At 36.9% G+C, this 72,089-nt stretch overlaps 1 protein-coding gene across 1 annotated transcript; it reads left to right on the forward strand.

The window, feature by feature from the left end:
- The first annotated feature begins 43,659 nt into the window (after positions 1-43,659).
- LOC149837303 (beta-1,3-galactosyltransferase pvg3-like) lies at positions 43,660-44,640 on the forward strand. Its single transcript, XM_090008011.1, has one exon. The coding sequence runs from the start codon at positions 43,660-43,662 to the stop codon at positions 44,638-44,640; it is 981 nt and encodes a 326-aa protein (XP_089864137.1).
- Positions 44,641-72,089: the final 27,449 nt, after the last annotated feature.

Genomic DNA, 72,089 nt, shown 5'->3' on the forward strand with positions numbered 1-72,089 from the left:
ATTTCGAAACTCTTTATTTTTAGGGTTTTTTTAGAAGAAAACAAAGAGGTATTGAAAGATCTGTTCATAAACTGGTAAAAATGAGCAAAATACGAGACCAGAATCAGAGTCCTAATCAGCTGAGACTCTAGGATAAAGTCCCAGAATTTTGAAACTCTTAGAACTAAATCTGTTTTCGAAAAACAAGTAAAATAAAAGTAAAAAGATGAAATCAGAGTAGAGTTTTGAATCGACTGAAACTCTGGGGAAGAGTCCTAAAATTTTGAATCTCTATAATAAAGTCCTCAAATTTGGAAATTCGATTGTTTGAAAGATAAATAAAGATTTTTTTGAAAGATTCACTCAAGAATGAAGTCAGGGTTAGAGTCCTAATCCAGCTAAAACTCTAAGACAAAGTCCTGATCTGACTAAAACTCTAGATTTTGACTTCTTTCAGAAGGTTTTGAAAGGTTTTCTTAAAAACAGGTAAAAATAGTAATGAAAGATAGAGTTCTGATCCGACTGAAACTCCGTGATAGAGTCCTAGTCTGACTGAAACTCTAAAATTTTGGGCCAAAACAAAAGATTTTGAAAGATTTTCTCAAAAATAGGTAAAAAATAGAGTCCTGATTTGATTGAAACTCTGAGACAGAGTGCTAGTTTGACTAAAACTCTAAGATTTTGGCCAAAATGACAGAATTTGATGAGGGATAAGACTTTTTCTGGTTTAAAATCAGAATAGAGTTTTGAAAAGGGTTTAAAAAGTAAAAAGACAGAGTCCTGATCCAACTAGAATTCTGAAATTTTGAGAAATTTGAGGAATGAAGAAATCCAGAATTGACACCACCTAGATGGGTCTCATCTGAGAACTGAGATCAGTTTAAAATTGATTTTAAAATTAATTCAGATCATTTTGTAAAGAAAATATTTTGAAATAAAAGAATATAAGATCCTGGGGGTTAACAAAAGACCAATATCGATCTGAAAACCCAGGTTTTGAAATTGATTTCGAAAGAAAAGTTTTAAAACTCGAATCTGGATTGAAAGGTTTTGAAAAACAAGAGTACTAGATCTCAAAAATGAGATGCAATGACATTCAATGCGATGAAATATCATGAAATGACATGCAATGATAGAAATGATACAAAATGATATTAAATGAGATACAAAATACAAAACCCTGGATAAGGGATTTGAAGTTATGGACCTCTAGCAGAGACAAAGAATTAAACATTTCTATTCGAAGGTAAAGATTGATGATTGAAATTGAGCCATAATGAAAATTGTCTTTTGGAATATTTGAATTTAGGGCAAAATTCAGGCTCTGAATGGCCTTGGCTCAGATGTCGACCAACTGGTTTCCTGAAGGATTTAGAGAGCGGTTCTCAGTGGCAAGAGTAAAGGGTTTGTGAGTGAAGGTGAAAAATTTGGGGTGTTTATACGTCCCCAATCATTAGAGTTAGGGGACTAGATCTACCACAAGCTTATCCTAGGTTGGTAGTTTCTCACGATTTCTGTAGAAGGCATAGGATGCATCTTTACTATTATGTATGTTTTTGAGGAATTCTCTCTCGATTATCGCACCGTCTCCTTTGGATATCATTTCAGCTAGTTATATAAGGTTTTAAAATGCATAAAATAATAAACCCTCGTGTGGTCTCAATCTTACTTGTCATTTTTTCTCCTGTGAGTACCCATAGAGAGAGTAATTATCAAAAAAAAGATCTTAAATGCACACAGTTACCTGAATGGAACATATGCCTTGTTAATGTGTACTATTTTTGAATGATGACATTTATCTCTAGTGAACCATACACAACAACATGTTTGAGATTGGTATGTTTTATGGCAATTATTGATACATACCACGATTTTATTGAATGCATGATTGTTCTATCATATGTATTAGTTCTTTATAAATATGTGGCATTGTTGTACCTACTAGACTGGATGTAGTCTGATCCTTTATCATTTCAAGCGATGAGTTGACTATTGATAAGGGCGATGTCGAGATACCGCAAACTAGTCAAGGAATCATAATTTTGCTTAGTTTTGTTTCTTAGATGTGCATGACATTTTGAAATATTACTTGTTAAACAATATTTAATTCAGTCATGTTTTGGAACAAAATATTTTGAAAATTCTGCTTTCTCTATTTTTAAATTTGAGTGTGAGAACTGACCTAGATCCAATAAGACTGGGATCCAATCTTCGTTATCATGTACTTCTTTGTAACCTACCCAAAGTTTGCTAACTTAGATCTTTTTGAACAATTTTTTACTGTACTTTCGTATTAACTCTAAAAAATAATCGATTACAAAAGTTTTAAATTTTTTCTAAAATTTTTCAAGTTAAAAATTTTGGGTGTTACATTGGCAGCTATGAAGCTTGCGAAAAACCAAGATCAAATGTGGTTCCTAGACAATGTTGACACAGTAACCTCAAATCTTGCTCTAAATATTATGGTTCAGAAGAGATCATGGTGGGTAATGGTGATAAACTTGATATCAGTCATATTGGGTCGGTCAAAGTAGGAGAAGGTGCTCAGTTTCTAAGACTGAATAACGTTTTGGTTGTTCCTGAGATTAAGAAAAATCTTGTCTGAGTGAGCCAATTAACTTCTGACATGCCATGCATTTTTTAATTCTCTTCAGATGGTTTTGTGATTAAGAATAAGAGGAAACACAAAGTGGTGACTACAAGGAGTAGAGTAGGCAATCTCTATGGCTTCGGTCAGTCATTGAATAAAGGAGTGCCTATCAATGAGGTGTCCTTTCTATGACGTTTAGATACACCAGTTGAGGTGTGTGACACCAAAGACTTGGGCACACTCATGCTCAAGTAGTTGATTTTCTTGCTAAAAATAAATTTATTTCACTAAATTCAAAGTCCAATAAAAATATCATTTGCTCTAGTTGTCAAATGGGAAAAATATGTCTGCTTCCTTTTTTTCCAATTGAAGAACATTGCAAAAAAGGTTTTGGGAAAATCCATTGTGATGTGTAGGGTCCTACCCCTGTTGTCTCCCTCTAAAAATTTAGATTTTATGGTGTTGGTTGATGAATATTCACTGTAGACTTGGGTTTTCTCATTTTTATTCACAAATCTGATTTGTTCTCAAAATTTATTGAACTTCATAACCTTATCCGTACTCAATTCGAGAAAGAGATAAAGATTATTCAAATTGATGAGGGAGGTAAATTTTTCAGTAATGACTTAAAAGATAATGGTATTCTTCATTACAAAAGTTGACCTAAAGCTCTAGAGTGGACGGTATAGCCGGACGACATCACTAATCATTACTGAATTGGACCTTACTATGATGTTTCATGCCTAGAGTCCAGTTCAGTTTGGGTTAAAGATTTTTTTACTGCTACATGGCTCATAAATATGCTGCCCACACCCAACTTGGTGACGAAATCTTCTTCTGAGATGCTATTTTGCAATAAACCAAATTATTCTTACTTGAGAGTATTCAGATGACGATGGTTTTTGTACCTTAGAGATTATGTGAATAATAAATTTGATCCCAAAACCCTACCGTATGATTTTCTAGGATACAGTGAGACGTGTATACAGATCTAGGCATGTGGTGTTTGATGACACTATTTTTTCATATTCTAAGTTGGGCATGATTTTCTCTTCAAGTGAGTAATCAAAAGAGATGGTCGGTTTTAAAGAGTCGGATGAAGTCTTCTAATGAGTTACATGACAAACAAGTTGGGTCTAATGCTATTCTTGATCAAGACAAAAAAATCGTGTGCACACTTGTATGTTCAATAGTGAAGCAACACTTGTTCATGCAAATCATGATTCTAGAATTAGAAATCATGACTGTATTGAATGAGGGAGCTACCTTGGTGGGCACTCTTAATGAGGGAACTCAAATCGGTTCCAATCCTATTTTGAATACGTTGGGATTTCATCAAATGGTTGAAAGATGGGATTGTTAAACCAAAACCCAAGTATTTTATAACTTTCACTATTCTTTTTGAACCTAGAACCTTAAGGCTGCATTAGCCCACAAAGGATGGCATGACATACTACGAGAGAGGAAATGAAGGCCTTATATGTCAATGATACTAGGGACCTCGTTTCTGAAAACCAAATATTCATGTTATTCTTAGTAAGTGGGTGTGCAAGACTAAATTAAAAAGTAATGGGACCTTAGAAAGGCTAAAAGCTAGACTTGTGGTGAAAGGATTTGATTAGATTTCTGGCATTGATTTCATGGAGACATTTTCTTTGGTTATTAAACTCGCCACCATACATATCATGCTCACCTTGGCACATGTGAATAATTGGGATATCCGCCAGTTGGATGTCAAAAATACAGTTCTACATGAGCATCTAAATGAAACAGTGCTTCTTGAGAAGCCTCCTGTATTTCAAGACTCATGGAAACCTGACTTTGTTTGCAAATTAAAGTGGTTTTTGTATAGTCTAAAGCAGGCATGTTGTGCTTGGTACGATCGATTTGGAACCTTTCTATTATCTCTTGATTTTTTTCTCTAGTGTTGTGGATCGATTGTTATTCATCTATCGAGATGGTCATAAGACAATTGTGTTGCTTCTATATGTTGATGATATTATTCTCATCAACAACTATTTTAATTTTTTTTACTCCATTTATTGAGTTAGGAGTTTGCAATAAAGGATCTTGACTTTCTGTATTTTTTCTTGGGATAGAGATTTAACACTTCTCTGGAGGCTTATTCTTGAATCAGAAAAGATATGTCTATAAATTACTTGATAGAGCACAAATGGTTTGTGTCAAACCTGTTGCCACACCTATAGTGATCTATGTGGAAAATATAAAATAAGGTGATCTACCATATCATGATTTGATTTTTTATGAAAGTCTTATGGGGTCTACAGTATCTCATGATGACACACACACTGATATTTCCAACAGTCTCAATTATATGAGTCAATTCATGTAGAATCCAACCAATTCCTATTTTCAAATGGTCAAACAGATTCTCAAATATGTTCATGGCACTCTTGATCATAGGATTTAGCTACTATCTAGATTCTTGCTCGATTTGTATGCCTTCTCTAATGCAAACTGGGATTGGTTCCCCCTTACTAGACACTCTACACTTGCTTTTGTACCTTTTGGGAGCCAATTGCATATCATGGAGTGCTAAAAAGCAACCCATGATTGCCAGATCCAGTTATGAAGCTGAATATCGGCTTCCACTACTGTCAAATTAATCTAATTGACATTTGTTTTTCACAACCTTTATATCTACTCTCACCATCAACCAACTCTATTTTGTGAGAATATTTTGACACTGCATACTACTATCAAACCTGTTTTTTATTCCCGCATAAAGCATTCCAAATTGACTATCAGTTCATCTGAAAAAGTGTGGCATTGGGCACTCTTGTTACTAAATTCGTAACCTCCAATATTTTTACTAAGGCTCTCCTACATTTTGCAATTTTCTGATTTGAAAATCAAATTGTGCCTCTTCATCTCACCCACGTACAGTTTGAGGGGCCCCAGATAGCAAGCACAAGATCCAAATCCATACCCATAATCTAGATCAAGTTCATGGTGGCACCAATATAAGGCTTAGTCTCAATCCTAAGTTGGAAACTTACCATGCTAAGGAAACCCATTATGAAAAGGAAACCGATGGTGATAAGGTAATTGGGTCTCCTCCCAAATCAAGAAAGCCACATTAGGAAGGATTCCATAAAGATGAGGAAAGTGGATGTGGTGCCAACTCTAGAGACCCAATGTGTCTCATCAAATGTTAAGTTTCCTCTTATGTGGGACCTTATGTTTAGGAGATAATTTGGCAACTCGGTGATATAAATATCCTAAACTCTACCTTGTAAATTATCAGGTTCCACTAATGATATTCTAAGCCCCTATCGTGGACATAGCTGCTAGCCACACTGAACCACGTTAAATTTGGTTTGTCTCTTTTTTTTTTGAGAGAAAGGGTAAATGTATTGAACGTCAACAGAAAACAGTACATGAATGAGAGTGTGATGAGATATCACACCCAATGAACAGAGAAAAGGAAAAGTAATAGGATCATTAGTTACTTAAAATCGAGACAGCATAAATATTGCTACATTATTGAAGAACCCTGTTAGAGTCGATCCATTGAATGGACTTATTCGACCATTTCCTATGTGCCTTGTATGAAAGATCCCATTTCAACTGTGCAAGCAAGCGATCAAGTCTGCAGAATGAATTCCTTAAAAATACCCGGATTGTGATACAGCCATACAAGCCTCCATGTTGATAACACCCAAGCCGGCCACAAGAATTTCCTCCTTTCCCTTGGAATCAAGATGGATTGTAATCAAAACCTGTCTTGGAAACACCAAATTGTCCCAGGTCAAACTCAGATCACCCCAAGCCTACTGCAGTAAAGACCTTATCAAATCACACTCCCAAAACAGGTGTTGGATCGATTCCTCCTCTCATAGACACAATGAACATCTACTGGCAAAGTAGATTCCCATTTTCTTCAATATGATTTCCGTTTTAATCTTGTCCTGTAAAATTATCCAACCCACCAAAGAACCACGCACCCCCCCATAACGATTTTTTTGGCAACCAAGAGGCTGAAGGGCATGACAAAGCTTTGTAAAGCGAGGTGGTAGAAAAAATCCCATCTTTGGACAACGTCCATTCAACCCCATCTGCATGGCAAGAAAGAAACTAAAGCCAAATCAACTATTTAATCCATGATCCCCCTTCCATCTAAAATTTCCCATCCAATTCTAGGGCCAATACGATAAACCATACTTTTCGAAAAAAAACTTGATAATTATCCATAACCATTTTGCCAAAAGCACCACGTTAAACCTATTAAGGTTGTACAAACTCAACCCACCAAAATCCAAAGGTTGAGACATGACTAACCATCCTGCCGAAGGTCTTGATTTACCTTCCAAATTCCCCCTCCAAATAAATTTTTGAAAGATAGTTACCAACCTCTTTTCAACTTTTCTTAGCATCTTCAAAATAAGCAGAAAATGTGTAACCATAGTTGAAATATTAAAGGGAACCAGATTAATACGTCCTGCCCAAACTCAGGCCACACATGATTGAGTCATCGCCCAAAGACAATCTTACACCTTGCCCCAATGAATCAACCTCAAAACTCCCAAATGGAGAGGAAGTCCCAAATAATTCGAGGGGAGAGAACCAATCCCGCAATAAAAAATATCAGAAGACCTACTTTGTAACACACCTCTAGGGTCATTTAGAACCAATACTTCGCTTTTTTTCCCATTCATACGTAGCCCCAAAAAAATTCTCCGAAACACCTAAGGATGGTCCACAATGACCACATATTGCCTTCTGATGCCTCCTCAAACACCAAGAGATCATATGCAAACATCAAATGAGTGATGTTAACACTATTAGAAACTTGACAATCATGGAATTCACTCGGAACTTCAACCTAAGAGTTCATAACAGATAAGACCTCCAAAGCCAAAATAAAAAGCAAAGGAGAAAGAGAGTCACCCTAATGCAAGCCCCTCCTTGGCTTGAAGGGATACAGGAATAGAAGTTGCATGGAACAACCCTTCGATCCAAGAGATCCATTTCCTGCCAACGTTTATATTTTTGAAGCAATTTGAAAGTAATTTTCAATCTATAGAATCGAACACTTTTTCAAGATCTATGTTCAACACAAAAGATTACTTACATGATTGCTTAATAGAATGAATAGCTTTGTGCGCCATAATGCATGCCTCGTGCAACCTCCTCTCGGGAATGAAGTCACTTTGTGATGGTGCAATAAGTAGGCTGATGGTGTTTTTTAATTTTGAAACTAAGAACTTAGTAATGATCTTAAAATTTGTGTCAACCAAAGAAATAGGCCTAAATCTTCCAAACTCATTAGCATGTGGCTCCTTGGGTATAAGAATAAGTTTGGATCGACCCATGATACTCCAAGCCTTCGCATTTCAGTGTCCTCCATCACAAGCAACAAGTCTTCCTTCACACATTCTCAATTTTGTAAAAAAAAACTAGATGGGAAAAGCATTCAAACCCGATGATTTTCCTTTGGGTAGGGTCCAAACAACTATTTTAAGTTCCACCAGGCTGAAATTTACTTATAAATTTATCTGACTAGCTTCATTAAGTTTCTTAAACCCCAACCCTAACAATCATTAACCTGCCGTTACAAAGGAAGAGAAGTGATTCTTGAAATACTCCGAAGCCTTAGCAAGAATAGAAGGCTCCTCGTAAAGATGTCCGTCTATAGTCATAGACGTAATATTGTTCATGTCTCCTTGAAAAAGCACGCATATAAAAATACTTCGTATTTAGCTCCTCGGGTTGGAGCCAATGGGGAGGGTGTTGTGTGTTCTCCCTCGAAGATGCACTGTTTGCTACAGTGCGTGTTCGGGGGTCCGAATGAGCGCCACGTATATAAGCACGTGGGGCTCGTATTCCCGTGTGTGTCAGCATCACTTAGCATCGGAGTTTGGTGCAGTTGCAAAGACTTAAGTACCCTTTCCTGCTATTCTCGCCATGAAAAGACGGTTCAAGAAAAGGACAAAAATGTCCTTCATCCAAAAAAAGGAAATGATGGTTTGAGAAAAGGACAAAAAATGTCCTTCATCCAGAAAGTCGAGGATGATGTTAACTCTTCAAAGTCCAAACGTTTTGTTTGCACCATCTGCTGTAACAAGAGCTCCCTTTGACGACACACCATTTACCATCGTCTGCTGCCGCCGAAGCAGCCTTTGTTGTCGTCTCGAGTCCAGGTTTCGGCCTTGGTTTTTAGCTTGTGTTACAACATATTGTTGCCTTCTCGTTCCTGCCTTGTGTTACAAAACATTCTCGAGTTTGTTCCTACCTCGTGGAGAAATCGATCGACTAGTTCGATTATTGGTGGGCATCATAGGGGCATTTGTCGGCCATCTCTTTTTATAGTCTTCTTTTCTTTTTTGTTGTCGTTAGGTAGTATGGAAGAAAGCAATGACGCATAAACATTCCAACAAGTGCCATTAAGGCATCGTGAGTACCTTTCTATGTCATCATGCTATTGTAGAAGAACGCATGTCATCGTGAGTGCCATTAAAGCATTGTTTTATTATTGCAGGTGGATCTTGTCCTTTCGATGGTTGGAAAATGAAAGATATTTGTAAGACGCTGTTATCATTGCAAAATTTTACTCATGCAAATCAAACTGACCTTTGAAACTAACTCGCCTCTGTTTTAAAATGCGAGAAAATTTTATAGAATGGGACTCGCCTATCGGTACGAGGTTCAACCGTTCCTGACACCTGTCTAAATGAACCAAGGATCAATCATGTGATTTGCTTTGCTCAACTTATCTAAATCAATGTTCTAGTCCTAAATGCACAAAGAATCAGGCATGTGCTATGACTTAGAGAAATTTTTTATTGAAAAACATGATGTATGCTTCAGAGATTTGAAATACTTGGAAAAGATGACACTTTGAAAATCATGAGCCCTGTTGAGAGAATATTTCTGAAGAAAAGAAATGCCAATTTCTGAGAAATCCAAGTGTTTTAGAAAAATCGATTTCTAAGGAAATTCAAAATGACTTATAGAAAGTTGATTTCTCTGAATTTGGACTTTAAAATTGAAAATATAACTTGGAAAATAGTGAATTAAGCTTGGGAGATGCTTAAAAATCTTTGAAAAACCAAGGGTTTTTAAGAAAATCGATTTTGAGGAAAATCAGGGCAAATTTAAGGAAAATCGATTTTTCTGAGATGAAATTGAGAAATAAATCAAAAGAAGGAGCATGTAGCCCTGCGAAGCTTTTATTTTCATGATGAAATCTAAACCTAAATGATGTATGTATATAATTTTGAGAACAGATTTCTGAAGAATTTTGAGAAAATTATTTGGAAAAGAGAGTTTATGTGCCTTATAGAACTTTAATGAAGTAAATTTGCCTCATATCCCTGACTATGGCCACAGATATGGATTGAATATATTTCATTTGATTCTAAAAAGAGAAAAATATTTATAAAAGATTGAAATATGCAATAGTTTTTGAAGATAACCCAAGAGTGTAGGTTGATTGTGGCTTAAAAGAAGATGATAAATCTGGATCTTATTCGTATTCTAACTATGGCCATAAATACGAACTCAATCAAGTTTATCAACTCCCTAGAAGCTAGTGAACGTGCCATTTGTGTAGACCATTGTGAGTTTGAATATGCATGAATCATCATCCATCACACATTAATATTATTGAAGAATAAAACTACGTGCAATGTAGTCCTATTCTAAGTAGGAAAAGTAAATTCTTATTCCAAATTTATAATTACAATTTGCATAAAAGAAAAAAGAAATAAAAAAAATACACTCTTGAATATACCTGCAAAACTAAAAAAATTGTTAGTAAAAATATATTGGCTTTTCTGGATTTATTCAGTAATATCTAGAAATTACTAGATTTATCTAGATATAAGCCCCTTTTCATGTTTTTCTGAGATAAACATAATAAAATATGATATAAAATTGAAGAAATAATTAAAAAAAACAACTTTAAAATTTAGAATTTGGAGAAAAATGATAAAAATACCCCTGAAAACAAGACTATAGCCTTGAAATTAGGGTTTTCAGAAAAGATTTTTGTAAAATTTTGAATTTAGGGCTCAAATGGATTCAAATAAACACCAAATCGGGTGTGAAGCACCCTAGCATGATTATAAATAGGATCAAATCCTAAAAATATGAAAAACATGCATAAAAATTTGAAATATCATAAAAAAAACAATTTTTAACAGTGTTTTACTCGAATCGGGACTCCGCGAGCACCCTATTTTCATGATTTAATCAAATAACATATCAAATGAGCTTAAAATTTAACCAAAATCAACATGGATAGTTATGATAACCCTAAAATGAAAATAAAATAAAAAAGATATGTTTTTGACATTATCATAATATGAAAATTGAATAAAACCATAAAATACACAATTTTGCCCGCATGCACGTATCTGTCATAGTGTTAAACCAGAATCAAGAATCAAATCACCATAGAAATTTATAAACTTTTACAGAGAAATACTAGACACAAAAACAAAGATTTTCATTTTTACAGATTGGAAAAATAATCTCCGGTTATAGAGATATCGTTTCGACAATATACAATCAATTATAACAAATATATAACGAGTTGAAATACATGCATCCAGTTTTGGGTATAGGGAAATATAGCAAACTATATTAAAAAATTATAAAATTTTAGCAGTGGATATAAAACACATAGAGGAAGATTTTTCTTTTTACGAATCATCGATCAGATCTTTGGTTAAGAAGATACAATTGATACAAGTCGATCTAGGGTTTAAATGAAGTATAACAAGCTCTGAGAAACCAATTCTATCTTCTGATAGAGGAAAAATAGCAGACAAATACATTAAAATATGAACAAAATACATCAAATACTACACATTAGGACAAAACCACTGCAACTTACGAATCATCAATTGGATCTCTGACAAGAGAGATATCACCTCTGCAAGTTGTTCCCGAATCCAAAAGCGATTTTGCGGTTTAAAAATCACAGTTCTATTTTCTATTTTTTTGACAGATCTACAGAACCCAAAATAATCCATTTTTTTTTACAGAAGATCATTGACAAATTCGTGAACCAATCCTAAAAAAATCATATTTTTTATGAAAACTTAAATATAAAATAACATGATTTTCGTGTGCCCGGGATTAAAACAATGGATATTCGATAAAGTATCAAAAACCCTAATCTAAATATGAAAAATAAAAATATATATATATAAATAACACAACAAAATTAGATTTGGTGCTTGAATGAGTAAAATAAACATTAATACAGCGAAATAGAATAAAAAATTAGGTAAAGCATGGTTAGAACTTGATTTAGCCTTCGAAAGAGGGATTCAACCCATTAAACGGGTGAATCTCATATTTTTATTGGCTTAAACATAAAAAATGATAATTTAAATTATTCCAACAGATTATAATCATAAAAAACAACATTAAACATAGTTAGATTACTTTTTTTAATCGATTTTGAGATTCTTGAAGGTGAATCATGCTTGAAACCCATAAGCAAGGGGCGATAATGGTGAAATTCATGGTAAAAAGCATAAAAAATAAATAAAAACTGTGAAAGAAAATATAAAATCTCACCTTGGGTTGTTGCAGCTTCAATGGAAGAAGGAGAGGATGCTAGGAGGAGAGAAAGGCCACGGAAATTGAGAGAGAAAAGAGAGAGAAAAAGATCCCCATTGGCCCCCCCAAATAGCCCCTTTTATAGCCCTGGAAAACCCATTAATTAGGGCATAATTAATGCTAACCTTGACTTTTTCAAACTATATCTAAAACCACTAAGGGGGGACAATTTTTATGAGGATCCAAACCTAGGTGGGATTCTATCTAACCCTAATTGACTTATTTAACTTAATTATAAATGGAAATTCCAAATGTGGCGCCACCTAGGCGGGCCCACATTTTGTTTTTAAAACTCGAATTTAAAAGCTTTAAAAACTATTAAAAAGCAAAGCTGAAGTTTTCAAATCACTTTTGACTCTTCTAACCTAGCTAGGACATTGACTAATCCTAAACTAACCAAAACTTTTAAATGTGGTGCCACCTAGTGTGGGCCCCACTTGGTTTTCCAGAGAACTATTTTAAAAGACCTGAAAATAAAAGGGGTTAAAACAATTTTTCAAAACAAAAAAGGACACCTAAACTAACTAATATTTTTTTTTTTTGAAATATGAAAGATGTAAAATGAAATGAAATTGAAAATTAGGGTTTTGCACCCTGCAGGGTGGGCCCTGCTTGAAGAAAGTTGAAAACTGATTTGAAAAGCAAGTTTTTGAAATAAAGGGTTTTAAGAAGGAAAGTTTTTGAAAGAAAGTTTGAAAATAAAACTGAGGTTCTAAATCAATCAGAGTCCTAAATCAGCTGGGACTTTGGGATAAAATCTTGGTGCTTTAAAATTTGGTTTCTGAAAAGATAAATGAAGGAATTTTTGAAAGATTCTCTGAAAATTGAAGTCGGGGTCAGAGTCTTGATCCAATTGGGACTCTTTGAATAGAGCCCTGGTTCAACTAAAACTCTGAGTTTTTTACTTCTTTTGAAAGATTTTAGAAGATTTCCTCAAAAATAGGTGAAAACAACAATGAAAGATAGAGTCCTAATTCGACTAAAACTCTGAAGTAGAGTCCCAATCCAACTAAAACTTTGAAATTTTGTGCCAAAACGAAAGATTTTCTAGAAAACAAGTAAAAATAGAGGTAAAAGATAGAGTTTTAATCTGACTGAAACTCTGAGGAAGAGTCCTAGTTTGACTAAAACTCTAGAATTTTGACTAAAATGAAAGATTTTGAAAGGTTTTTTTAAAAAAAAAAAGATAAAAATAGAAGTGAAAAGTAGAGTCTTGATTCGACTGAAACTCTAAAAAAGAGTCCTAATTCCACTGAAACGCTGAGATTTTGGCCAAAATGACATAAATAGTCAAGGGATAAGACTACCCCTGACTTAAAACTAGAATGGAATTTTGAAGAAGGCTCAAATGGATAAAAAGACAGAGTCCTACTCTCACTAGAACTCTGAAATAATTAGAATTGTACAAATTTTAAAAGGGATCATTGATTCAGAAGTGACACCACCTAGATGGGTCTCATCTGAGTTTCAAAATAAATTGGAAATTGGTTTGGAATGAATCCAGATTGTTTTTCTGAAGAAATGCTTTTGAAATAAATCTTTGAGGGTTAGCCAAATGGCAAATGTCAATTTAAAAACCCAGATTTTTAAAATTGCTTTCGAAAAAAAGGTTTTAAAATCGAATCTGGATTAGATGTTTAGAAAAACCAGAGTGTTGGATCTCAAAAATGATATGAAATGCAATGACATGATATGAAATGATGATAAATGATAAGAAATGATGAGATATGACATAGAATGTCATGTAAAATGCAAACCCTGGATAAAAGATTCCAGGTATTGGACCCCGATTGACAATTGTACCAGTTTAAAAAGTGATAAAATTGATAAAAATGAACAAAATGATTCAAGAAATGATTTTTGTCCTTGAAGTGCCAAGAGTGACATTGAAAACTGAGGTTTTAACTGGTTTGAACTAGAATGAACTGAGTTCTAGGGTTTTAGAACTCAAAGGAATTGACAAGACACTGGCTCAACTAAACTCCTAAATTGAACGATCAAGAAATGATATCATTTCTTAGAGAAATGGTGAGAAATGATCACTGGAGTGAAGTGGGTTACGAACAAGAACTAGGTTTGAGCTAGAACAAAGATCAGTAATACTGAGATGCACTAAAATTGAAGCTCAAACACTAATTCAACTGACTGGACTTAGCTCAATTTCAGTTGAAATGAGCTAAAATGAACTCCTAGACTATGAAAAATGGATTTGAACTGTAACTGCACTACTTGAACTCCTGGTGAGCTTAGGTTAGGCTTAGAGGAATAGGGTCGACTAGATTTGACTGACCCGGGAACAATTGGCTGGGATTCAGGTTAGAAATGAACTCATTTTGGCAGAAATGGTCAGAAATGAACATGATCTACTCATCATGAGCTCAAGTGAGCTAGAAATGAATGACATTCTAACTGTTCTGAGCTTAAAAATGAGCTTAGTTGACTCTGACTGACAATGATCTAAGGTGACCTAGGGGTAAAATGGTAATTTTACTGACAGAATAAGGATGGAATGACACCTAAAAGGGGATAGCCCTAGGGATAGACTCATACACTAACCTACAAGTTTGACATCTATGGAAGGGGGTGTCTAGAAGTGAATGAAGAAAATTTGGGGTGTTTACAGATGCCCCTCTTTGCTACTAAGCCGGTTGAAATTCGAGCTTAGTGGCAAAGAAAAATACACCAAATTTAGGCTATAAAAATGCCCCAGTTTGAAGAACTTGACTGGGTATGAAAGAATTAGCTTGGATGATAGTGGAAGATATGAGATGGAGAATGAAGAAGAAAATTCACCTCATCGGAATGAGGCTCAGGTTTAGCATTTAACCTGAATGGGACGAAAAATACCTTATGGAAGAACGAGGTTTAGGCTTAACCCTTAACCTGAAGGGGGGGGGGGGGATACCTCATGGAAGAAGGAGGTTCAGGTTTGCCCCTTAACTTGAAGGGGATGAAAAATACCAAATGGAAGAACGAGGCTCAGGCTTAACCCTTAACTTGAAAAGGACGCAAAATTCTTGAAAGGAGAAACCATGATGGAACCTTCTGATTTTGTACAATAAATCCGAGAGGGGATTGCAAAACAAAAAAAATGGGGTTCTTTAAAGCTTGAAAAGAGATTGATGGGCGTCTCATTGCTGAAACTGAATGACTTTTAAAACAGATGACCTTTTGCAAAAATAATTCAGGTTTAACCATTACTCTGAATGGGAACTGTCTATGGTGGGGCAGTGGAGAACATAGGAAAGTGTGTGAATCTGAGAGCCCAGACACTCAGATTAAAACAAGAAGGGAAGGATCTTGAAAACTCCCATTATCAAGTCCTAAAGAGGGATAAAAACAACGTCAAGATATATCAAAATAGACAAGTTTTCACTTCATGTCGGGATAACTTAAAAAGATTGCCAATATGATAAAAATTGTAGTTGATTCAAGATAATTGAAAATAAGCACATTTGCTTGAAATATATTCCCTCTTCTACCTAGAGTATTACCTCCAGCTAGGCTAACTTCGTAGAATCTGGAATCAAAATCAAATTATTTCTGTTGGGTTTCTTAAAGGAGGCTGTCCATTTTCTTGATATGAAAAGAAAGGAATTTGCTCTCAGTTTCATAAAAGCAATTATTGAAAATGATATTGATAAAAGAATTTCACATAAATAAAGATAATTTTTGGCAGTTTTGATAGTTTGATTTCTAGGGTTTACCCATGATGGTCTTTTTGCACTCTTGAGATATAGGGATTGAACTCTTCTTGGGATTTGGCAATAATTTCATCGCATCAGCCTTCAACTTGATGATGTTTTGATTTTCTCTAAAAGAACATGTCGCATACTCCTTCAACTCGGAGATGATCTGAGTCTTCTTTGGTCCCAGAAAGTACATTGATAGAGTTGTCTCATTGGATTAAAAATCTCTATATGGTAATAGTGATCAAAATATCTTTTAGGGATTGTCGGAAGGTTCATCACATCAGCCTTCAACTTGGCGATGATTTAAACTTTTCCTGGAAGGACACATCGCATACTCCTTCAACTTGGAGATGATCTGAATCTTCTTTAGCCCTGGGGGTCTGACTCATCCACCAGTCTTCAACTTGACGATGATTGAGAGATCCCTTTTGCAGATAATTGATTGTAGCTTGACTAATTGGAGAGCTATTGAAACTAAGATTGAGTGAATTCTTTTATATCGCCCAGGATATTTTCACTGCCTTATTACTAGAAGAATGATCTTTAAAAATGTGTCATAGCCATGATCAATATCGATTCACTTATGGTTTCTCAACATCATTGAATTTTTCCTTTGTCGGTCATATCGAAGATTTTTCTTCATCTTTTTGGTTGATCAACAGAAAAGAGTTTGAATTTTCTTCTTTCTTTGCAAAAGTCTGGTCCTTTCGGAGAGAATACTGAAGGTAATATGAGGTAAAATTTGTGCAAAAAAGATTTTGAGATCAACAACTGTTTTTCATGACAAATTGGCAAAATATTCTTAAAATCCTTGGTGAAAAAAATTGCTTGAGGTCTAAATGATATATCCGTGGCTAGATTCTTCTCTTCTTTCCCCAAAAAAGAGACTCAGGCTTGACCCTTACCTGAACGGGTAATAAAAGATACTTCTCTCTTCCCTGAAGAGGAGGTGTTTGCAAAACGAACTTTTGAAGAGAAATAAAGTTTTTGTCAAAACTCCCTATCACTAGGTTTCTCTTATGGAAAGGTGGCCGTTGACAAAGGTCGGGAAGGATATCATAGAGGAATGAGTCCATCACACTCTCCCTGGAAAAAAGGTCCTCGATGACGGGATGACAAACAAAGATTGAATTGTTGGATATAGATAATGTCAGTCAATCTGGTGTTGATGAGAAGTGCTACATAGCCTCTCGTTACCAACAACTATATAGGTCACTTATGCATGTTGCAGGCATCGAAAAGTGAAGAAGCCTATGTATGTATGAGAAAATTGGCAAGAGAGTTACTTGAAAATGTGCAGTTAATTCACCATCAGTTCGTTGCAGCTCATGAAGGTCAGTCCAACAATATGGGAGTTAACTACGGAGGTAAAAATCATGCTTTTCTTGATATTCATGAGAAGTTGCGTCGAAATGTAAACATCATCTTCAACAAGTTAGGAGTAAACGTTGTAGATTATGATAAAAAAATTTACCTAGCGAAGGGTATCAAAAGAAAACCTACCTCTGATCACAGTCGTCGGAGAACAAAGGGTGCACTATAATTGGTTGGCAAGAAAATGTCTAAGAAATAACTAACCTCTAAGAAAAAGCAACCAAGCCCTTTGCATAAACATGTATGTAATACATTATATTGCTTTCCATGTAAATTGCATTACATGCAGCTTATCAATATCTAACTTGTGTAATTTCCAACATACAGCAATACCCTACAGACGTGCACTGCAACGTTGTAACCTTCAATCCTCCCGACCAGTTTTTCTAGAATGATAGCTTCGGTTTTACAAGTCTTGTGGTATGTAATCAATGTTGGGAGGATGTTCGCATTTATCGTGAAACTTAATGTAGTGTCTTATATTGTTTTGTTTCATGACAGACTCAGATCAATTCGAAAGTGAGCTATGAAACATAGGAATTGCGTGTGAATTCAGTTTAAGTCTTACCATAAAGTTAGTTGTTGTGCCTCTTTGCATGAATTTCTACATTGTCAAATTTGTTAAGAGTTGTTATGCCTCTTCGATATACTTCATGACAAATATGTTACAGTCGTGCGACCTGTTGACAAGAATACTTGTTTACAGATGCGAGGAAGGGCCTCTACCCTATCCGGTATCGTCCATTCACTCAGTATATGCAATGTATCACAAATCGCGATTGTAGTAACATACTACCGATTTGTGAGATATTGTTTTGTTTGTTAATATCGATTTGTAAGTTATTATGCTGAATTTTTGTATCGATTTGTAATATATTTTTTCATATGTATATCGATTTGTAAGATATTATGTGTTTTGTAGTGTCAATTTGTAACCTATTATGCTGAATTTCTGTATCGATTTGTAATACATTATGCGATATGTATATCAATTTGTAAGATATTATGTGTTTTCTAGTATCGATTTGTAAGATGTTATACCATGTAGTGTCCTATCGCGATCTAAATAATGACATCTATGTCGGCCACAACTGGATGAAAATCGCAATATGCATGAGTACAAATCACAATAAAAGTGCACGAACAAATCATTGTCTCATCTAGCCTTTAAATATATACATCGTTGTACAACCCAATCCAATCACTCCCCCACCTAAACCCATAATTACAAATCGACATAAAATTCAACGAAAAAAATAGAGGTAAATTCGAAGTGATTTACAGTATGATATCGATTTACGTTTTACACAAAAACAATATTTTAGTAACAGCTGCAAATTAATGAGTAAATCACGATATTATATATTGATATCGTTCACAAAGACAAACAAAGATATATCGTTGTCGTGGTAGCTTCTTAAATACAAATCGACATTATTTACAACCATATTCATTTACCAAAAATATTAGTATATAGTTACAATACATCATGACCAATGGCTGAAATGACTGATTAATAAATGATCGAAAAGAAAAACAATAAACAAAGCCACACGATGTAGAGACTTAGTAAAATACAAATCAAGAATAATTCAATGATACAAATCGATGTAACTTTATAAATACAAATCAATTTTGTTCACAAAGACTAATAAAGATATATCGGTGTCGTAGTAACTTCATAAATATAAATTGATTTTGTTCACAAAGACTAACAAAGACATATCGTTGTTGTAATAACTTTAAAACTATAAATTGATGTGATTTACAACCGCATCATTTAAAAAAAAAACCTAGTCTTTTTCGTCCTGACCACAATGGTTTGGCTTAGATAAAATACATGACCATCATCATCAAAAAAATAGATATCATCACCAGTAGGTAATTATCGGGACGTCTAATTGTATTTATGAAGTAACTGCGACAATGATATGTCTTTGTTTATCTATGTGAACGATATCGATATGTAATATCGTGATTTACTCATAACGGTTTGCAACTGTTACTTAAATCGATTTGTACTTTACTAAGTCTAAACATCGTGTCGATTTGTGTACACGTGCGTAAAATCCTACAAAATGTAAAACCCTAATATAGATCTATATATAAAACCCTACCCAACCTGTTGTCCAAATCTAAAACCCTAATTTATTTAACCTCTCTTCCTCTTTTCTGCGGTAGCGCAACTTCTTCTCCTTCTTTTTTCTCCTCCACCTTTGTCTCTTCTATTTTTTCCTTGTATTTTTCTTTCTTCTTTGTTCTTCTGTGTTCCTTCTACATGTGCTTGATAGATGGGGTTTGATGCTGATAACGTAGTTGTTTCACGCTATGAAGAAAGATTTATATAATCTTTGATGATGATTATAGTGGTTATCTTTTGTGTATACACTGATATATTCATGACACATATGATTGTGGTGTATTCGTTGTGAAGTATATCAAAGCTTACGCAGAATATAATGACCATAATCATTTTCAATCATTGCCGTCATACTGAAGCAAGCACATATATTCTGCATGATAGACAGGGGGTGATGCTGATGTCCATCTATTTGATCTATTCCTACTGTCGGACCCTCCATTGTTCACAAACCATACTTCACAGTTGGAAAAATATCTACCTAATCTTTGATATACTTCATGACAAATATGTAAAAGTGACTTATCATGTAGCCCATCAGCTCATTCAAGGAGACAGTGCTTGAGCTGAAGTTTGTGAAGCATATTCTCAAGAGTGCACCATTGCTAGAGTCTCGAAGAATCAGCCTCAGTCCGAGGAAAATGGTGCAGTGGTCTGCCATTACTAATGAGCTTGTTTTCTTGGAGATGATGTATCCTCAACTGCACATAGAATCGCTTTGCAGCAGGAAATAAACTCGACGATGAACAATATAGACGTGAGTTTCATACTGGTGATGATATATGTTTTCTTTGATGATGATGGTCATGTATTGTATCTAAGTCAAACCATTGGTCATGATGTATTGTAACTAAATACTAATATTTTTTGTATATGAATGTGGTTGTAAATTATGTGGAATTGTAGTTACGAAGTTATGACGAGAACGATATGTCTTTGTTTGTCTTTGTGAACGAAATCGATTTGTATTTAAGAAGTTAACTCGATTTGTATCATTGAAGTAAAACCCAAAATCCTTAAACCTAAAACCTAAACCCTAAATCCTAAACCCTAAACCTTAAACCCTAAACCTTAAACCCTAAACCTTCAACCCCAATCGCCCGTAAAAGAGATTAGGAAATATCGTTGACATAGACATAGCTCGTAAAAGCAAATCGTGATAGCACGTAGTCTTCATACGTCATTGTGTAAATCGCGATGATACATATCGTTCACTTAGACAAAGCTTATTGTCTAAAAGACAGACACCATTGTGTAAATTGTGATGGTATAACGATTTACATAGTGACATCTATGTCAGTCACAACTGGATGAAAATTGCATTGTGCATGAGTATAAAATCCGGTAAAAGTGCATAGTCAATGTTGGTGCAAATCGTTTCAGCCATTTATCAATGTTTGTGTAAATTGTTTCAGCCTTATATAAATGCTTGTTCAATTTTAATTTATGAAGGCCAATCATTACAACGATTTGTTCAGTCACATTTGTGTGCTACACTGATTATAATAGATTTATACACTTATAGAATGTCATGTTACAGAAAAGAGTTTATTTCCACTGTACACAACGCTAATTGCTTTTACAATTTTTATTTACAAAGGGCAAACATAACAACAATTTGCCTTTACTACAAATAACAATCCAACTTATTGGTGTGTTTAGTAAAATTAAAATTTTGTTTATTTCAACTCAAAGAGATTTACATAATTTTTATACACAGTCTTACAAAATTTGTATACAAAATTTGGTTGTATAGTCTATAAAATATGTTAGAAGTCGATGTACATCATATTACTCCTGAAGGGGGTCGCATCGTTCGTTGCCTTATAGTTATTCTTGTCGGCTGAGTTTTTTTCTCTTTCGTAATTAGAAACTCCATCAATTTTTTGCATAGTTCTGTGCAGAATCCAGATATATCATCCTGCAACAAGAATGTAATGTGACACCAATATATAAATTGAGTCCCCAATAATAGAAGATAATAAAAAGCATACAACGTCAAAATTAGGTTTTCATCCATTATATATTGCTTCAATATACTTCATTACAAATATGCCACAATCGACGACATTATTTTCTAAAGGAGCATCGTGTGTTGAGCGAAACCTCCACTCGCCAATGTCGACACTCAAAACGTCTTTGACGAATCCCGCCTGTGGTTAATGCAGAAGAAAGTAAATTCCTGGCCACCGTACATGATACGATACCCTTATAGATGGAAACTTACCAAAATCAAAATGTCATGATGTACACCAGTGTGAAAGTCCAATGAGTTATAGCACCATATTCATTTTTTCCGTAAATCCATCACGTATAAGACCTAATGTTGAGCAGTTTGCCAGAGTGTAGGAATCAATATTTGCAAATCGATAAAATATCTTACAAATCGATAGTACACATCATGTTAGGACTGTTATGCCTAAACCTTGGACAAGAGGTTTCCTCACTTACCTTTTCACTTGACCAAAAGTCTCTGCAGTGATCATCGTTACCCCAATATGGTAGTCTATCTTGAAATCTAATAGAGTATGACAATCAGCTGACGAAACTCTGTTGAACGAAATAGTGATAATAGTAAGGTTAAAACATGAAGCAACAAGAGTAAATAAAAAAATAAAATAAACATATAAGAGAACCGATATACCATGAAATAAGGGATGACAATGCATCTAGTATTGGTTATTGCGTTGCTTTGAATATACATGACGTAATCGGATATAGTCTGTTTGCAACAAATATGCACATGTTAACATACATACCCATGACATATGTAATATATAACTGATAGTGGTTTCATACGTACAAAATTATTGATAGTGTTTCCTTTTGCAAATTCATTTTGTAGCCGTTTGATATTATCTTGGAACTCTTTGCTGAGTTTTTGGGCACCGTTTTTTTTGGATGTTCCACTGACATTAGCAGAATATTCAAGAAATGATATTGAAATTCTTTTCTACAACACACAACACAAATCAAATATACGCCATAAAAGAGACAAATTTTGAATAAACTCATCATGAGGTTTAGACAATATACGCCTGATTCACCATCACTGGTCGTGTAGTTGTCGTCGTCTCCTTTCTCATCTCCTTCCTTGACATCGAAACCCCCTTTGTGATGAAGCAGGTTATATGTTTGATTCACAAACATGTCGTTTATAAAAGAAACATTGATTTGTCTGTTTCTTAATCATGAAGCAAGTGAAGCAACACCATCCTGAACTTGTGCGACGTATCATTTATATATAAAGAAAACGTCATTTCATAACCGCCAGTTTTTAAAAAATACCACCAGTTTTCAAAAAGTGCGAGCAAATAAATTGCATTGCGCATTAATTCAATTAAAAAATATCATTTCATCTGCCTTTTATAAAACCAGTCAATGCGATAGGACATATCAAGCAAATCGTGATAGCATGTATCGTTATAGTGAAATCGATTTCCAACTAAGTCTCAATTTATAGTTTATTAAGTCTAAACATCGTGTTAATTTATTTATTATTTTTCTTGACATATCATTCACATTAACAAAGCTCGTAATAGCAAATCGTGATAAGACAAATCATTCACATTAGCAATAAATATCATGTCAGTTTGTTTTTTCTTCCTCTTTTTCGTCTTTTAGCAGTCATTGTGTAAATCGCGATAGAAAAATCGTCAACATAGATAAAGCTTGTCAAAGCAAATTCTGATAGGATAAATCATTGCAATGAAATCAATTTGCAACTGTGACTTAAATCAGTATCAAGTTGTAAATCAATTTATATTTATGAAGTAACCTCGATTTTTACTTTATTCTAAACATCGTCTCAATTTTTTATTGTTTTAGTTTTTTGCCTTTTATTAATCAGTCATTATGTAAATTGCGGTAGGATATATCATTCACATAGACAAAGCTCGTCAACCCTAAACCCTAAACCCCTAAAACCCTAAACCCTAAACCCCTAAAACCGTAAACCCTAAACCCTAAACCCCTAAACCCTAAATCCTAAACGCTAAACTTTAAACGCTAAACCTAAACCCTAAACCCTAAACCACAATCCCTAAACCCTAAATGCTAAACCCTAAATCCTAAACTCTAAACCCCTAAAACCCTAAATCCTAAACCCTAAACCCTTAAACCCTAAATCCTAAACGCTAAACCCTAAACCCATTGGTCATGTATTGTATCTAAGCCAAACCATTGGTCATGATGTATTGTAACTAAATACTCATATATTTTGTAAATAAATGTGGTTGTAAATCACGTCGGTTTGTAGTTATGAAGTTACCGCGACAACAATGTTTTTTTGTCTTTGTGAACGATGTCGATTTTTATTTATGAAGTTACGTCGATTTGTATTTATGAAGTTACCTCGATTTATAGTTTACAAGTCTAAACATCATGATGATTTGTTTATTCTTTTTCCTTTTCGGCTTTTATGAATCAGTCATTGTGTAAATAGCGATACAACATATCGTTCACATAGAAAACGCTCATAAAAGCAAATTGCGATAGGACAACAAACCCTAATCCCAATTCTTACTAATATAGCATTATTGTGTAAATCACGAATTTTATTTATGAGTGCTAAACGTGAGATGACGATTTATAATAACGGGTTCTTACTAATATAGCATTGTGTAAATCGCGTTAGGACATCGTTCACATAGAAAAAGCTAGTAAACACAAATCGCAATAGGACAAATCATTTTTGCTTTATGTCAGTTGCTATACAGATCATGATAGAACACCTATAAAATAGTGATAGTGATTTGCAACTTTTACTTAAATATTTATATCAAGTTGTAAATCGATTTGTACTTTACTAAGTCTAAACGTCGTGTCGATTTGTGTACACGTGGGTAAAACCCTATTCTATGTAAAACCCTAATATAGATCTATATAAAACCCTATTCTATATAAAACCCTATCTGACCCGACCCGATCTGATCCGTTGTCCATGTCTAAAACACTAATCTATTTAACCTCTCTTCATCTTTTCTGCAGCAACGCAGCTTCTTCTTCTTTCTCCTCTGTCTTCTTCTTCTTCTTCTTCCTTGTATTTTTCTTTCTTCTTTGTTCTTTTGTGTTCCTTCTACCTATGCTTGATAGATGGGGTTTGATGCTGATAATGTAGTTGTTTCATGCTGTGAGGAAAGATCAGTATAATCTTTGATGATGATTATGGTTGTTATCTTCGGTGTATACATCGATATATTCATGACACATACGATTGTGGCATATTTATCATGAAGTATATCGAAGCTTACGCATAATATAACAACCATAATAATCTTCAATCGTTGCCACCATACCGGAGCAAGCACAAACATTTTGCATGATAGATAGGGGGTGATGTTGATGTCCATCTATTTGATCTATTCCTACTGTCAGTCCCTCCATTGTTCGCAAACCATACTTCGCAGTTGAAAAATATTTGCCTAATCTTTGATATACTTCATGACAAAATAGTGCAGTGGGAGTATCTTCAGTTGCACTCATTTTCTTGGAGAGGATGTATCTGCAGTTGCACATAGAATCATTTTGCAAAAGAAAATAAACTCGACAATGAACAATATGGATGTTTTGGTGATCTCTTCTATAAAAATGAGAGCCTCTAAAAGATAGATATGTGTTTAAGGGAAATGTCCTCCCATAAGTAGCTTTCCATGATGTATTGTAACTAAATACTCATTTATTTTGATTGTTCTATATGGGGTTCTATCTGGGATGAGAATTTGAGAACTTTTGGAATCGTTTGACTGAGTGTTAAATTTCCCCTGACTAGTGATAAATGCATGACCTGAAAGACCATTTGCTTTTGCAGTACATTCCTCCAGCCTTTGCAAAGCGTATCAAGTTAGATAAATGTTCTAATGTCACCTTAAACAACTATACAGGTAGCCCTTGGCGTGTGAAAGTGCACGCTAAAGATGGTGCCATGTTTCTCAAGAATGGTTGGCCAGCATTTGTCGCATGTCATTCCTTGCAATTTGGAGAATTTTTGGTGTTCAAGTATAATGGTAATTTGGATTTTGATGTTAAGATATTTGGTATAAGTGGATGTCAAAGGGTAGCTGCATATCTTGGTATAAGTCTATGCATGGAAAAAGTCAAGCAACTCTTATACATTAGGAAGAACACGTGGGGAACAAGTCTATGCATAATCAAGAGGTACAAACAAAAAAAACTTGCAAAGAGATAAGGACCTCCATTGGTAGATAGATTTGCCTTCTATCATTCCCAGTGACTAGCGAAGGCCACTCAGTAAGATGAAGGTGCTAGTCGTGTGAGTTCTATCTTCTCTGCCTGTTGTAATCCATACCTTCGATATACTTCAGCTCTGCCTGAAAGCAAGTTGGATTTCATGCGCACCTGGATTGCACTCGAAGCATATACCTATTTGGACGTGGGGATGATGTTGATGATGATATCTGTTTTCTTTGATGATGATGGTCATGTATTGTAACTAAATACTCATATATTTTATAAATGAATGTGGTTGTAATGTATCATTGAAGTTAACTTGATTTATAGTTTACTAAGTCTAAACATCGTGATGATTTGTTTATTGTTTTTCCTTTCCGCCTTTTATGAATCAGTCATTGTGTAAATTGTGGTAGGACATGTTCACATATACAAAGCTCTTAAAATTAATTCGCGAGAGGACAATCAGTATCAAGCAAATCGCTATAGCAAGTATCGTTACAATGAAATTGATTTGCTACTATTTCAGGACTTGTAGTTTACTAAGTCTAAACATCATGTCGATTTGTTTATTATTTTTCTTTTTTGCCTTTTATGAATCAGTCATTGTGTAAATCATGATGGACATATCGTTCACATAGACATAGCTCGTAAAAGCAAATTGCTAGAGGAAAAATATTATTATATTATGATACTTAAAAAATTATGGTTCTAAGTAGATTTGTATTTATTCGCCTTTTATCAGTCAGTGTAAATCGCGATAAGACAAATTGTTGTACATATAATGTATCTGAATCGTTATATCAGATATTGTCTCAGAGTGATTTACAGAATGACGTTTGTATCTTTGAAGTTAACTCGATTTGTTCTTTACTAAGTCTAAACATCGTGTCGATTTGTGTAAATCATGATGGAACGTATTGTTCGCTTAGACAAATCTCGTAAAGGCAAATCGCAATAGGATATTCAAATGGATTTGGTTCGATTATTTGATGGGTTTTGGTGGCATGGATGTACAGATCATGATGTAGCAAATCACGATAGTACGTAATCTTTATACGTATAATTTGTTTCATCATTTTATCAATGTTTGTATAAATCGTGATATGAAGAATGCTCATAAAAGCAATTCATAATTTGTGCAGTACACAACGCTAGACGCTTCTTCGATTTTTTTTTATGAAGGTCGAACATTACAATGATTTGTTCAGTGCCACTTGTGTGTTACGCTTATTAAAAAAAGAATTATACATTTATAGAATGTCACTTTACAAAAAAGAATTATAGAATTACAACAAATAAATATCAGGATAAAAAAATATATAATGTTTATTCAGTGGCACTTGACGAGTCAAATGGACTTTGATATACAAATCATCTCTTTCTTTTTCTTGGTGGACTCTCTTTCCTCAGAGTCCTCTTGGTTCCCGCGATCTTATTAAAACCACTGGTAATCAGCTCTACCAGTGATTGCATTTGTCTCCCCAAATTCTTCATCTGCTTTTGTAACCCTTTATTCTCCCTCTTCAACATCTCAAACCTTGTGGCAGAGACTACCTTCTTTTTTGTGAGGTGTGTTCACTCCTCATCGTGTACTGCAACTGAGAGAATCAATGTTGTAGCCAGAGGGACATGATGTATGTGTTTTCTATGCTGAGAGATGATATAATGGGGGACAGGAGGGACGCATGGGTTCCCAACATTTCCACGTTGCTTATTTTCAATCTCCAGATTTTGACGAATGGGTTCCTAATATTTTTTGAAATAGTTGGGGTCACATTGTTGTTCTTTATAATCATACACTATGGCACAAACACCTCATTTGTTCCAGCTATCCAATTGTTCCTTGAAGCGATCTTGCCAATTCACATTCCTGGCCCCACCACTTTTCATCTTCCTTCTCACTTTCACAGGCTGCTTTGGGGTAGACTGTCCCAAGCCAGCTTGTAGGAGAACTTGACTACCATGCTGCAACTCGGCTTCATAATTGCTAAACAGCCAAATATTGCAGGCAGGCAGTCTCATAGCCTAAGCAACAATCTTTTGGTCCTCGTCCTCCATATCTCCATGCGATCTCCACATAACCTGTACATTGGAGATTATGATTTAGGTATAGACATAATTATTCATGCTAATGAATGCTAAATATTAAAATGATTTATAATAATGAGTGCTAAATATATTACAACTGTTACTAATGAGAGCTTTGTATTAAAATGATTTACACTAATGAATGTTACATATTATAACGATTTACAATATTGAATGCTAAATGCTAAAAAGATAACACTTTGTACTAACGAAAAAATAATCTTACAACGATCATTACTTAAGAAAGCTAACGATTACAACAATTTACACGTGATAATGATTTGTACTAAGGAATACAAAATCTTATAACGATCATTATTTAAGAATGCTAACGATTACAATGATTTACACTAATGAAAGTTAAATGCTAAAGTGATAACGATTTGTACTAAGGAATACAAAATCCTGCAACGATCATTACTCAAGAATGCTAATGATTGCAACGATTTATACTAACGAAAGTTAAATGCTAAAGCGATAACGATTTGTACTAAGGAATACAAAATCTTGCAACGATCATTACTTAAGAATGTTAAACATTAGAACGATTTGTACTAACGAAGTGAAAATCCTGCAACGATGATTACTTAAGAATGCTAAACATTTCAACGATTTATACTAAAAAATGATAAATGTTGAAACAATTGTAAACAGTTTTAAACCGTTTACCTCATTTAATTGTAGACCATCTAAAATGAACTTAGCATTATCTTGTTTTACATTTATTCTAGCCCACCGACCAATCTTTGGAAAACCACAAATCGCAGGGTCACACTGAGAACGCAAGGTGACAACATGCTCCCACAACCAGGCCTACAAAATCATAAATATTAGTAAGACTATAACTTTCAACTATCTTAGTCTACAACTACAAAATATGTAATAAACAATTACCTGGACAAATGGCCAAAACCCTACGATGGTTTTTTTACCATTACTCGCACGGTAAAATTGACTGTATAAGTGTGTGAGCATAACAACACCCCATGCATAGTTGTCGACTTTATCTAAGTCTTCCAAGAATTGTAGCCACAGGTAACTTATTCTCGGACCAGACAAATAAAAAAATAAAGTCCAAAAAAATAAAAAAGAAAGTCGCGCAACTCTTGGTCAGCTCTTTCAAATTCACATGTAGCGGACCGGCTTTCCCATTTATTATGAAAAGAATAAACTTTCATCGATGTGGAATTGCTTTCACTAGAAATACATTGCCTCCATTCCTCCATCGATATTCCTGGAAGGGCATTGCACTTGTCTCTTGCGATATAGTTTGAATTCTGTAATAGGACAACAATTCTATGGCACTTAAGGCCCGTAATCCATGCCATATCTTCTAGGGTCATGGTGATTTGAAAAGAATCAAATTGAAATGTGTTCGTCTTATTATTTCACTTATTTACCAGGTGGGTTATGGTGTTCCAACACGTTTCAAAAGAATGCTGGTCCAGAAGGCCGCCAAAGTGCATATTTCATAATCGATCCTTCTTATATTTACTCAGTTGTCCATACCACGACAGAACTACAGGCCATCGACACCGCCCTCTGAACTTTTCACTTGGTTCTCTACTTCTCTTGTGACCTCCTTGTAATACAAAATAGCATATTATTCGTATCAAATCAAAATTAGTCTCACTTGTACTTCTACGCATCGCTGTACACAATAATCATTATAAATAATAATCATTGCACACTCGCTATACATAATCATACCTATAACAGTAAATCGTTCACAGTAATCGCTATCATAGTAAATCGTTCATAGTAATCGCTATCACATAATCATACCTATAACAGTAAATCGCTATCACAGTAATCGTTATACATAGTAATCATTATCATATTAATCATTATACATAGTAATAACTCTCACAGTAAATCGTGACAGACAGGATCGATTTACGTACCTTGGTCACACTTTTCTCCTGTTTATCCCCTCCCTCCATCCTCTGACTTTCTTCTTCCTTCCTTCGCTCCTTCGGTTCCCTACTTTGCTTTTCAATTACTTCCTTCCTTTCCTTTTTCCTTTCCTTCTCTTCATCCTCCTGCTTCTTCCTTTCCCTATCCTTCTCTTCCTCCTCTTGCTTTTTCATTTTTCTTTCTTTCTCTTCCTCCTCCTGCCTTTTCCTTTCCCTCTTTCTCTTCCTCCTCCTGCTTCTTCCTTTCTCTTTCCTTATCTTCCTCGTCCTCCTTCTCCTTTCTTCGCCTTTCCTTCTCTTCTTTATCTTGATGCTTCTTCATTTGCCTTTCCTCTTCCATCTTCATCATTTGCCTTTCCTTCTCTTCCTCCTCCTTCTTTTTCTTTCATTGCCTTTCATTCTCTTTCTCCTCCTCCTTGTTCTTTCTTTGTCTTTCCCTCTCCTCCTCTTCCTTCCTTTGCATTTCCCTCTCCCTCTCCTCCTCCTTCATTTTCCTTTGCTTTTCATTCTCCTCATTCTTCTTCCTTTGCTTTTCCTTCTCTTCGTCATCCTTCTTCTTTATCTTTAGTTCTTTCTCGTGCTTCCTTTGATCTTCAGCCTCAATATCTGATGGATATTGCTCCACATAATACAATTTCAATGCTTTGTCCATTTCTTTATCATTCTCAATTTTCATTATATTTTGGTACCCTTCATAACGCTCATATAGGTGGGAATGACAGATCATTTCATTAAGTCTCATGAAATCAAACGACAGAAGATTTTTTGTCTGACGAGCTTTAAACATTGCTAACTTGCACAACACATAAATTTAACCGCATCATTGTATGTTACAACCGCCTCCCCAAGTATATAATATTACAAATTATCCCATTCGTTAAACAATCACCAACATTACAAATCGTCGTAATATTTGGCTTCATAAGTAAACATCATTGTAAGATTTAGCAAACTTAAGTACAAATCGAGGTAACTTCATAAATACACATCGCTATTGCTTTAAATGTATAAATCATTGTTGCTTCAAACTTACAAATTGTTGTAGAACTCACAATCTTCATAAGTAGGTACATATTATTGTAACGTTTGGGATTCGTGCGTAAACATTGATGTACGATTTATCAAACTTAAGTACAAATCATGGTAATTTCATTAAATCGTTACTGCTTCAAACGTATAAATCGTTGTTGCTTCATAAGAACAAATCGTGCTAACTATTTTTCGGCGCCCAAAAGATGAATAGGTACAAATCGATTTGTTCGAGTATGAAAATAAGTGTTATTTAGCATGAATAGTACAACCAGTTATAAGATTTAGCATTCAGATTTATAAATCGATTTGTTTGCATAACGAAACCTTACGAAACTCACTAAAATGATACAAGTTTTGGTAATTCGACAGTGGAGGAGAAACACCCAGAAGGTAAACGTAGTCGATGGTGGCAACAATGCTGCCATTGCGAAATCGTTGTCTCAAGGATGCTCTGGTGGCAGCAGATGACGACAAAGAGTGCTTCAGCGACAACAAACGAAGGAAAAGGTTGCTCCGACGATAGTAGACGATGGCAAATGGTGCTCCGATGAAAGCAGACGACGACAAAGGAGGGTCCGGTGGCAGCAGACGACGACAAAGGGTGTGTCGTCAAAGGGAGCTCCTGTTACAACAGATGGTGTAAAAGTTTACTGCTTAGGGCAAAAATGGAACGTTTGGACTTTGAAGAGTTAACACCATTCTCGAACCGGCGTTTCACTTTTCTAGATGGAGGATCTCGAACCGTCGTTTCACTTTTTTAGATGGAGGACATTTTTGTCCTTTTCTCGAACTGTTGTTTCTTGGCAGGAATGACGGGAAAGGGTACTTAAGTCTTTGCAATCCCACCAGACTCCGATGCTAAGTGATGCCAACACACACGGAGATATGAGTCCCACAAGCTTATATATGTGGCGCTCATTCGGACCCCCAAACATGCACTGTATCAACAGTGCGTCTTGGGGGGGGGGGGGGAGAAGAGAACATATAACCTGCTCAGGATCCAATGGGCCTAAGCCAGTTGTTTCCATTTAGTATCCTTTCACACTCACCAATCACCAATATTCTGGACCAACCCTTCACGCAATGCCTCCAAGGTGTCACACACACCTTCCTCCAAGAGTTGGATAGACTTCAATTGCTCCTCCCACTGATTTATGTTTTTAAATTTTGCTGCACTAATCTTTTTATTCCGCTTGGCAAACTTGCTACGGAGAAAAGAAAGTTTTGCCATCATTCTTTGCGTTGTCCACCTCCTCGGCAGCATCTCCCACAATTCTCGAATAAGATATGAAATGCCTAAAACACTCAACTATCAAAGTTCCATTCAGAACCCCTTCCTCACTGAAGCCCCGGGTTTGCCCCAAGATAACCATATGAGTGCATGATCCCACACGGAAATAGGATCAGCTAAGGCCATCATATCAAGTAATTGATCCATCATATGTGTTGAGATAAAAAAGTGATCCAGTTTGCGTAAAACTGGAGGAGTGTGTTTGTTGGACCAAATGAATTTGGATCCTTGTGGCAACTCTGAAAGATTCTCAACATCCAAAAAAGAGATAAATGGACGCATGTTCCTGTTGTAGCTTATTCGAATCCGTAATTCTTAAGAGATCATTCTACGAAGAGAATCACTTCATCTTTAACCTTTCCAAGCTCCTTCCATAATAACTTTTTACGAGCACTGGTACAAGGCCCATAAACCGTTGTAAGCTAAAACGGGATCCTGTTAAGATCCGATAAGTAGACCGGGATCCAAAAGTCGCCAATGAATGGTACAGACCCTACTAGATCCTCTCTCCGCGTAACAAGAATACCTCCTGACCAACCACTTGCAGGCTGCTCCAAAAAGTTACTATTTCTTCAAATATTATCCAAAAAACCTCTGTCAATGACATTGATTTTTGTTTCCCGGCTTCGGCATAGGATCTAAAATTCTGCCCCTCACAAACATCAGCATCAGCATCAGCCGCCGTGGAGGAGAGGTAGACCTTGATACTGCCTTGCTCCATTGATACTCGACGTACCCATTAATGGAGATGAGGAGTTCCCGCAGCATGCGGCCGGAACGCTCCAGGTTGTGAACAGAGTTCCGGTAGGCTTACAGTGGGTCTCCCCAGATTCTCCGATGAATCTGGTAGGCTTACAGTCGGTCTCACTTTCTTCATTCCCATCGCCCCTCTTGTCAACCTCCCGTTAAATCTGGTTTGTCATGTGATCTGATTTTTCTTTACATGCCTGACTGGTTTTTTATAAGACGGCATTCAAAAGGATGAAGCAATGTATTGATTCTTTGAAAAGCTAACTCTGATAAAGGGTAAAAGAAAAAAAGAAAGAAGACTATCAAGTCAATGGCTTTACAAAACCAACCGTGTGAAATTGGTCTTCTAGCTGAGACATTCTCCTTCAGTTTTGTGTAATTTACAAAAAAGTCACTCAGTATTTAGCTATTTAGCTATTTACAAAAATATATCTAACATTTCAAAAATTACAATTAGGCACCTGCTTTTATAACTTTCAAAGACTTGTTTGATCCTCAAAATCTTTCAATTGCCTTTTGCTTTGTTCAACAAAAAGATTAATTAATTCAGAACAACATTTTGCATCCCTAACCTCAAGCCAGTTTTTGAAATGGTCTGGATTGAGGATGGGACTTTGGCAAATTTTGGCTGTTTCAAATTCGACTTTATCGGACTCCCCAATGTATTTTCTGATATGAATTCCGAACGGTTTGCATCCCTAACCTCAAGCCAGTTTTTGAAATGCATTCACAGAAAGTAGGTGGCTGAATGTAATATGCCAAACGTTAGGCAGATTTTGTAAATAGTACACAGGTTTTGCGGCTTTTGGTAAGTTACTCAAAGAAATGCACCAATACACAGTCAAACCTAACAAAGGCACGCACTAATTGTAATGCACATCAGGTACTGTTTTCTGCATATAAATATTTAAAAAAATCAAAGTTGGCTTGACCAGATTCACTAAAGAAAACAAATAATTGGATATGGATAAGTTCAAAGTTTAAAATCCAATTCCTCATCTGAATCCATTGTATGTAAAAAGAATATAGAATTGGATATTTAAGCTAGTCGAATGTGGATTGGGTAGTAGATTTTATCCATCAGAATCCAAATGCAATTAGGCCATATCTGATCATGTAGGATTTGGTAATGCCTACATCCAAACTGACCCTGGTTGATCAGGTCCCCACATATTCCCTCCATCCCTTACAGATTTAAAAAAAAAAAAAGAGTTTAAATCGTCATCTCAAGGTATCAATTTTCATTTTTTTAATTTTCTGATAAGCATTTTAGGAGATAGCTCCACTGGCATTTGAACCTAAGATCCCTTGGTCAAGATAATGTGCACCTCTAGATCTAACAAATCTCTGTGTTGGATATTTTCCTCACAATGGAAAATTTCATGATAAATTACTTTTTAACTTATTGGAGAATATATTGGACTATGTCACAATGATTCATAGGACTTGAGGATGCCGGATTCAGATTCGATTTCAGATTTTTTTTATTTAAAAAATAATAATAACCTATTTTGAATATTTTAAAATTAAAAATAGCTTTTTTATTGAAATAAAATTAAAATATAATAAAATATTATTTAAAAATATTAAAATTATGTCGTACGTATTTGTGTTGACATGTCCATTCATGTCACCGGGACACAGAGCCAAAATGGCGTGTTCCTGTGACATAGATATTCGTACATAAAATTAAAAATAAAATTTACATAAAATAAAAGAAAGGATACAAAATATGAATAAAATTTGTCTCATACAAAGTCATGATAATATTGCATTGAAATTGTGATATATTAGAAAAAAGATGACATTTTTGCTTACACGATTTTATTATTTTTTGAATTTAATGCAATAAGATATGCGATAAAATTTGAAATAACAGTGTTTGTGAGATAGGTTGAAAGCTCCCTTCCCACATCGAACAAAAGGGAAAAAGAAAAGAAAAGAAAAATAATAAAACTAGAATGTTAACATGATACATTTGGGATCTAGTGAGAACCACGACCTAATTAATTACCATAAAATCTGCTCGATTTGTGGAAACCCCCTTTTTCTGACCTAAGCGATAGTCTGCATTGGGATTGTTATATAATTTTTTTTCCCTTATAAAAGTGCCATGTATTTATCAGGTGTAGGGTGTAGCCAGTGTCCTTGTAATCATAAAAGAACTCCCAATTACATGTGATGGGGTCTGTAACATGGATGAGGCATGAGCTGTTGATGTCATCCATCCGATCTTCAACATCGGCAGTATTAATGCTGAACAATGCCCAAATTCAAAAATCCCATCTACATCTACAGAACAGTAAAGAAAAAAAAGGCCGTTTAAGAGCTCTACATAGATTGATCCATGTTAAGTGTCTGAAAATTTTCTGAAAAATAAGACATGAGGACGAAGGCTTTTAATTTTAATACAAAAATATTTTTGATAAATAAAATGTATTTAATTAAAATATTATTAAACATTATTAAAAAATAAAATTATTAAAATAATATTCGTAAGTGTCCATGTTTGCATCAGTGTGTCCATGTCATCAAAGGATATCGAGAACATCTCTCCCATTCAACCTAATCTTATGGATCTACTAAGTGTAGTTCATTTACTAGAAAACGTATCTTGAATAATGTTTTTTTAATCAAATCATGATCTTTTAAATCATAAAATGTTGGTATATTATGAATCATTGATTTTTAGGCCCTAAAGATTCTTATTATATATTGTAATTATATTATATGAAACCTGTTTTTTTATTGAAGACTGGCATAGTTTTACAGCCCATCTAGATAAATCGTGTTGGTGTTAATTTTTTATGATAAATAATATGAATATGTATATATATATATATATATATATATATATATATATATATATATATATATATATATATATATTGAAAATAAGATATTTTACATTTTTTATTAAGAGCATGCATCTCAAAATATTAATTCTTAATTATTTTTGTGACAAATAAGGTGAATAATGACAGAATACAATCTCATTAACTCACCATAATCTATTTTTAAGTTAAAACTAGTGACCAAAAAATCAAACAGCAGTTTGAGAAAATAATACAAAAAATTATCTCATCTTGTTTATGCATGCATCTAATGTGGGAAAAAAAGGTTAATTGAAATCTATTTGTCACAATTAAAACGTGAAAAGCAGCATGCTTTTACCATTAGGGTTGCAATTATTTAATGAGATAAAAAAATTAGTAAACTATACTATGGTTAAGAGATAACAAAAGAAGCATACAAAAAGTAGCATACCTGCGAGGTTGCCATGGTTAAAAAGTGAAAAGAAAGAGAATACCACTTAGAGAAAGAGTTGAGAAATTTTTGGCAAATGTATAGGAGAGGAGGGCGAACTTTGAGATGAGTTGATGGTTGTAATCATCATGAACATAAAAGAGACCATGCAGTTTAAAAAGGAAGTATACATGGGATTGGCGGAGAATTTGAAACGATTCAGAGAGAGAGAGAGAGGTGAGGTGTGTGTGAGAGAGGAGAGGGGCGGGGGGGGAGGTGAGATGAGGTTAATGCAAAGCTTGGAAGGAAAGAAAACGTGCCACCACGGAATTCTAACCTTCTTCCTTCCATACGTTAGAGATTATGAAAGGGCATACCCAATGTTCAGTATCGGTGCGTATCGGCCTTTATCCGCAGAAAATTGTTAAGCTGAAAATCTGAATCGGTTATTTTTTAATAAATATATTTTTAAGTCGATACAGAACAATTCACTTGGGGATGAGTATCAGCCGATACAACTGAATCAGCGGCCAATTCAGGGTCTATATCGATACTAACAACTTTGGGCATACCATAATTAACCAGTCATTATTTGGAGAAGGTGGTAACTGCCTACCACCCCTTGAGCCTACCCAAAAGGCACCCATGCTAGCCATTGGATCTTATTTACATCCAACGGCCAACAAAAGTCCTACTTAAACCTTAACTTATACCCTGTTCCTCCCACTACAAGAAACCTGTGGATTAGCGACGACCTAAATCCGTCGCTAAGCCATCGCTAAACAGTTTAGCGACGGCTTAGCGACAGATTAGCGATGGATAGAGGCCATCGCGAATTTTTGCTCGCTAATTGGCGAAAAACTTATCTGTCGTTAATTCCGTCACAAATTTGCGACAGATTAGCGACGAACATTATCCGTCGCTAATCTATCGCTAAATTTAAAAAAAAAAATAAAAAAAAATTGATCTCTGTTGGGCGGTATTCCGGCAGCAATAAGCCGGACTTATACCGCACCCGACAGGCATTTCACAGACTTGTATCATCCTCCGTGAACCGGTGCTCTCCGGCATCGCCGTCCTCTGTGAACCGGCGTCGCCTTCCTCCAACAATCGCTCAGCCTCGTCGCCATCCACCGTGAAACGGCGTCCTTCGAACTCGTCACCGTCGCCGTCCTCCGACGTCGCCACCGTCCTCTGGTGTCGCCGTCCTCCGTGAAACGGCGTCCTCCGAAGTCATCGCCGTCCTCCATCATCGCGGTCCTTCGTCGTCGTCGTCCTCCATCGTCGTCGTCCTCCGGCGTCGCCGTCCTCCGTCGTCGTCGTCCTCTGTCGTCGCCGTCCTCCGTCGTCGCCGTCCTCCGTCGCCGGCGTCGCCGTCCTCCAACAATCTGCCTCATCGCCGTCATGCTCTCCAGCGCGCTCTTTGACGGGGAGAGAGCGGTTTAAATCGCGCGGTCGATTTAAATTTCGAACGAGGAGAGAGGGAAAATTTCGCGCTCAGTTTAAATCGAAAATTAGCGAGGGATTTAGCGAGGGAATTTTTCCGTCGCTAATCCGTCGCTAATTAGCGACGGATTAGCGACGGAAAAATTCCCTCGCTAAATCCCTCGCTAAAATGGTTTTCTTGTATTGAGAATTAGCGACGAAAAATTGTTGTCGTTAATCTATCGCTAATTAGCGATGGATTAGCGATGAAACAAATTTCATCGCTAATCCGTCGCTAATTAGCGACGGATTCATGAAAAAAGTTTTCTCTAGCTAATTTGTCGCTAATTTGCGACGGAAAAAATCCGTCGTAAATTTCTGTCACTAATTAACAATTTTCTTGTAGTGTCCCCCGTTTTGGCATGCTCTCCTCTCTCTCTCTTTATCTCTTTCTCTCACCATGTTGGAGCCTCCTCAACGCCAGAGGAGCATCCCTTGAGCCAAGCACCGCGCCAAAGCCTCTCCATCTCTCCCACCATGCCGGAGCCCCCAGCATTGAAGGAGCCTCCCTTGAGCCTCCTTAACATCGAAAGAGCATCCCCTGAGCCACCTCATCATCGGATTTATCTTGATTTAATTTTCATATGAGCTTACATGTTATCTTATATCACAAAAATCAATCATACGAGTCATGGAGATGAACATCTGTATATGAGATGTCACATTTTCTTGTACTACAATATTATTTATTTTTAGTGTTTTAGCATCTTAAAATATTTTTATAAATATGCATTCTATTTGTCTTTTTTTAAATTATTATTTTGTTATTCTCTCTTCCTAAATGAGAGATACTTTATACATAATCAACAATGTACAAAACTATAGAGAATCAATTTAGTTTCATAAATTTGATTACATATAACCATAATGTATTGTCATACAGCAGAATGAATCAAATAGATTTGTCCTCATAATATGTTGAAAATATAATCTTGGTGCTAACTCTTTAGTAAGAAGATCCACAATCATTTTCTTTGTACCGATTGTATCAATACATAATAAATAATTTACAATCATTTCTTTAACAACAAAGTATTTTAACTTCATGTGTCGACATGAGGTGGAGCTCTTGTTGTTATTCGAGAAGAACATAAGAGTTTCATTATCACACAAGGTCTTCAGTGAGCTCTCAATAGAGTCCACAATACCAAGACCTGAAATGAAGCTTTTAATCATTATAGCCTAAAATGAAATCTTGTTTAAATCAAAAAATTTTGCTCTAATGACTTTCAAAAATTCTTTTACTGTCCAGTAGTGAGAGATAATGCCTTTAATATTCTTAGACACTCATGATTGTAAAAGCAACAAGCTAAGACCATTTGAGTGCTCACATTTCTCATAGATAGACTTCTGATCGCCTATAGTATTCTCTATATGAGTGAGAGATTAATCACTCTATACGAGAATCATATTAAAAAGATAAACATGATATCCTTTATTATTCACATTTTTTAAGGCAAGCATAATAAAATCATTATCATTCTACTTTGGTGAAAACAATAATACTTAAACTTATTTCGCCTTCACAATTTTGAAGAAAATGACTTTAATTGGTGAAACTAATAGATCATGTAACTAGAGGCAATTCAGCATTATACCTTTGAGTATGAACATTCTTCATGGGTTGGTGTACACATCTACTATTATACCCTGTGTGAATTTGAAACATAATGACTTACCTTTGGGTAGAATCATTATTTCATAAAGTCACACACAATCTCAATATCGAATTTTAATATCAACACGGTCCACGAAACCCTTAATCAACAAAACTCTAATCATTTGGGTGATAACGAGAGTAAGTTTATCAAAATCTTTTATCACAAGTTCATGTAAAGCATGTCATAACACAAATAAAGTGTATACATTCATAATCTCATGCTTAAATAATCATAGATAACTCAAAGAACAACATGAAGCATACTTTATATTATGTTAAAGTTACCAAAAAGTATCACTTCAAGAAAAATGCTAATTAGTGACAGAAATTTGCGATGAATTTTTTCCGTCGCAAATTTGCGACAGATTAGCGAGAGAAAACTATTTGTCGCTAACATTCGAAATATTTGCAAAATTAGCGATGAAAATACCTCTCTCGCTAAATCCGGCGCTACTTAGTGATGGATTAGCGACAACATTTTTTTGTTGCCAAAACAATACAAAAAAATGCTAATTAGCGACAGAATTAGCGAGGGAATTTTTTCGTCGCTAATTAGAGACAAATTAGCGACGGAAAAATTTCCTCGCTAATTTCATCACTAATTTTCGATTTAAACCGTCCCACTTGAGGTGCAAAATTTTCCCTCCCCCCGTTCGATTTTAACTGTTCCCACTTGAGGCGCTTCTCAGGACGCCAGAAGTCCTACCCTTCCTTTGACGACGCGCAGCGGCCCCCCGAGCCGTGACAATGGCATCGACCCTCCGAGCGTCCTCCTCCTCCCGCTACCTCTCCCCCGCAACATCCTCTTCCTCCCGGCGGTGCCCCTCGCCAGTCTCCACCGCCCGTCCTGCCTCTCCCTCGCCTGAGGCCCTCTGAGCGTGACAATGGCGTCGACCCCCAGACCATCCTCCTCCTCCCGACGGTGCCCCTCGCCAGTCTCCACCGCCCGTCCCGCCTCTCCCTCAGCGGATCCCGTCTCCACTACGACCCTAGATCCCGTCTCCACTACAGCCGCCTGCGGCTGCCCGCGTCCCTTCTCCCGCCGTAACTGGCTCGTTGCAAAAGAGCGTCCCGACGCCGAAACGTGCCGGTTCTATGAAAAAAAATTGCTCTCTGCCAGAGAACGCGCCAGCATAGAGCAAATTTTTTTTTTACTTTTTTTTTTAAATTTAACGACGGATTAGCGACGAATATTATCCATCGCTAATTTAAAATAACAAAGGACTCGCGATGGATCATGTCCATCGCAAATTAGCGACGAAAGTAGCGACGGATAAGTTCTGTCACTACTTAGCATCGAAAAATTCGCGATGAAAATTAGCCATCGCTAATCCGACGCTAATTCATCGCTAAACCGTTTAGCGATGGATTTAGGTCGTCGGTAATCCACAGGTTTCTTGTAGTGTATGAGATCAATGACAAAAACATGCATTTACGAGTCATATAAGGGATTGAGGTCTTAAAACTGCCTAAATGGGTCATTAAAGACCCTGAATCGGTATCTAAAAACTTTGAACCAGTCACAAAAGCTTTAAATCGATCTAGAAAACCACTGAACCAGTCTGAAAAACCCTTAAACCGGTCTTATAAACGATTGAACCGGTCCCTAAAAAGCCAGGACCTGTCCTAAAATGCATGAACCAGTCTTATAAACCACAGAATAGGTTTTCAAGATGCCTGAATTGGTTTCAACATGTCTAAACTGGTTCCAAAAACCTCAGAACCAATTTTAAGAACCTCTGAACCACTCCCAGAACAATCATATTGGTTTTTGGACCGATTCTGTCCCTAATAGATTAAAGGGTCCAATTCTGAACCTGATTCAACCTTAAAATGGTACTAGGTCCTAGACCGGGTCTCAATGGGTTGAGACCAAACCCGATCCACCCAAAACCCCAACGGGTCTGAGTTTTGGACTGAGTCCGACCATGTCAAACTTAGACTCAATCCACCCAGAACACCTAATGGGTTTGAGTCTTGGACTAGGTCTGATTGGGTCAAATTCAAACCGGTCCACCTAAAACCCCAATGGGTTTGAGTCCTGAACTGAGTCTGAACGGGTCAGACTTAGACCTGATCCACTCAGAACCCTCAACGGGTTTGGGTCTCAGTCCGGGTCAGACTTAGACCTAATCCACTCAGAACCCTCAACGGGTTTGGGTATCAGTCCGGGTCCAACCATGTTAGACTCAAAGAGGGTCCACCTAGAACCCACAATGGGTTTAGGTCCTAGATCGGGTCCGATCTGGTCTGACTTAGACCTAGTTCACCCAGAGCCTACAATAGGTTCAGGTCCTAGACCAGATCCGACTTGGTCAGACTCTAACTCCAAGCCCACAATGGGTCTGAGTCATGGATCGGGTGCCACCTAGTCAGTCATAGATCTTATCTACCTAAAACCCTTAACGAGTCTGTGTCTGAGATCAGATCCCACTGGATCAAGCGTAGACTTGATCCACCTGTTCCCTCTGATGGGTCTGGGTCTGGATTGGGTGCAAACCTAATCCACTCCAACCGAGGAATGCTCTTCCCAAAATATAGCATGTTAGAGATCTCAAATGCCAACAAGGTCTGAACGAAAGTTGTTTGTAATTTAATTGCGAACAACTTTTATTTTGATATTATTGTAAACTTTTATGTTGGTTCATCGAAAAATGCAAATAAAAGTGTCAGACTATGCTTAGACAGAGTTCTGCCAGATATCTGTAGAGAGTAGAGCTGCCAAAAAAACATGCCATAATCCCTCCACACACCTCTGATGATACTCAAATCACTCAAACAAGATCCCCACACATCCATGAACTCAGATCCACTGGCGGATCGTCGATCCTCCGTCAGAGATAAGCAAAATTTAAGGTTGCCTTAGTCGTTGCCTGGGGATGGCCAACCGAATGGTTGTTCAAAGCTACAGTCGCCAACCACAAAAGTGGTATGGGTTATGGCTGCCATGCATGGTTGGCCTCAGGCTACTAGCGACGATGATCTAGCTAAGGTGGCGGGTGGCTCCTAAAAATCCAATTCATAACTGATATCTGACGACCATGCTTGTCAGCGCGCGGTAACCACCACCTTCTTTACTGGGGGGAGGGGGGGCAACACTTTCTGCAGACCCGAAAGCGATGGATCGCTTGTCAATGCTTTTCATGTCACAGTCCGACATCCTAAAACCAAACGAGACTCCAGCGAGGGAGAATAACTCTGACAAAAATAATTCTGGCAAGCACAACGTTGGCACACCCATACCCTGAATATACATAGTGAATGCACGGTGTGGACCCATAACCCAATGTTAGCATAAAATGGATTGTGCAAGAGCCACTTACTAGATGTGGCCTTGGACAATCCAAACAACGCTTCGATGGATGCGAGTGATTGGTATTCTCCTTATCTAATTGACACCCTCAATGAGCACACACCAAAATGTCGAAAGGTGAACCAGACCTTGGACCCAGAGAGAGAAATCACACACATAGGTGATACTAGAATATGGTACTCAACAACCATGTATGCCCTCATAGTAGTCATGCACATAGGTGATACTAGAATATGATACTCAACAACCATGTATGCCCTCATAGTAGTCCTCATCAAATTACTATGAATTAATCCTATTTATCGAGAGATTTGAGACCGGCCTATATAATGGGTATATAATGTGTTCTTAATTAGTATGGGTGAAAGTCCTTAATTAGCATGAATAGACAATTATGAGACCTCATAACTGTCCAGTAACTCTCTCAAAAGTCTCTTAATATGTTCATATCAATACGAGCAGGTTTTGAACCGGATCCGATTCAAAATCTAGGAAATGACACCGTTATGGTCTACCTGTGACCATAAGCTGCGCCATTTGTACCAACAGCACACAGGCAGTCTTGAAGATAAAAGGCAACTAGTTTGAATCACAAAATTGCTGCATCTTAATAGAATTATTTAGTGAGGGGAAACAGTTTCAAGTCAGCCATATACTTTCTATGGCGATATCGCTCTTTCTTTTCCGACAATTAGAAAGGTGCAATAATGATACCTTTCCGCGTCACCGTGACATTGTTTCCTTTGTCAGCCTTTCCTTAATTTGGGTCACTGTGATATTATGTCCTCTTAAAACTTTATTCTAGCTACCTCGCAGCGACATGCCAATTTGGCTGTGTCCATGATGATACGATACAAACACTCACACGTACGGTCTGTATGTTTTATAAATTGTTACTACTTACTTTTTAATAACATTTAAATAAAATGTTTTTTTAAATATTTAAATATTAAAGATAGTTTTTTATTAATTAAAAATTTAAAAGATTTCATGTCTACTTATTCTGTTTTCCAAAAGGATTTTCGATGCCAATAGAATCAAACCCATGTTACGTGTTCTGATATTCATAGGCGGTGGTACATGCACCACTCTGCTTGGTTTTAGTCGCCTGTGTCCACTTAAAAGGCAAAATACTTAACGTGGTTTTCTTCATTCCCCATAAAATCCATTAAAAAGGCAAAGCTACTTAAAAAGTCCACTACACTACATGACGACGCCAACCACGGCGATTCAGACGGGGTCATCTCTCTCTATAGATTTATTCTCCATCTTTTAACTCACCACCTCCTCTTCTTCTTCTTGGAGAAGGAAACAATGGAGGCACGCACCGAGAGAAGCTCCATAATCAGAGTGGTGGTGGCCCTTACGGCCTTCCTCCTCGTCGGCCTCACCTGTGTCTTCCTCTCCATGAACGAGCTCCAGCTCGAGAGACTCATGACCGCCGGTCGCTCCGCGTTCGCTACGTTCACCACCGAAATCTCCACCACCACCACCACCTCCTCTGCAGAAGCACCAGTACCATCACCACCTCCTGCCTTCCGACTCCTGATCGGAATACTCACCCTCCCCGACCAATACGAGAAGCGCAACCTCCTCCGCCTCGTCTACGGCACTCAAACTCCAAAGATCTCCCAGATCGACGTCAAGTTCGTCTTCTGCAACCTCACCAAGGACGACCAGCGGGTGCTTGTTGCGCTCGAGATCATGCACTTCGATGACATCATTATAATGAATTGCCCGGAGAATATGAACGATGGCAAGACCTACACCTTCTTCTCGAGCTTGCCGGACATACTTGATGCTCCGGCCGGTTCGATGCCACCGCCTTACGACTATGTTATGAAGGCCGACGATGACATATTTATCCGGCTGAACCGGTTAGAGGAGTCACTGAAGGACAAGCCCAGAGAAGACATGTATTATGGGTTTGTGATACCCTGTGGAAGTATGGACCCTTTCCATTTCTACATGTCCGGTATGAGCTACATTTTATCATGGGACCTGGTGGAGTTCGTTAAGAATTCCAGCTATGCAAAGAACCATACTGTAGGACCCGAAGACATGATGACCGAAAAATGGCTGAGGGAAGGACACGTGGCGAAGCATCGGTACAACAATAAGCCGGCGATGTACGATTACCCGATCCACTTGCCAGGCGACCCGTGCTCGCACGACTTCATCCCGGATACGATCGCGGTGCATCGCCTCAAGGACTCTACGAAATGGGTCCGGACCCTCAATTACTTTAACTTCACCAATAATCTCAAGCCATCAAAGCTGTACCATATTCCCTAGTGGCTTCCAATTTTTATTTCAATTCAATGCAATTTTTTTTCTTTCATCTTTGAGGCCAGGCAACAGTCAAGGCTCAGCCCGGCTCAATTCAAAGCGGGGTCTGACCCAGCCCAGGCCTACCGTTGGTCAAATAAGGCTGGCAACAGCAATTAGTCCTGCAAGGGCACATTTGGAGGTTGTAGCGAACAGGTTAGGTAAAGAATGATGAGGGCAGATCTGTCGAAGTTGTTCACTAGGGTGATCTACGATCGATCCTTATTCTTTTGGAACGGAAGATCGAGTGCTATATATTTGAAATAAAGAAGTCAACAATAAGGTAAGTATGTAAACAATATCATATCACGGGACTTGTTTTAACTTTCAAAGCTTGTAAAAGAAATTTAACTCCGTAAAGGAAAGGTGCTTTATATATATATATATATATATATATATATATATATATATATATATATATATATATATATATATATATATATATATATATATATAAGAAAAATATTTGCTACTAGTGAAAGTAAAGAATTAATGAGCTAGAAATCATAAATGCAAGTTCTATCCATTCAATCTAACCACATAGATGTGTTCAACATGGTTTGTTTGCTAAGGATTGAGCCTTGGACTGTGCTTTTCTGATGTTAAAATGTGATCTTTTGAGTTATGAAATTTTGGCACATTGTGGGCCATTGATTTTTAGACCCCTTTGAAAAGCTAATTACTTGTCATAATCACATGATTCAAAACAAGTTTCCTACTAAAAAAACCATGTAGATCACATTCATAACATTTGATCTATAAAAAAAATGAAAATTGTTGAAGAAAAGAGTGATTTTTACTCGTTAGGTCCTTACCTTTGTTAGTAGCCAGAAAGCATTGTTAGTGATCGTGACACTCGTTTCACTAAAAAGTTTTAGAGAGAGATATTTTATTTGATGGGTTCAAACTTCCACCAACATGAGTTTTTAACCCTAAATTGATGGTCACACCGAGAGAATTAATAGTATAATGAAGGAATATCTTCGATATTTTGTTAATGCAACCATAGAGATTGAGTGGATTTGCTTGGTATTGCTCAATTCTACTATATTCTTTAGAAGTGTAAGTCGTCTGGCCACTGTCCATTTGAAGTTGTAATAGGACAATAGCCATAGACTCCACACTCTTTTGCTACTCAAGAATGTGAAAAAGTGTCTTATGCATACCAGATCGTTAAGAATTGGTAGAATCTTGTAGACTTAGAAAAGGTACATTTGAACAAGGCGATGAAGCACATCAAGAAATAAGAGGACAAGAAGCATCGACTTGCAGAGTTTCACATTAGAGACAAGGTATTGGTGAAGCTCTTCCACGAAGGCACGACTATCTTTCAAGATCACCACCGAGACCTAATTCACAAATATAACAATCACTTCACCATCACAAGGCACGTTAGAAACTTTACGTATAAGTTGGACTTATCAACAAAATTTCAGGTGCATCTAGTATTTTACGTGTTCAAACTGAAGTCATTTCATGAAGACAAGATAATTCGTAGTAGAGCATACCTCAAGGTGCTCCCATTCTACATTGAACACCTTTAGCAACCAAGTAAAGAAGTACTTAGTGCAGTGAAAATGACTACTAGAGAGTGAAACAACTTGGGATCACCAACTCATAGAGAAGTACCATGCCCATTTGACGTCGAGGATGCAACAACTTAGGTGGGAGAGTGTCTTCTAGGCCACAAAGTTTTTTACTTTGTTTATTTGATGTAATACCTCTTCGCCCTCTCTAAGTGTTGTAATCAGCTTTGCCTTAAGGTCTCTTATGTATTAAGTGATAAATAACCCTTTGTACATGCTTTTTTTTTAAAGAAGTTTATGCATTCTTGAATTCTTTCATTCTTGCTCTCTTGATCTCGGTCTTCTCTCTCCTTATGTGATTGTACGAGTGTGTGCTTATGTTACTGCGCTTACGTGCGCATCGAGTGACTGCTTGTGCACATTTGTGGCACTGGAGAGGGCAACCTTCAATGTTGGAGAGAACCAGGGCGAGTCATGGGGCCTTTGCTTTTAACCCCATGACAACAGAGAATGCACCTTTCAATTTTAATTATGTCGCTCTATGCCAGAAATTTAGACTGCTTTTTTATTTTTTCGATTCATAGTAGCTGGGGAATATCCTCACAAAACAAAGTTTCAAATCTATTACATTTTATTTGCCCTGTTGAGGACGCCAATCCCCCTGACCATCTCCCACCTTAGTAAGCATGAAAAAAACACTTCACATGATGATAGAAGGCCTTATAAGAACAAATTACACCAGAGGATAATTACTCAATACATGACTCCACAAGTTAACAAAAACTCTCCCTTCAACTACATCTCGTGACTGGGCAACCCAGGCCTCATTGTTTGCACAAATAATCACCTCCTTATTCTGAAATTGTCACTTAAAAAGACAAAAATCAACCACTGCCATCTCTAGAAAATTAGAATCCAACCCCCTGAATATACCAGCGACCACATGCAACATTCTTAAATCACTAAGAATTGCAATAGCTATTCAAAGGTGTGAAACTTTTGTCGATCACCTGAATGGTAAAGAGCCATGTATGATAGGATTTTGACTAATACTAAGTCTGAAAAAGGTAGATTAAAAAAGAAGAATCATCCAAGAGTCAAGTCAGTGTAACGACTTATAAAAGAACAAAAAAAAAGTTTGAGTCTCTCAAGTAAAGCTAAGAGCAAATTCAAAATCATAGATAACTCAATAACATAGGCTATGACACTGAAGAATGTATTTCTCTTTAAGTACAACATTAACAAGTTTGAATACTACTAGTGGCATCCCTTGCTGCATGTGCTGTTGGTGATAAAGAGGTTTTCCTTTGAATTGTCCAAAAAAAAAACAAAGAAAAAGTGCCTAGGGCAGTCAATGGTTTGACCTTGGGCAGAGCGCAGGACTGACTTTAGGTCTGATACTAGGTTCAGGTATGGGCCTGAATGTCCCTGGCCTAGCTAGGATAGCTGAACCAAATCGGCCAAACCTGGTAAATGTTCTATTTTCCTAAAAATATTTCAGCGTATAATCCTTGGCCTGGATCAGATATATGGAGTCGGACTCATGAGGTCCACTTTACAAAACTTGCAGATTTGGTGTCAGATATGATTAGGTAATTCGACCCATGTATGTGTGATTCACATGCTCGTACCGTGGGGTTGGTACTGGGTCTGGTCAGAAAAGACCGGATCCGTTGACAGCCCAGATGACGGGTGAGGGCTGGTGCGCGTACCGGCTTATGATGATGGTGTGCACGTGAAATGCACAATTCCCAAACATAAGTAGGTCTAATGTCACTTGCATAATGCGCTGAAGTAGGGTGGACTTTGTGGCATATACACGTATGCGTTTCTTTATCTTTACATTTGCACATTTTTTTTTTAAAGGCAAGCTGGGGTTTTGCAGACCCTTACCAGTTATGCAACTATACCATTGGGTTTTGAACCTGCAACGTCCCAACACAATGTGACGTTCACTAGCTGCTCCTACCAGACAAGCGCAGCCCCGTATTACAACCAAAGGAAAAATTGATAAATATTTAAAAAACCAGTAATTTTTGTTTTATCTAGAAACACATGCTTAAATTTTGAAATATTAATTGCGTGCAAGAAATTTCTCCATTTCGTGTGGGCCAAATGCTTAACAACCGAGTACTGCATCTGCTCTCGAGCCGCTTTGGTGGGACAAAAAAAAGATGATAAAACAATGAAACCATCAACCAGGTGTCATAAATATCGACGAGATTTTTAATTTGCAAATATCATGTATAATATCTCAAGAAGATAACAATGTTTTAGAATATTACTTACCCCAATTTTATTGCAATGTTGACATATTTCTTTACTTTTTTATTTCTTAATGTATTTATGCATTATGTAAACATTTTAAAATTTGTAATTTTAATTTTTTGCCTGTTAAAATATAATAATTAATTTATCTCGACGTTTTCCCATGCCAAGAAACCTCTTTCAGTAAGGTTTCATACACCAAGTGTAGCTCGCCTACAAGGGCTTGGCATCTCTGGCTAAACTTAACCATGGTTTTCACTCGACATGGGACGACCCTGGTTAATCTCTTTTTTGAATGGAAGCATATATCGTAGTATATTAGAGAAAAGGAGTTGGTACAAAGAAGTACAAATGGGTGAGCGAGTGGTCACCCAAACCCTAATAGAAGAACCCCAACGAACTGTGTGGCCAGATCCCAACCCAACATAAAGTACTTGCAGAAACAAGTATAGGTTAACCAGCCCTCCCCCAGGTGAGATCCCAATCCGGCCATTTGGATCTCGTCCTGTAAAACACCTGACACTTGACTTGCGCAAAATTCGTTTGTAGGTCACAATTACAACCTCTAAGGATCCTTTCCAGCCAAGTTTGGTCCGCTAAACAAACATCTACCTCTAAACTTGTGGAGAGAGGGTCTCCCAATGAATAGGTCCCTAACTAAACCCAGACCGTTCCAACGCTGGTCGAGTTCCCCTGTACCCGCATAGCCTTCATGAAGGGGCATTCTCAAAACAGATGAAACGATGACTCTTCATAAGATAGGCACATGATCCACCTGCTCGGCAACCTAACCCTTGCCTTTTAACCAATGATTATGTGTGTTTGGGGCCGCCAAAGTTTTTCACTTTGTTTACTTAACCCTTTTGTACACGCTTTCTTTTTGCTACAAGAAGTTTTTTGCATTCTTGCTTTGTCTTCTCTCTCTTTATATGATTGTACATGTGTGCTTGTATTACAGTACTCATGCACCCTTCAAATGATTGCACGCATTTACTGGGCACTCGAGAGGCTAGCCTTCGATGTTGGAGAGCACCAGGGTGAGTCATGAGGGTCTTCGCCGGTGACAAAGTAGTGGTACTAGGGCCTTGTCGAAGCTGAGAAAGGGATTCAACATCTACTGTCGAGCGAGCCAATGACAGTAGTTGATCATGTATTCGAAGATGACTGAACTGCCTTTCAAGGAAACTCACAATCACAAGCAGAAAGAGACGGTTTCAGGGAGTCAGGTTCCTTTTGAAGAAGATTTCATGTCGGATGACTACTTAGCAGCTCTGGTGAATGATGTTGTCAAGCTAACGGATATTGTGACCAATGTAGAGCAGTTGGTTAATGATGCAAGCAATGCTTTTCTAAAAATTGATCACAAGATCAAATTTGCAGTGGAAGGAGTGGAGGACTCTGTGTTCGAAGATCTACTAGAAAGAATTAACACTATGGTCGAAGAAATAGCCGAGGTCCGCAGAAAGAATGACCAGCTATAGAAACAGTTGTGAACTATCTCAGTTGGAGAAAGTGCGGCACATGGGGATGGCTCGTGTGTCAAGTTGCATGAACCTGCAAAGTACAAGGGTACTCGCAATTCGAAGGACCTAGAGAACTTTATTTACCTGATGGACCAGTATTGCAATGGTGCTGGAGTCGAGGAAGATACATATAGATTGTGCACCACAATAATGTACCATGTGGATGATGCGATGATGCGGTAGAGACGTTGTCAAGGTGATGTTGGGTTTGGTCTCATAGTAGTTAATTTGTAGGACGATTTGGAGCGAGAATTAAACAAATTTTTTTTTTCAATGAATGAAGAAAGAATGGCTCTTAACAAGTTGATGACATTGAAGCAAACTAGGTCAGTTCATAACTATATATGTCAAGGCTTTCACCTCATTGATGTTGGACAACGAGGATATGACCAATGAAGACTGTAAGTACCACTTCATGTATAGACTATAGGGGCGGGCTGCTACGTAGCTGAATTGGCAAGACCCTCTAGATCTCACTTTGGTGCTTGCTGGTGCCAAGTGATTGACTGAGATTGATCGATGTGATAAGATATTTTAAAACAGACCATTCAGAAATGATTGTAACAACAACAACAACAAGAGGGATAATATAAGGAATGGTCAAGGAAATAATGCTCGCAATGGGAACCGATAGGGTGATAACCAGCAGATTCATGGCCAGTAGGATGGACAAGCAACAATCAACATAGGAATAACAACTACAAAGGGTAAGATTATCGTCGGCGTGATTGTTATCACTGTCACGGTGATCACTGGATTAATGAGTATCCCAACAGAAATCACGCTCAAGGGAATGTAGATGACCACAAGCCTAGAGCTACAATCGTTGTTTAAACTGAAGAAGGGTGTGCTGCTACAGAAGCACTGATTGTGGGAGTCGTGCAAATGATGAATGCCATGAAGGTGACACCTATCATCAAACCACTCATAACCAAAGAGCTTATATACTTGAAAGTACTTTTAAATGAGATACTTACTAAGGCCTTGGTAGACACAAGTGTCACGCATAACTTTGTTTCTCTCGAAGAAGCAGTGTGACTGTGATTTCATTGGAAAAAAAAGAGTCGGATTAAAGCAGTCAACTTTGAAGCCAAATCCATCTATAGTGTTGTCCGCAATGCGCCAGTACACATCCTTAGTTGTTCTAGAAGGGCCACATTTTCTGTAGCCCTAAAGGATGATTTAAAGGTCATCCTTGGAATGGAATTCATGCGAAGCTATAAGGTAGTGTTGATACCTACGTTGAACGTTGTCAGTTTTGAGGATGAGAAATAATTTGTCATGATTGCCATAATGCCTACAGAAAAGCCCTGCGAGCGTTTATTGTCTATGCTCTAAATGAAGAAAGGTCTGAAGAAGGGTGACGAGACCTTGTGACGATCCAAGATCTAGAAGTAGGATATGTTGTTGAAGTCTCAAGGGCCTAAGTGTCGATATTAAAGGAGTTTGGTGATATGATGACCACCAAACTGTCGAAGAATCTACCTCTACAACATGAGGTAGACCATCAAATTGAGTTGCAATCGGGTGCACGACCACCCATGATGGTGCAATACTGTATGACGACTACTAAGATAGTGGAACTACGAAAGCAACTATCTAAGGCACCCTTTGAAGCACCTGTGTTGTTTCAAACAAGGCACGATTGGTCAAAGCGTTTATGCATTGACTACTGAGCATTGAACAAATTGGCAGTAAAAAATAAGTATTCACTTTCTTTAATTGTGAGGTTGTTTGATCAGTTTGGACATACCCAGATCTTCATAAAGTTGGACTTGAGCTTAGGTTATTGGCATATAAGAATTGCTAAGGGAGATGAAGCCAAGACTAATTGTGTGACACACTATGGGGCATTCAAGTTTCTCATGATGCCATTCGTCTTGATGAACATCCCTATAATTTTATCTACCCTAATGAACAACATATTCTACTCATTCATTGACAAGTTCATCGTGGTTTATCTAGACGACATAGTTGTGTACAACAAATTGATGGAAGAACATATTCAATAACTTCAAATTGTGTTTCAGACTTTGAAGGATAATGAGTTATACGTAAAGCGACAAAAGTGTCTATTTGGCCAAAATGATGTACATTTTCTTTGCCATGTCGTGAGGGGAGAGATGCTGAAGATGAATCACCAAAAGGTCAAGGTCATTTAAGAGTGAGAGTCGCCTGTTATGGTTCCCGAGTTGCACTCTTTCTTACCTCTTGCCAATTACTATCAATGATTCATTTAAGGATATTCACTAATAGTTGCCCCACTTACCGATTTGCTTAAGAAAGATAGGCCATGGTTATGGACTGATATTTGTCAAGAGGCCTTCGAGAAGCTGAAGTGTATCTTGATAAAAGAACCCGTGTTGCAGATGTCTGATTTTCAGAAGGCATTTGAAGTGCAGTCTAATGCATCTGACTTCACGATTAGAAGGGTGTTGCTATAAGAAGGACATTCCATCACTTTTGAAAGCTGCAAGTTGAATAATGCTGAGCAACACTATAAAGTTCATAAGTGTGAGATGTTGGCTATCATGCATTAGCTCTGTGTGTGAAGACATTACCTTCTGGGGTCATAGTTTATTTTGCAGATTGACAATGTTGTAACAAGTTACTTCCAGACCCAGAAAAAGCTCAGTCCGAGACAAGCCCATTGACAGGAGTTTCTAGCAGAATTTGACATGGTCTTGTAGTATAAGCCAAGCAAGATCAATGTCATTATTGATGCATTGAGTTGAAATGCAGAACTTATAGCATTGCATGAAGGGGAAAGAACACTAACTAACCGATGAGCAATCTTCTCCAATAGGTTCGAGAATGATTAAGAAATGATCCGATGGCTCAACAACCTGTCACTTTAGTGAAAAAAGAAAAAACCCTGAGGTTTCAGTTGGAAGATGATTTACTTCACACCACTGAAGACCGTTTGTATATCTCGTAGTGGGGTACTCTGTGGAGGCACTTGATACAAGAGTGTCATAACATGCTCTAGTTGGAAGATGATTTGCTTCGCGCCATTGGGGACTGTTTGTATATCTCGTAGTGGGGTACTCTGCAGAGGCACTTGATGCAAGAGTATTATGACACGCTCTAGGATGGTCACCTAGGGCAGTAGAGAACATTGGTGTTATTGGAGCGTGCATACTACTGGCTGCAGATGCACAATGATGTTAATGAATACATGTGTACTTGCTTGATTTGTCAACAAGATAAGGTCATTAACGAGAGACTGATAGGATTGTTGAAGCCATTACCCATGGCGAGCCATTCATGGGAGCGTGTCACCATGGACTTCATTGTCAGTTTGCCTACTACATAAGGGTGCAACTCAATTCTTATGATTGGATATATGTTTTCAAAGTATGTTGTCTTCATACATACCACTCTACTTGCTCAATCACTGATACTGTGAAATTGTTCGTGTGGTACATGGTCAACCATTAGGGAATCCTAGAAAGCATTGTTAGTGATCGTGATTCTCATTTTGGCCAGAGGTATTGTGCTTGATGGGGACATACTTGCACTTCAACATGAGTTTTCTTTCCCAAATTGATGGGTAGACTGAGAGGATCAACATGCTGGAGGAATATTTTCGGTACTTTATAAGTGTCAAATAGAGAGATTAGGTGGATTTGCTACAATCTTTAGAAGAGTGAACCTTTTAGATATAGTATATTTGAAGTTGCAACACGACAATAATTGCACTCCCCACTCTCTTGTTTCTCGAGAATATGAAAAAGTGCCTTATGCATACTAGTTTGTCAGGAACTAGGAGGATACGACAGAGTTGGTGAAGGCATACTTGAACAAGGCGATGAAGCACATGAAGAAACGGGCAGATGAGAAGTGTCGACCTGTATAAGGTATTAGTGAAGCTCTTCCCCAAATACACAATTATCTTTTGAGGACATACTGATGCCTCATTCATAAATATGACAACCCCTTAAACATCATAAGGCTTGTTGAGAACTTTGCATACAAGTTGGACTTACCAACAACTTTTCAAGTGCATCAGTCTTTCACATGTCTAACTTGAAATCATTCCATGAAGATGAGAAAGATCCATAGCATAGCATACCTTAGCGTGCTTCTATGGGTGGGCATTGGGCTCGGGCTCGGGCTAGCCTGGTCAATGGCCATGCCCATTTACTAACGAGTTGGGTTTTGGCTCAGTTCTTAATAGGCTCGGGTTTGTTTGAAGAGAAGCCCATTGGCCCAATCGGCCAATGTTAAGCAGACCAAGTCTCGCCCGGCTTAGCCAGGTCAAATCTTAAAATGCATAAATGCTTGACTGAAAATATGGGTTAATGAGAGAATAGCAAGTTCCCATGCAACTAATTTCTAATTAGTTCAACTCATTAGATAAATAGTAATAATTAACAAATAGCAAGTTTTCATGCAACTAATTAGGTAAATAATAATAGTTATCCAAGTTACTATGTAATAGTTAATTTTTAAAAAATTTATATTATTAAAAAAATAATAAATAACTCAGGCCCATCGAGCGGACCTGGTAGCCTGCGGGCTGGCCCAAGCCTGGCCCACATATATAATGGGCCAGGTTTCAGCTCGATACCTAACAGAATGGGCCTAAAATCATGGCCCAAACCCAGTCCATGATGGGCCAGGTTGACTTGGCCCATCGAGCTGCCAAGCCAATTGCCCACCCCTATGTGCTCTCATTCCACAATGCACACTTTCAGCAACCAGCTAAGCGAGCAGAGAATCAGAAGTGATCCCCAACCACTCCAACAACTACATCAACGATGTAAAATAGTATTTGGTGCAGTGAAAAGGACTACTGGAGAGTAAAGCAACTTAGAAGAAAGCATCTAGCATGAGGAAGCACCATCAGCTCATGGAGGAGTACCTTGCCCGATTGATGTTGAAGACAATGCCAAATTAGGAGAGGAAGCATGTTCCAGACTAAGTTTTTCACTTTGTCTTTGTCTTTTCTAAGTGTTGTAATGGGCTTTGCCCTAAGGTCCCTCATGTACTAAGTGATACAAAACCCCTTTGTACATGCTTTTTTTTGCAATAAGATGTTTTTGCAATCTTGCCATCTCTTGTTCTATGCCTTCTCTCTCTTTACATAATTGTATGTGCGTGGGTTTGTGTTACTACGCCATCGAGTGATTGATTGTGTGCATTCAATGTGCACTTGAGAGGCTAACCTTCAGTGTTGGGGAGCACTAGGGCAAGTCATGAGGGCCTTCACTTTTAAGTTGTGACACTATGAGAGCATCAAGAAGGATGAGCCATCCTAAGTATGATGCCCTCAAAGGTAGCCCCCCACCCCTACTATGTGTGTTTTGGCAGCCATTGTGTTGAGGGTGCACACAATACCTAATAGGCAGTAGAAGTTGTGAATTCCCTACCATGCCTGTTTCGACAACCATTGCATTGAGGGACAACAGTGGTTAATCAAAACCCATGGGGGGCGACAGTCACTTAGGTTGCATTAAACAAGTGTAGCTTGCCTACGAGGGCTTCACTTTTCTAGCTAAAAATGACCATGGTTTGTCAATTAACATGAGATGACCATGGTTCAAAACCCATGCAGGGCCACCTTTGCCGCAAGGTCAAAGTTAGGTGTGCTCTTGGTTGGGTAGGAGATACCTCAAGAGTTTTTCAAAGGGAGGCTTGCTAATGCAGTAAGTGATGCAAGTTTTACACTTCGCCTTGCCAAAGAAGAAAAAAAATCGCTATGAACAAAACTTCAAGAAAAACATTCAATGAGAAATTGCCTTGAAACATACAGGTAATTATAGTTTATATATGCCAAATCCTCTCTATTTTGTACATGTGTTCATCATTACTTATTCGGCAAGTGACTTTTTTGGCCGGCAAACGTTGGCACAAATGGTTGCCAACCTTTCGTTATCCCTCTGACCCAAAAAAAATGCAACTTTTTTGTGAAAGACTTGAATGGTTGTTGAATCATTTCCATGTGTTTATATTTGCACAATGCTGCTTAATCTTCATTGACGTTTCCCATATTGGATGCCCTCGCAACCCTCAAATGAGATTTGTGAAGTGGCGGGCACCTAATTTTTAATTTCTGACAACGGGTGGTGCATGTCGGACTTAGGTGGGTTCTAACTAGGTTTTAACACAAAAGAGGTTGGACAAAATCGGGTAAGTAGAAAACATGTTCTTTTTTACTCATACTGGTTTTGGTAAAAAAATTAGTGCTCTCAAATAGGATCACTAAAAATCACAAAATTTTGTGGGGAGGCTTGGGACGTGTAAAAAAATTATGTAGAAAAATTAGAACCAAATTCCTGTGGTTCGATTTTATAGACTGTGGATCAAACCACAGGAAAACGGGTTTGGACAGTGTTTCAGGTTTGATAGGATCTGGTAAAACAGATGATTCCTCTAACTGGAATAGAGTTTGGGGCTGGTTTCTGGAGGGTTGGTTGTGGACACTTTGGAGCACCTATGGTTAAAATTTGAGGTTTAATTGAGGTTGGGTTAGGGAGATACGGTCTTGAGAAGTCAAGTAAAAATCTGTAGTTTACAACATATCCAAAACTGAACATAGATTGGGTTTCAATGGTTTGGGCAAGGCAAGGCAAGGCAGGGAACCAACACACTTACTGAACCTAGCTGATTGTCCTAAGGGTCTTCTATGGTCTTGGTACGGGTGAGAAGGTCTATGTTGCATGGTTGAGGTTGAGGATGGCTTGAACACGGGCACCAAACTCAAACCACTTGAAATGGGCCTTGGCAAGAGCCTTGGTCCACAATGAGTAGGTTGATTGCAATAACCAACCAACCAAGAGCACACAAGTCAGAGAGAGACTCAACTAGATAGAGAAAGAGGGCCTAGGGGCCAAGGGAAAGAGAGGGATGAAGGCCAATTAAGAGAATGAGATTAGAAGAGAGCCTAGGGGCTTAGAGTGAGAGATGAATTTAGAGAGAACACCTCCACTATTGTTCAATTCGCATTTTATATCTGTTAAAGGCATCTACACTACTATTTATAGGTTTCTAAGACAATTTACAACTTTTCATAATCTCAAGAAATATTAAAGACAAATTTGCAAAACCAAAGAGGCTTACTCTATTTTTGGATAGAGTTTGCCACTCAACAAGGTCTCATCTAGGGACCTTATTCCCTCCCCCCTTGCACAGCCATTTAGGCATCTCCCAAGGAAAGATTGACCCTCTTGGTGGGCTCCACTAGGGTCAGCTGGCCCCTCCTTGGATCTGGGTCATTCCTTAATGTTCCGCTCTATCTAAGACTTAAATGGATCTAGTCTGGATTGGATTCACATCATTCTCTCACCTTGGATATTACCTAGTCCACTAGGCAAGTTGAATCTCATTGCAAGCAACCCTCCCGAAGCAACTAAGAATGTTTTGAACTGTGCTTCTTCCATTCGTTAAGATGGAGCATCAATAACATGGTTTTGGGATCCTTCTTGTATTGCAATTCAAAGTTGTATCCCATCATCTTAGCAACCCATTTATATCGGTATGGGATCAATATATGTTGTTTCATGAGATACTTAAGACTCTTGTGGTTGATGTTGACCACGAGTGCCTTCCAAGAAAATATGGTCTCTATTTTTTTAGAGCGTGCATGATTGCGTGCATCTCCTTCTCATAAGTTGATTGAGCCTTGGCATGGTTTGAAAGGTTGTTACTTATTAAAGCTAGGGAGTGGCCTTCTTGCATTAGCACCACTCCAATTTTGTTGTCACAAATATCGGTCTCAACGATGAACTCTTTGCAAAATTTCAAAAGAGCTAGCACAACTACATATATAACTTGCATGAACTTCTCGAAAGCAAGCTCAGACTTTTCTAACCAAGAAAATGTGTTTTTCTTTAACATTAAAGTCAAAGGGGCGGCAATGACCCCATAGTTCCTTACAAACCTTCGGTATTAGCCGGTATGTCCAAGGTACCCTCTCAAGGCCTTGAGAGATATGGGTTTAGGCCAAGAGAGCATGGCCTCGATCTTGTTGGGATCTGCGCTCATGCCTTGCTCGTCCATAATATGGACAAGATAGGCCACTCTCGGATGTCCAAAGTTGTACTTTGATCTTTTTGCCATGAATTAGTGCTCCTTAAGGGTTTGGTTGATAACCTAACATGTTCCAAATGCTCCTCCCATGTCCGACTATAGATCAATATGTCATCAAAAAATACGAGAATATATTTTTAAAACATTGGATGGAAGACATCATTCATGATCCTTTGAAATATGGTGGGGGAATTAGTCAGCCCGAACAACATTATGAGGAACTCAAATTGTCCATCATGAGTCTGAAATGCTATTTTTTGGATGTTTCTATTTGCCATTCGGATTTGGTGGTAACCTGATCAAAGGTCTATCTTAGTGAAGACCCGAGCTCCGTGCAACTCATCAAAGAGTTCATCAATGACAAGAATTGGGTGATTGTCCTTCATGCTCACAGTGTTCAAGGCCCTATAATTCATGTAAAAATGCCAAGTGTTGTCTTTCTTTCACACTAAAAGTATGGAAGAGGAGTACAAACTCAAACTAGGCCGGATCATCCCACTATCGAGCATTTCCTGGACAAGTCTTTTAATTTCTTTAAATGAGTATAATATGATGGTCTTGGGATTTTTGAGGGGGAAATTTGATCACCTCAGCAAACACTTCCTTAAATTGATCAAGGATTTTCTACAATTCAGGTCGCACTTCTTCTAACTCTTCCTATTTGTCCAGGCTCATTGTTCGATGGTGTAAAGCAAAGCTACTTGAGTTGCTCTAAAGATCTTGAGAGCTTTCTTAGAGCCTATCTCATTTGCTCCCCTAGGCCTTTGGGCTTTTAAACAAATGGTCTTTCCCCCAATGTCAAAATACATTTTCATTTTGTTGAAGTTCAATTGGACTTTTTCCAAAGTTAAGAGCCAACTCAGTACCATCGTCATTACCATTTACTTTGTTTCCCAAAGTTCAGTAACCCATGTCCTATTTGTTTTCTTAAAAGTCTTTAAAAAATGCTTGGCCACTTGAAAATATTAAATATTAATAAGTTTGATGCAAGCCTTGGAATTATGAGATTAAAGTGCATCAGAATGGAAAGTCTCGGGATTTTATGCATTTGGAGCTCAAATTTTTGAGGCTACATGGCCAAGGAGTCTCCCTTATTTAGAAGTTTCTAGAGCCTCAATCTTTATAAGATTAAATTGGCAGCTATTAAAGCATGAACTTATAAATGTGTTTCTATAACTAGTTATTTAAAATTTAAGGGTCAAACAGAAGATTTATTCTAGTAAAAAAGAGTGAGTTTTTTTTATTTTATGATGACTTCAATTAGGGCAAAAAAATGAAAAGTGAAGTTAGACCAATATTTGCAAAAAATCAAATTGTTGCTAAAAGATGTAAGTTACATTCACTTACTTTTGCACTCACGCTTCTCACGTCTTTAAAACTTTACATGGTAAGTATTAAGTGAGATAAAAAAATTCATTTTCAATATTTGTTCTTAGAAATTTTAGCAAGGGGCAGTTTCTTCTTTAAAAAAAAATGGTAATCGTGTTAGTCAGGTCATCATTTATATTGCATTTCATAAGTTTCACAATAGCGCTCAACATTATGTCATCCACTCTTATCAGTTATAAATGTCATCTTTGTCCTATTATTTGTTTGTCATAAAGTTCTTTAGCATCATGATTTGATTGTCTCATTAGTAGCATTCATATTATAGTTAATCATTTAGCTTGTCTCATTTGACCTATAAAGGTCTACATCTTAATCCTACAACAATATTTGTTTTAACAATTTTCTATAATCTTTTGTTGATTTTATCTAAATTGGGTTTTTCACAATGCATGGATCATTGTCATAGATTTTGCATAAAGAGTTATTTTGAGTCAATCTTTTAAAATATATCATTGTCCTACTGCATCTTGTCTACTTGCTTGTTACGTCTTGAGATTGATGGTTGGTTGTCAGCAAGACCTCCCACTTTGTACGATTACTTATTACATCAAAAAAACCTCATGTGAAACAAGGTTTCTGCTTTATCTTGAGAACGATGGTTGGTTGTCCACAAGACCCTCCCACCTAGAATGACTAATTGTTAAGGCAAATGAGAAATATTCAACAATGTATTTTGTCAGCAATCATTTTTTTATCAGAGATGACTTTAAGAAAGCTAATATTAAGTATCTTCCGCATTGTTTTATCAAAAAGTTTATCTTTCATGAGTCAAAAAAATTGTCTTAATAACTTGCTTTTTGATCACCTTGATCAAAATGGATGAAATCAGAGCATTTCATCATACATTAGCATGTCATGTCATATGCATTTTTTTGCATGTTACTTACATATTTTTGTGTAGGTGATATAGTTCTTAGGAACCCAATTATCCAATTATGTAAGCCTACCCAATCCTATTTTAGGATCATCTTGTATATAGATGAACATTAGGTCCATATGTTGTATCACAGATTGATGGAGCAATATGATACCCCTTTCACGAGTTCATAACTATTATTATCTCCAAGCATATTTGATGCAATGCTACAGTGGACTCGGTACACACTGATCCACAATCCAAGATCCAAACGCACGCAGAAGCTGAAATGATATAGAGTCTGAACAGAACTCTGAAAAACTGATTTTTGGGATCTGTGCACTCTATTTCGACAAAGGAGATCCAAATGAAAGTTGTGCGCGATTTGCACAGCTTTCTAACGAATCCAAAAATACTAGATTCGGAGCAAGAACGACTGCTCCATGGACTCGACACCGGGACTGCTAAACAAGTCCAACACAGATTATTAAAATTTAGGGGGTAGACTGTTTGAAGGGAATTTTGACCCGTCAAACATTGAAGTTTGGACAAACTCACAACTAATGAAATGAAGGTCAGATCCAGACCTTTTCAAAATACTAAAGATCATAATTTTTAGAATTCTCTATAATCTTATACGAATTTTTGGATTTTGGAATGGTATGAGTTATTGTTTCAGAAAATAAAATTCAAATATTCGACAATAGCAGCAAAGATTAATATTTTTGAAGCAACTAAGCAATGATTCAATCAAAACCAAAAACATGAAAGTTGTAGGTCTAGATTATAACTTTCCACAAAATCAAAAAAATTGAAATTTTATTTAGGGAATCTCCAGAGAATCAGAAAATACTGAACACTATTAAGTTGGTTCTGTAGCAGAAATGTAACAGGGGACTTCTGTCAGTCCGACAACTTGACAGACACTTTCAGAGGTTCAAACGGACAAATAGCAAAGAGGTCTCAACTACAAAGTTGTAGACAATTGTCTCAGCTTTTCAGAAAGTTAAAGAACACGAAAATCCGTTCATAAATGAGTCCGACACGGATGTTTTATCAGAGATGTCTTTGTTATCTCGTAACATGAATTTGGTATTTTTAAGGGGATCTGAGTTCATACACACCCAACAATAATCCGAAAGAACTCAAGACCAAAGAAGACAAATTTTAATATAAAACTTCTCTAAGAATGTATTTGCAACTCTCTAATGATTCAATACAACTTAGCAACGATAAAACATGAACAATCGTAAGCAAATGCGAATCAAAGTAGTAAAGGACAAGAACGAAGAACCAATGTTGATATCCGGGATGAAATCGATAATGGCCGTTGTTGGGAAGCAACCGACACCACAAGATGAACCACGAAAAGTAGGGATAAATTACCAACCACCACAAACAAGTTTGGTACAACCACAATGATTGTAACCTCTCACAAGATGATACAAGGTTTCACCTTCTTCTCCAAGCAACCTTCCACCAAACATCCACACTCAAAAGCTTTTATCAAGCACCAACTACACCAAAAACTTGATTTTTCTCACTCTAGAACCAGCCACACTACCAATTTCGAAAATGAAGAAGACCCCTCACCCCTTGGTCTACCTCCCTAGTTAAGGGCTTAGGTTGCTTGGGAAGAGCCACAATAAAGAAACCTTGGGCCTTCCCAAGCCTTGCACAAAAAATGAGTGTGCAAGCCTTGTTTTTGTCAAAAGCTAATAACTCCACCAACAGTCCAATTGACTTTGGACTGGTCAACAAGAATTCAAATGAGGTCCAAGATGGACCACACTAAAGTGGCGCCACCTAGGACCCTCCTCATGAAGACGAATCAAGATCCGGATCCAAATAGGTTGCGAATTGGATCCTGCACCAACACCAAGAGAGAAACAAATTTGCAAAAAAAATAAAAACTACCCTTGAACCCCATACACCCACTAGTACTACAAAAAAGATCTTACAGGGTACCAGAACTATCCGGATCCGTAGAATCTGGCTCCTAAAAAAATTACATAAAATAACTATTGCTAAAACAAAGTCCAAAATATTTTGAAAAACCTTGTAAATCACAACCTTATTTCTGAAAATTTTGAAAAATGAAGGACCCAATTTGTAAAAACCCCCAACGACCTTCTGTTATAAGAAGAGACGTGGGGGTTGATCGATCTTCGTCGCTTCTTCACCTCCCCATTCACGCATTCTCTTTCTTCTTCCCTTCTTCCTTTTCTCATTCTCTACATTTCTCTTTTTCTCCCCCCATCGACAGAAGGAAGTCGACCCTGCTGCAGAAGCTCCACCGAGAGGAAGCATCACCACTTGATCGATCAAATCAGAGCAATATGCATCAGCAACAGAGCTGAGAAGAAGCATTTCTCCAATATGAACCAGCTTCATCCACGATGAGTAACTATTTCCTCTTTTATTTGCTTCTCTTCTCTCCTCCGCTCCATCTCATTTCACGATCTCTGAATTCTCGTTTATCTTATAAAATCAATAATTCTGCTACATCTCATCATAATTGCCTTATTTTGTTATTTGCTTTGTCTTCTCTGTTGATTGTCGTTTGATTTTCCTCTTTTTCTTATATATATACATTTTATCACAGCATAATGTTCATACTTACTGTAGCATAGGCGTATATTTTTAATTCTGCAATTTCGTGGTAAGCATACGCTTATGCTCTGCTATAGCATAAGCCTATGCTTTCACTCCTAGAATTTCAGTGTAGCACACGTCTATGCTTCTCTATAGCATAGACGCATGTTTTTCTTCCTTTCTGTTGGAATCGTTAGCATCTGTCCAACCAAATAGTTTTCCTTCCTTTTATTACATGTTCTGTTTGCTTCATTTCTTCTGTTCATCAATAGCACGCTTTGCAACATCGATCTGCATATAGCAGCATAGATCTGCATAGTGCAACATTGTATTATGTTCTTTCTTTATATTCTATCTTAAGTCATGTGTGTTCTAGCATTTTTCTTTTTCTTACAAGTCGTTGTTAAAATATCCATGGCTCACCATTGTGGTAATATGGCTGCCATAATAGAGATTGGGGAGTCAATAGAGCAGAGTTTTCTTCAGTTCAATCCAGTTCCACGACAGATTGAACCGGACACCACGTGCAAGACTCTTGATTATTTTTTTAATCCTCTTCACTTTTGTGCTCTGCAAGGCTTGTTTTCTGCCGTGTCTCTGCAAATTTGTCTTTGAAAAAAGAGAAGTCGCTTAGTAAGTGGAGATCGATATTCTGTATAGTGTCATGCTTTGTACAGAATGATCATCTTTCTGATTGATAGGAAACAATTAAGAGGCTTTGTTGTTCATTGTTGTATATATTTTTTCAAAAGAGAACTTTTTGTATTATCATAGCTCTAAGCTGACTTTGACATATGATCTTCTTATGACAAAGTCAAGAAAAACCCTTTAAAATTGTGAAGAATGTTCATCTTTGTGGTGACTACCACGAATTCATAAAATATGTATCCAAAGTAACACAAAGGGATATCTATGTGAAGGATTCCACAGGTTATCATTATTTCGATAATGGTAGTTGCTCATGCAGGGATTGTTGGTAATTTTTTTATATATAAACCTATCTGAGAAATTGATATTAGGCCGAGATAGTCAGCCCTGTAAACTATGCAAGGAGAGGCTGGATAAATGTTGAGGCAGATACTTTAGCTTGTGAGGCTTGTGGCTCTCATTTTCTCTTTTCCATACCTTCATTCTGAAGACTATATCAAGTTAAAAATTCTGCAGCAGTGTTTAGCTTGAAGTTAGACAGCGGGCACAAATCAATTTGTCCATGAAAAGACAATATATGTGATGAGCATTTGGCTCAATTTCCACCAACAAAGCAGAATTTCAGAGCAACAATTTTTTTGCCCATCATCAGCCGACATCTAAGAGTTGGAATCTGGTCTAGCTCAGATGTTAGAAAAGACATACTACCTGTTTCATCTTCCAAAGATAAGGAAGAAAATCAATACAAGTTACATACTGGAGATGCTGCACAAAGTGATATGAATGAGTTAGGAAATATTGTTGTTGGTGATGTTTCAGTTGAAACAATCAAAACATTAAAACACAAGAGAGCATATGACAACATAAGTCTTTCTAACAATGAACTATTTGATAGTCAATCTATTCTTGATGATGGTTCTAGCGAAATGGAGAATAGATAAAAAATGATGGTTTCTGCACTGAATGGACAACAAAACCTGTGCAAGATGTGATGGAGGGTTTCAGTAATGATAAAACAAGGAATGAGGGTATTGTTGATGCATCAGATACCACCAAAGAAAGATGACTTAGCTCTCAAGTTGTTGAATGTTGTTCTACCATTCAAGATAATAGTCAGACTGGCAAAGATGGTGAAATTACTGGCATCTCAACCATGAGTGTTTCTGTTGTGTTCAACCATATTGATGATGCCATTCAAGCATCTGACGAACAACATCATGGAACAATTTCCACAGAGACTATGCACACCACATCATCAGTATTCCCTACTACCTGCACATTCCCATCAAATTTTCACAGCACAACCCTCCACTTGCTTCTGCACCATCACTTGGGCACAACAATGTTCATCCAAGCATACATATCTCCCTTCATTCCTTGTATAGTAGCATCACTTACCAATAGTTGCACTTGTACCCTCATCACTTATACATTCTACACCTTGTACGCCTGCAGTCCCCTTTGCATCTTCCACCTTAACGAATCTTCAATGCTCATCTGGCTTGGTGGTACTTATATCTATAGTTGCACCTTCACCTCACTAAACACATTATTTGATATACCTACTAGCTTCCTTTGCCACCAGATGCACCTATGCTTTGCACTCCACTGCTACAGAACAACATAGCATCCCACTGTGCCTCATTATGAATCTACATCACACTTGATTCACCCCTTGTGCATAGCACTCCAGCACCTCCTTCACTAACAACACTTCCTACACTTCACTAACAGCACAACACTCACTACATGTGCTAATCACCTATGCCTTCACCAGCACTATTACTACCCATTGCAGCACCCTTCATACCTCCACCACAATCCCACTTACCTGCTACATTTGTTGCCTTCACAACTGCCTCACATCACTGCACCCATCTCCACCTGTCATCACTATCATATCACCAACATAACCTTCACTTGCTGCACCCTTTCACATTTACCTTTACCTTCTTCACTATCACTAGCCACGCCTACTTCCTCCTTCACAGCGCCACATGCTGCATCCTAAATTTGCAGCAATACCTCCTGTACCTTCATTTCTCATCTTTACTATCCATGCACAACATCATATCACCCAGCCCTTGCTGCACCTACCATCTTAAGCACAACTTGATGCACATTCACTTAAGTACATTACTCACTCCACCTCTTGTACACTTTAGTACTTCCACATACAACACATATACCCTCTTCATCACCAACACAACACCAATTCCCAAAACCTCTTCACAGTAGCACTTACTTGGCTGCACCACTGTCACCTGTACACAACAATTCCCTGCACTCCTTACATCCCATTGCACCGGTACACCCCCTGCATTCCCTGCACTACAATATTTGCATATAGGCACAAGCATTGTATATACATATTACATATGCATTCTCATATGCATTTAAATAGATGCATTCCCATATGCATCTAGGTATATGCATCCTTATATGCATCTCCATTAAAAGTATAGATATATTAGCTCTAATATAGCATTCCATCTCTTCCTATGTTTTGCATTTTTGCTAACTCATTCCTTTGTAGGGAAATCATAAAAGACTTGGATTGCTTTTATAGTTTAGAAAATTTGGATTTCAACATTCAAGATTGTAATAATTCTATATTAATGAGAATTTTTATCTTTTCAGCTTAGAATAGAATGTATGAGCATACATCTCTCATGATTGCTTGTAACATCTCATTTTTACCTTATTTTTATTTAAAAAATCCACGATGGTGAAACACGAATGGCAGGTGCACCTTTCTAATAAGAGTAAAATAATTCTAAGTAAATGATTCACATTTATGACCATAGTCAGAATGTGAACAATACTTAGGATTTTTATCTTTTATGGAATAACATTTGACCTCCACTTAGGTCTCTTTTGAAAATCATCATATTTTTCTGAAATATTCTTTTCTTCCTTTATCAGAATTTAATATGTAAATTAACTTAAGATATATTTGTGGCCATAGTCATAGATATATTAAAAGTTGATTTCATTTCAAATCCTATAAAGGCACAAAAAAATATTTTATTCTTTATTAGAATTTAAATAAAAGTTATATTATAATATATTTGTGACCATATTCATGAATATATTATGATTTAATTTTATTTCAATTCTATTAAAGAATAAAATATGCTTTTAAATCTCAATCTTTAAATGAATTTCAAAGAATTCAATTCTTAGGATAGAGTTGCATTCCTTTTTAATTATTTTCAAATCATCCTCGAAATTCTAAGTGATTTTGAAATCAACTTTCAAAAACTCAGTTTTCATTTTCTAAATTCAAAAATCACCCTCAGGTTTCATTTACCAGCTCAAATTCATCTTTTATTCTCAAATTCCATTTAATTTTAAGTCTTATTTCAAAATTCCAAATTTCAATTCTCATTTCTAAATTTCACATTTTAAAATTCTAAAATTTCAATCAAATTCTTTATTTCTATTTCTATTTTCGAATTCCATTTCAAATCCTGAGTTTTAATCTTCCTTTCAACTTTAAATTAAAGTTTTGAAATTCATTTTTTTAGATTCCAAATCAAAATTTGAAATTTATTTCCAAATTCAATTCAACTTTCAAATTTTTAATTTCAAAATCAAAAGTTTATGTTCTAAATTCATTCTTTGAATATCAATTCCAACTCCAATTTCAAATTCAAAATCAATTCGAAATTCCAGTTTGAATTTCCAATTCAATTTTCAAGCTCAATTCTGATTTCAAATTACAAGTCTGAATTCAAATTCTATTTCCAAAGTTTATTTCTCTGAAATTTTAACTTCTAAATTCATTCTTTGAATTGCAAATCCAATTTCAATTTCAGATTCTAAATTCAATTTCAAATTCTAAATTCATTTCCAAGTTCAAGGTTAAAATTCAATCTCAAAACCAATTCAAAGTTCCAATTTGAATTTCCACTCAATTTCCATTTCAAATTCTATTTTTTCCAACTTCCAATTCCATTTCAAAGTTCAAAGTTCAAAGTTCAAATCTCATATTTTAGTATCAATTCCAAATTCAACTCTTATTTTCAAGTTCCATTTTCAAGATTTCACTTCAAATTCCAAATTTCATTTTTTTCAAATCTTCCTTCTTCAATTCAAATTCCAATCTATTTCAATCTTTGATTATTTTAACCTCAGAATTTCAAATCTCCCTTTTCAAATCTCAAATTCATTTCAAATTCCAAGTGTAGATTCAAATCTCAGATTTTCAAAATCAAGTTCAATCTTTGAACCATTTCTTCAAAGATATTTCCAAACTTATTTCAAAATCACTTGGAAAAGTCCCAAAATTTCAGAGGCATTTCTCAAAATCATACATCTTTGCATTTTCATTGCACAAGCATGACTCTATGTGCATTTATGACTTCAGAATAATCATTTAGACAAATTTAGGCAAAGCAAAAGGCATTGATTCAATCCTTGGTTCAATTACCTCTAATAAAGGTGCCAGGAATGGTTGAACCTCGTACCGACGAGCGAATCCCACCTCTCCATCTTTTTCTGCAAATTTTCAAAAATGGAGGCGAGTTAATTTTCAAATCTTTTTCAAATAAAGGTCAAGTGAGACCTTGCAAAGGAATTCTCTCTTCTTCTCTTTTTCCCCTAAAAAGGAGGAAGAAAGGAAAAGAGAAAAATTTTGCAACGATCATAATCTCACACAATATCAACCAATTGGTTTCAGCCTCACCCACACCATTTTTGTTTCTATCATGAAGGGCACAATACATAAGCACGACGGTAAAAGTTGCACGAGATACACAAATATGCTGCCCAACCAATTCATAAGGATGCATTAAACATAGCATAGGTGCTATTATTACTGTTACCACTGTTACCCGACAATAAACACTAGAACCATGTACAATGACCAATACCTTCCCAACATGGTGTTACAGATAGAACTTGTACACCTCATCAGACAAAAGAGCTTAAAACAATTACAATGCTAATATGGATTTAATATATATCTAACACACATAGGCTAAGCAGCATCTTCTGCAAGGTTGTTAACCCTCTGTCAAGGTTTACAAGAATATGCCACTGGCTTAGTTGACATGCAAAAAAAAAAAATCCATTGTTCCTCCCCAAAGACACATTTCAACTTTGGGGATTGTGTTGTTATAAGTGCCTTATGTCGCTTTGCTCATGGCTTGATAAAACAGACCCTGGGCACGTTGCCAGTAACCATGCTGAACTAATGAAAGTCCATCTCTTGTTTCCGTAGTGATTGATCTTTTCTTCTATAGACCGCACCCCACATCCTCTTAATTCAGCAATCGGTACAACTCAGCAAGTGCCTTAGTACACCGAGTTTCATTCATGAATAGCATAACATGGCTTTCCAAAAATGTTAAAGAAATGTGCCATGCATTATATGTCTTGCCCAAAAATTTAATGAGCTCACTTAGCATTCTTGGTTGAGGGTGGTGTATTGTAAGAGATGTAGACGTGACACAGGGAATGTATGCAGATGGCTCAATTGAAGATGAGATGATGCAAAATAGTACGCTAATATGCAAGATGTGATGCAGAGATTAGAGGATGTAGAAATGCAAGTGGATGTGAAACACTCTAATGAACTTGATGGTACTGAATCAAATACTGATATGCAGGGGATACAACAGATCCATAGTGAAAAGTATGATGCAGAGGCTGTGGTAATGCAACAACATTGGATGATGCTAGTGTGAATAATCAGATGCAATAACAAATGAATGAAGAAGCAACCAGGATGCAATGCATTATGGAATCACACAGTGAAAAGAGAAAAGAAAAGAAAAATGGTAGAAATAAATGCTCATAAAATAATTGATTCTATGTGGTGAATTACATAGTAAGACAAACACATAATGAGATAAATACACGCAGTGTATTATAGGTTCTGTGAATGTGATTGAAGCAACTAAAATCGTGAGGTTGTTGATGACAGAGATGCACATAGATGGGTAATGACCCGAGTAATGAATGTAACTCGATGATGAGGGATGCATGGTCTCCTGTGAGGATGGGTGCCAAACTAAACATTATGCATCATATATAGGTGGCGTGAACAGAAATTGGGGCTAATATATGCAATATAGTAGAGGGAAAATGCATGTGATCCATAGGCAATGAATGGTATTTAAACGAGGCAAGAGCATAAAGGATATAAGTGGAATGAATCTGCCTTGATGCTAGATGATGCAGGTGATTGGCTATGCTGTAGATGCCATTAAAACAGGGAACAATTGATGCCTAATATCTAGCGTAGGAACATCAATGGCCACCTGCAAACTTGGAATCGCAGGTGATCCAATGTGAACTGCCGATAGGTGAATGATGAAATGTAGGAGGATTATCATGCTGTGAAAATGACATGAAGATGATGATGATGCACCGTAAACAAACTAAACAGGAGGCACGATGAACAAAAGAATTCATATGATGTAACAGAAATTAAGCAGCGCAAAGAAACCAATAATCGATTCAATGAAGCAACTACAGGAAATGTAAGTAAATGCAGGAATAAACAATAAAAATAAAATAATGAATTATAAAAGAAAAAGAAGGAAGATAATAACCAGAGCAAAGGGGATCAACATTTTGTTGCAGGATGCAGATCGATGTTGCTATAAGCGGATTGATACTGCATATTATGCCTCAATGGAGCAAGAACATGAAGTTGATGCTATGAGAGATCTAAAAGAGAGAAGAAAGAAGAAGTAAATTCCAAGGAAAGCAAAGAGGACGACTCTTACCTTGGGTTAAGAGGCGAGAGATCTTTCTCTGTATGCTACTGCAGGGCATAACTTCTTCACTCGATCAAAAAGAGAAAATCAGAGGACAAGAGAGAAGGGGAAAAGGAAGAAGGAGAGGAGGAGAGGAGAAGGCTGGGTGGTGCTCAATGGAGGATGGATGCGAGAGATGGATGGGAGATCATGAGATGAGATGGGGGTTGTGAGATAGTCTCCCCCTCCCTCCCACGATGGTGGTTATAAAGGGGGAGACCATTACCTTCTTTCGACAAAAGGTCCCTCACTATTTTAAAGAATTTCAAAAAAAAGAGGTTTTAGTTAAAAAGAGTTTCAAAAAAAGGGTAAAGCTTGCTTTCTTTTCTGAAATTTTATCTTATATATATATATATATATTTGAAAAATTTCTGAAAGTATTGAATTGGGAATTTTTAGGATTTTACAAAAGAAGGGTTTTGTGAAATAGCAAAGGAAATCGGGTTTTCAAAAATAGATATGGATCCGGGATTTTTGAGCAAATATCGAGTTTGGATCTCGAATTGAGAAAATAAAATGAGATTGCATCTGGACAAAATACTTGAGCCAATATAGAGAATTAATTTTTGATTTTTGAAAAATAGAAGATTCGAACTTAGAATTGGATTCAGATATCAGATCTAGATCCAAGATTGGGTCGAATATAGAAAATTAAATTGGATTTCGGATCTTCAACAAGGAAATGAATAGAAATTGGATGAATTGCTCAAAAGGTGGGTGCCACATGCAAAAAGGGAATTTTTGAAATTTTGAAAATTTGGGGTGTTCACAGATGCCCCTCTCTACTGCTAAGTCAGTTGAAAGCCGAGCTTAGTAGCAAAGAAAATACACCAAATTTTAAAACAAAATGCCTCAGTCAGAAAATCTGAACTGAGTGTGGAAGAATTGTTTTGTGAAAATTATTCTTAGGTTTAGCACCTTATCCTGAACGACTTGAAAAATGATAAAATCCTCAAGAACAAAATAATTGGATAAAAGGAAATGAGAAAATTATGATGGGACTTTGGATGAAAAATCCGCAAATTATGACCAAGAGAGATTTTGATGAAGTCTCATGGCTGAGACAAAAATAAGCTCTTTGAAAAGACTCAGGTTTAGCCCTTGACCTGGATGAGACAAAAATATGTCAAAACGAAGTTCAGGTTTAACCCTTAACTGAAGGGAAATAAAAAATATGGATTCCTTGTCAGAATAGGGGAAACCGTGATGGGACATTTTTGAAAAATACCTCATGAGATGAGGCTTGGGTACAATCCTTATCTGAATGGATATGAAAAATATGGATTCCTTGTCAGGATGGAGAAACCATGATGGGACTGAAAGAAATACCTCATCAAAACGAGGCAACTCTTTTGAAGATGTAAACAATGCCAGGTTGCATCAAGATAGACATTGAGCATTTATTTTATATTTGAATAGCCAGAAAATTTTGCCAATAAGATGAAATAGTAGTTGATTCAAATGCTTGAAAGTGTGCACGTATGTGCAAAAAATATTCCCTCTTTTACCTAGAGTATTTCCTCCAACGAGGTTAACTCCATGGATTCAAGAGTCAAATTCAAATTTTAAGGCTATTGATTTTCTTCAAGGAAGCTATCCATTTCCTTGATATGAAAAGAGAAAAAAATATTCTCAATTTCATAAAAGCAAGTAGTGAAAAGATATTGATAAAAGAATTTTGCATAAGAAAAGATGATTCTTGGCAATTTGATATTTGAGATATACCTTTTGCACTTTCTGAGACATAGAGATGAATTCTTTCGTTGTGGTTTGGCGAGAAATTTATCACATCAACCTTCAACTAAAA

Source organism: Nuphar pumila, chromosome 5, assembly GCF_984573655.1.
Source record: "Nuphar pumila chromosome 5, dmNupPumi1.hap1.1, whole genome shotgun sequence".
Lineage (NCBI taxonomy): Eukaryota > Viridiplantae > Streptophyta > Magnoliopsida > Nymphaeales > Nymphaeaceae > Nuphar > Nuphar pumila.

Coding starts and splice junctions, on each gene's coding strand:
- LOC149837303 (XM_090008011.1), top strand. CDS start 43,660: ATGGAGGCACGCACCGAGAGAAGCTCCATAATCAGAGTGGTGGTGGCC.